This window comes from Chiloscyllium punctatum, chromosome 50, assembly GCF_047496795.1.
Source record: "Chiloscyllium punctatum isolate Juve2018m chromosome 50, sChiPun1.3, whole genome shotgun sequence".
Classification (NCBI taxonomy): Eukaryota; Metazoa; Chordata; class Chondrichthyes; order Orectolobiformes; family Hemiscylliidae; genus Chiloscyllium; species Chiloscyllium punctatum.
Window position 1 is genome coordinate 6,869,085 of NC_092788.1, and position 72,089 is coordinate 6,941,173.

The following is a 72,089-nucleotide window of genomic DNA, read 5'->3' on the forward strand; positions in this document are numbered from 1 at the left end:
GAACAAGAGAAATCAGATAGGTCCCACTTAACGATATTCATCAGGGTATAATGTGATGAAGTTGGAACAGAGAGGGAATACTGTTCTGAACTGAGAGCTTACAAGCACCTGTGGTATAAGAGGATAGAAAACCCAGAAAGAGTATATTGCTATAGAGCTGGAGTCGGGTAATAAGAAGTTAAGAGATAGAGGGTCCCAGAGTTGTGAATAGTTCATGTAAAATGTTCACTTTCAGAGTGAAAAAAATAAAATGATGTTTTTATGTAAACAGTAGAATTTGGCAGATCTGTCCCACATATTTTAACAGTTTACGAGGCGAATTGAGTATTTCTTTTTGTTTCATTTAAATTACCAGATGAGCTTCACGCAGTGCCCTCACCATCCCCGTGTGTGTATCTGTGTGTCTCTGTGTGGGGCAGGTCTGCCAGTCTCTGTGGTGCTTAAAGTAATGCAATGCCACCCTCTGCTGGCCTCCCCACGCCACTGCACAGGCATTTGCAGAGGGTGAAAACCAACAGGGATTCATTCAGAGATGGGGAGGGAGAGGGCAGCTGCTCACAGCACTATCCAAACTGATGTCTTATCCATGGACGGATCTAAATGTCCTTTAAACGTTGTAACTGTCCCTGCATTCACCACTTCCTCTGGAAGTTCATTCCACACCCAAGCCAGCTTCTGTCTAACATAATTACCTCTCATGAATTTCGAAAATCTTTTTTCCTCGCACCTTAAAAATCCCTCAGTTTTGAATCCTCAACCCTAAAGAAAAGACATCAGCCCTTCAGCTTCTCTTTAACCCTCATTATTTTATAAACCTGTGCAAAGTTACCCTTTAATCTCATATTCTTCAGTGAAAAAAGTCCCAGTCGATCCAGTCTCTCCTTATAGCTCACTCCCTCCTTTCCCAGCAACATCCAGGTTAATCTCTTCTCAATCCTCTCCAACTTAATAATATCAACGTCAGTCATATCAAAGTGAATAGTCAAGGTATTTTCTAAGGGTACGGGGAGTCCAAAACTAGAGGACATAGGCTTAAGGTGAGAGGGGAAATATTAAAGTGACCTAAGGGGCAGCTTTTTCACGCAGAGGGTGGTGTGCCTATGGAATGAGCGGGCAGGATGACCAGACTAGACACAGTATTCCAGAAGAGGTCTCACCAATATCCTGTACAACCACAACATGACATCCCAATTCCGATACTCAAAGATCTGTCCTATGAAGATGTGTGTTAAACACCTTCTTAACCACACTATGTATATGAGATGCAAATTTTAAAGAATTAAACCTGACGGCCTAGGTTTCTGTACTACAGCACTGCCAAAGACCCTACTTTTAATTGTATAGGTTCTGCTGTCGTTTGATTTATCAAATCCAATATCTCGCATTAATCCAAACGAAACTCCATCAGCCACCCCTCAGCCCAGTGTGTGATATTACTGTCACCTCACCCTCCCCCTTCAATTTTAAAATGCCCTCCCCCTCTCCAGGAGGCCTGCACACTCCGGCCTTGATTTTCACAAAGACCCTGAGCTTGATTTGCCTTGTGTGGTTAGGGGGAGGAGGGACAGATTGCAGACACAGTCAGTGGGGAGGAGAGGCTGGACAGTAATCAGCGGCCTGGTGTCATTTCATGGTTTTCGGAAAAGGGAAATCACACGTGAGAGTTGGGAAGAGTGATCGGTGTTTTGGGGCCAGAAATTAAGCTCTTCCTTCGTCTCTGGTGTTCAGTAATAAATATCTATTTGAGACGCTTCATTGGGCAGAGTGTGTCTGCAGGATTTCTTTCCTTTATATTGCAGACTACAGATAATAGCACTTAAAGATGGTCATAGTTAATTTCAATGGCATAGCATATACACTCAATATCCGACAGTTGAGACAAATATCTTGCATTTATTTAACAATACAAAGTGTTTTTTGTAATTCAGTAATGGTAACCTGATTATAATAAATCCACACCGAGCTGAAAGTAGGCACTAAAATATGACCCAAAATCTGGGTATGGTAGTGTAGTGGGTAGTGCCCCTGTCTCTGAGCCAGAGCTCTGGATTTGATTCCAATTCCTGAACTTGTGTGGTAGTGTTCCTTGCTCTGGGCTAGAAGGCCTGGATTCAAGTTCTGCCTGTTGCAGAGGTATGTCGCAGCATGTCAGGACTGGCTGATGAACAAACACACAGGAGAATACTGTTCCAGCTTTATGGGTATTGTCGAGCGATGCTAGTGTCCCTGCCTCCGGGCACAAAGGTCTAGGCGTAAAGCCCACAGAAGTGTCTCAGGATATATCTGAACAAACTGATTAAAATGGATTTAGAATTGTGACTTGATGGAGAAGGAAGAGGTGTCAGTATTGAATTTCAGAATTTAGGCCCAGAATGACTGAAAGTACAGCCATCCGTGTTGATTGGGGTCAGATTTTGCAGCAGTAAAGGTTTATAAAATCAAAATGGCCATAGATAGGGTGAGTAGTCAGGGGTTTTTCCCCAGGTTAAAACTAGAGGGCTTTGGTGGAAAGTGAGAAGGGAAAGGTTTTGAGGAGTCCTAAAGGGCACCATTTCACACAGAGGGTGGTGTGCATATGGAATGAGCTGCCAGAGGAAGTGGTGGAGGATGGTACAACTACAGCATCTGGGTACTGAGAGACCTGGCGAGCTTTTCCAGCAATTTCTGTATTTCTTTTAAAAAATGCATTCAGTTTAACACAGGTATTCTGAATAAATTAAACATTTTTATTTTTTAATGACGCAGGGACATATAAACATATCTTCAAATTGACCAAGGCCATTTTCTGCTCAGGGTATGGCTCTGTGTATGACAGCAGCAATGATGCACCTACATGGAACAGGGAATGTGATGGAGACATCGTTTGGACAATGTACAAGGAGACCTCACATGATCCAGTTTGGGAGAGGATGACATTACTGTGTGATTCAACTCAGAGAGGGAGAAAATGTAATCTGCCTGAGAAGGAATGGCCTATTGCACTCTCTCTCCTTCATTGTTCCTCATCACAGCAATGTGTGCGAGTTACAAAAAAACCTCTAAAGTCATCGTTACCATTCTTATTTTTATGGAATCCCTGCAGTGTGGAAACATGTCCGTCGACCCAGTAAGTCCACAACAACCTTTCGAACCCATTCCCCTATATTTACCTCTGACTATTGCACATAACCTAGAAATCCCTGAACACTACAGACAATTTAGCATGACCAATCCACCGAACCTACACAGTTTGTGGTAGGAAACAGGATCACCCATTAGAAGCTCACACAGACAAGGGGAGAATGTGCAAACTCCACACAGACAGTCACCCAAGGATGGAATTGACCCAAAAGTCCCTGGCGCTGTGAGGCAGCAGTGCTCACCACTGTACTACCCTTTGGATGATCCCCAACCAGAATTCACTGGAATCTCCTCACTGCCTAAAGCAAAGGGAATTCAGCCAAATCCAAACTCTCCCAAGATGAAATCCCATTGCTAGCAGCTGTGTGAGTACAATATCTTCAGAAGCAGAATAACGTTTTGGACAATCTCACAATTTTTCCTTTGTCACGAGTTTCAATAATATTTGGACCAAGTTATTTCAAGTTAAAATTGCAGAGATTTTGTGTGTGTGTGTGTGTGTGTGTGTGTGTGTGTGTGTGTGTGTGTGTGCGTGCGTGCGTGCGTGCGTGCGTGTGTCAGCATTTTTAGAAAGGGAAATATTGATTATATAAATGCAATGCACAAATAGTTTGCTATTCATCTTTCCATCATAGTTTGAGTAACATTGCTCTGGATCACAAACGTGTTGTTTTAGCAGATGAAAGAAACTAGCCCGACTTGTTCCTAAAACTGACCCTGACCCAGTCTGAGACCGATATCATCGGCCATATCACCAACCTGGTCACATTTAACATTTGTTGTGAGCAGTGGAGTAGTGGGACAGGAAAAGGAAACAGTTACCCAAAAAGCTGGGGAACTATAGACCGGTGAGCCTGATGTCAGTGGTGGGTAAGTTGTTGGAGGGGATTCTGAGGGACACGATTTACATATATTTGGGAAGGCAAGGGCTGATCGGAGTAGACAACGAAGCTTTCTGCATGGGAAATCATGTCTCATTAATTTGGTTGAGTTTTTTGAAGAGGTGACAAAGACGATTGATGAAGGCAATTTGGTAGACATTGTCTATATGGACTTCAGCAAGGTGTTCATTTAAAGAACAAAGACCAAAGAAAATTTACAGCCCAGGAACAGGCCCTTCGCCCTCCAAGCCTGAGCCGATCCAAATCTACTGTTTAAACCTGTCGCCCAATTCCTAACCATCTGTATCCCTCTGCTCCCCACCTACTCATGCATCTGTCCAGACACATCTTAAATGAATCGACCGTGCCTGCCTCTGCCACCTCTGCTGGCAACGCGTTCCAAATGCCCACCACCCTCTGTGTGAAGTACTTACCGCGTGTATCCCCCTTAAACTTTCCACCTCTCACTTTGAAAGCACGACCTCTCGTTATTAAATCCTTCAACCTGGGAAAAAGCTTGTCTCTATCCACCCTGGCTATACCCTTCCTGATCCCACCACCCCCCCCGCCCCCAGTCTCCTTTTTTTTGGTGAAAATAAACCTAACCTACACATCCTATCTTCACAGCTAGTATTTCATTCTGATTGGTGGACAGATTAGTAAATTTCAGTCACATGGGATACAGAAGAAGCTAGTCACAACTAGCTTGAAGGAAGAGGGGCATTTTTCAGACTGGAGGCTTGTGAGCAGCAGTATGCTGTAAGAATCAGTACTGAGTTCACTGCATTTCATCATTTATGTAAGGTTTTAGATGTGAATATTGGGGCCATAGTTGGTAAGGTTACAGATGACGTCAGAAATGTGGTCTAGTAGATTATCTCAGAGTACAACAAGACAACAATTAGATGGGACAAAGGGTCAAGGAGTAACAGATGAAGTTTAATTTAGCATAATTGAAGCTTTGCATTTTGGGAAGGCAAATCAGGGCAGACATTATCTTCTTCATGGTCAAGTCCTGGGGCGTGTTGTGAAACAAAGGGACACAGGGCTGCAGGTACATTGTTCCTTGAAAGTGGAGTCGCAGGTAGACAGAGTGGTGCAGAACACATTTGGCACATTTGCCTTAATCAGTCAGAGCATTCAATATAGGAGTTGTGGTGGTATGTTGCATCTATACAGGATGTTGGTGGGGCCACTTTAAGAATACTGCGTACAACTCGGTTTTCTGCAGAAATGACTTACACAGCTGTCCCAGGACTGGAGGTTTGAGCTTTAGGGAGAGGCTGATTAGGTTGAGGTGTTTCCTCCTGGAGTGTCAGAGGCTGAGGGGTGACATTATAGAGGTCTATAAAACCATCAGGGGCATGGATATACTGAACAGCCACGTTCTGGTCTCCAGGATAGGGGAGTCCAGAACAAGAGGGCAGAGGTTGAAGGGGAGAGGACGAATGATTTAGAAGGCACCTGTGTTTCACACAGAGCGTGGTGTGTGTACAGAAAGTGCTGTCAGAGGAGGTGCTGAAGGCGGTTACAATCGAACATTTAAAAAGTATCTGAGAGGAGGGATATTGGCTAAATGCTGGCAAATGGGACTAGATCAGATTTGATATCTGATCGTAGTGAACAGATTGGACTAACGGGTCTGTTTCTGTTCTGCATGACTCTCTGATTCTATAAGAGGGCTGACGAAAAATTCTGAAAGGACCTTTCAAGTGGGAATTCTCTTCACTGGAAGTTTATTGTGCCTCTATGTTCACATTGATTGAAAGCTGCATTACTAAATATTTGACAGAGAAGTGAGTCACGGATATTGCGATACAGACAGGAAAGTGGGGCTGAGACCCCAACCTGATCAGCCACAATCTTCGTTCCTGGTGGAGAAGAGTCAAAATATCTAATGACCGGCTCCTGCTCGTCAGTCCCATGTTTCTGTGCTCCATGCAGCCCCTCATACCTGCTAGACATGAACAGTTGGAGGCCACTTACTCCTATAACCTGATGCACAGAAACAGAGGAGACCATTCAGCCTCTCAAGGCTGTCCCACACGCTTTGATGTGATTTGGGAAATGTAATTGGAAAATCCAGGCACGGGTATGAAAGAGTCCCCTCATCTCTCTTTATAGAGCTTCCCCTCTCTGCAACTTGTGCTTCAGTTGTTGGTCACGTTGTAGACTCAGATTCACTGTGAATGCAGCCCATATACCTCACCCAGAGATGGCTCACCAAAATCATCTGCTCTTCCTGACTGCAATATTCAAAAACATAACATTCATGAAAATAACACCCACTAAATTTCCAATAACAGAATGTGAGAACATCAGAAACAGGGGCAGGTCGTTCACTCCCCAAACCTGCCTTGTCCTTCACTAAGATCGTGACTGATCTGCTCCTGGTCTGAAATCATCTTTCATACCCAATTCTTCGTAGCCCTCACCACTCTGACAGGTCAATATCCATCGACCTCCTCTTCAAATACTTTCAGTAATCTCGCTCCCAGAACACTCCTGAGAAGTGAAATCCTGACATTCAAAAGCATTTGTTTGAAGAAAACACTTGCTGCTCCTATATCATGGCCTATTGATATGAACAAAAGAAGTTGAGACAAGGGTTCAGGTAAAAATGACTGGCCCTGATATTACGGCAGTGGTTGGCTTTTGTTGACATCAAGGAGCTTAACAAAACTGCACTTAATGGGAATCAGAGTAACCTCTCCAGTGTTTGGAGTCAAACATGGCACAAAGGAAGAAGGGCATCATCTCAGTCCTGGGCCAGCTCTGTGGGAGATCCTCAGGGTAGCTTCCTCTTCACAAACATCTTCAGCTACTTCATCAATGTCTCCCCATCTTCACCCTCCCCACCATAAGATCAGAAGTGGGGATGGTCACCGAACATTCCACAATGTTCAGAACATTTTGTCTCCCGTCAGCTCCTGAACTAGTCTGTGTCCGTGTGCAGCAAGACCCAGACTCCATTGAGACTTGTGCTGTTAAAGTGTCGGTAATATTCATCTACCAGCACTGCCTGACACTGCACATTGCCACAGTAAAACAAGAGTTCATTCGGCACCTCACGCTGGTTTCACAGGAATATGAGGAAGTCGTTCAGCCCATTGACACTATTGGAGAAGAACAGGGACAGCCCATTCAGTGCCTCCAGCCTATTACTCAGGAAGAGAAGGAGTCTAGTGTGATGGGCCACACCAGAGCGCCTGGAAAATATTTGAAGGCGGTAGCCTAGACTCTATTTTTATTTTAATGGAAATGTAAAGTGTCTGTTCTAGATGCAATGTGACTGGTCAAAGTACTTGGTGTGAAGCAAAACACCATTTATTGAAACACGAAAGATAAAATGAAATCAAAGAAAGAGGAATCTAGAATAACTTAATTCTATTGGATAAGTTAACAGAATAATAGACCTAGGAACTATTACAAATGAACTGTTCCAATATAGGAAAATCCCATAAACACAGCCCTTGGCAGAAAGGAATATTCAGACACAGAATGTCACAAACATTTCTCTAATCCAGGAATTTAAAACAGCACCAAGAGAAAACTCAGGGAAAGTAGCAGGAGACATTCACTGAAGCTTCCAACTCTGTGGAGACCCCAATAGTTTCTGATGTTACTGAGAAACCAAAACCCAGAGATCCTCATCTGTGAGAGCTGGCCACACCCATTCAGGCTGCATTAAAATAAACACAAGGCCTCTCTCTTTGTTTACTCGAGTGGTCTTAACTAGCCCGCTTGTTAATGGTTGTTCAATCTCCCTCTTAAAAGAAACCCGGACAAAATAACCTCTTAAAACTGCAGCATCATCACAATTATCAGTACATCGAGCTTTCAAAAAGAACCAGGGGTAAGCCAATCCGTCCCATGACCCTGTCCAGTCGGACGAGGAAGAAGTCATTCAGTTCCTTGGGTCACTTACACAGCAATGGGATGAGGCCATTCAGCCCCTTGAGTCACTTTCACAGGAACAGTAAGAGGCCATTCCCCCCTCAACGTACATACACAGGGACAAAATGAGACAATTGATGCTGATTCCTGACCGAAACATCGATTCTCCAGCTCCTCGGATGCTGCCTGACCTGCTGTGTTTTTCCAGCAATCGACGCTGTACTCTGATCTCCAGCATCGGCAGTCCTCACTGTCTCCTGAATGATGCTCCAACATGATGAACAAGTGGAGCAGAGGCTGCACAGACAGACTGCTCCATGTTGTTCCTCCTGGCTCCGTTGTTTATGATACACACGTGGGACTTTAAGGTGGTTTTCTAACGGTGAGGAGGGAAGCCATATGTCTTGTGTGAAGTCTCAAGAAGGCATATTTCATCTCTGAGATGCCAGCCTGGTGTTCTCTGTGCAGGGCGGAAGCTGTTGAGAAAAGCTACCTGTTTCAGATGGAAGGTATTGTGGCTGCTGTTGGGGATTGTGAGCAACATGACGTTCAGTACGGGTTCACTCGCCAACTGCACAGTTAATTTAGGCATATAAACTATTAGGAAGGTCACGTTAGACTGATGAATGGACTCTCTAAGTTCAAATAGTGCTGATCTTGTTCATGTTGATCTTGTCTAGTTGCACGTCCTGTTCAGTGTAACCTGTGTGCCTTACTCTGTCCAAGTCTATTTCACCCTATGATCTGTCTGGCCATGCTTACTATGATCTGCCTCCACTGCTCATCAATAAAGTGTTTCCCTGTACTGAAGTACACGTGACAATAAATCAAACCAATCAATCCTGGGTAAAGAATGGAATTTCTCTCCCTGTCAATGTCTCTTTTGGAAATAAGTGATCGCTGCCACTCCTCGTGTTTCAGCATCACAATTTCTTCGTCTCTCACAGCTCTCCAGATTAAACACTCAGCTTCTTCACTCTATCCTCATGTTACCATCACCCGTGTCTGTGGTAAGGAGATCATTCCTCACAAAGGAGATCAAATCTGTAGAGAGTGCCCCTAATGCTCTCTCAGCAAGGCTCTCCAACAGCAGGAAGATGACTTTACTTATGTACTCGAATCATCTTACAATGAAGGACAGCATACCATTGACTGCACCCATTACGTACACAGGGTTTGATTCGGAGCAGTCAGCATAGACTTGTGAGTGGGAGATCATGCTTCCCAAATTTGTTAGAGTTCTTTGATGAAGTGACCAGGAAGGTTGACGAGGACAGAGTGGTAGATATAGTCTCCATGGATTTCAGTAAGGCCTTTGATAAGGTTCCATATGGCAGGCTGCTCTAGAAGGTTACATCACGTGGAATGCTGGGGGAACTGGCCAATTGGATACACAGTTGGCTTGATGGTAGGAAGCAGAGGGTTTAGTGGAAGGCTACTTGTCAGACTGGAGGCTATTATCAATGATTATCTATGATTATCTATGACTGCAGACACATATACTTGTGATAAAACTTTTCAATGATCTGTGAATCGGCCAAGCAAGACACTGTATTGTATCAAACTGCTCTGAGGTCTTAAAAGGATAAACCTGGACAGAACACCCGGCCCCGGCCTTAGTATCGGAAAAAGGGAAGGGAAACACAGTCCTGTTGACCCTGCAGACACCTCCTTCCTAACATCTGAGAGCTTGTGACAGCATTTAAACAGCTTTCCCACAGACTGCAAAGAAACATCAGGAATGGAGTAGGCCATACAACACATTGAGCCTTCCTCATTGTTGTTCATGTTCAAACATCTCCACAATGCACTTATCCCACACATATATATATATCCGTAATGTGATTAACCGTGGGAAGCTATAAAATAGGAAGTGCAGTAGTCCCTTTGGTCCATCGAGTTTGCTCCCAATTAAATACAATGATACCTCGACCTTTATTTCCACACCGTACTCCTGCTCTCCCACCATCCCTTTCCTGTCTCTAAACCTGTATTTATATTCAGTGTCTTGGTTTCCATGTGCGAGCACATTCCCCGGGTTCTCCAGTCTCTGAGGGCAGACGTTTATTGGCATCTCAGTGCAGAATGGCCTGTCTGTATCTAATACTGTGGCCCCTTGTTTTAGACATCACAGCCTGGGGAATTATCATCTCTGCTTCCATTCTGTCTCACCCTGTCAGGGTTTTATATATCTCACTGAGATCTTCACACATTTTCCTAAACCCCATGGAATACAGGCCCAGTCGCCCCCAAACTCTGCTCCCACAGCAAGCCTGTCATCCTAGAGATCGGTCTGGTCATCTTTCGCTGCTCTCCCTCAATGTCAGGTTTGCCCTTTATTAGGTACCGAGATCAAACCTGCACGCAATATTGCACAATGTTCAAGATGGGGTCTCACTAAGGCCCTGTACAGCAGCAGTAAGACACCCTTACTCCTGGACTCAAATCCCCTGAAATGAAGGTCAACACCCCATTTACCTTCCTAACTGCTTTCTGCTCCTGCAATATTGCTTTCAGTGACTGGTCTGCAGGGAGATCCAGATCCTTTGCAATGTTACAGCTCCCCACTTGGTCGGTCTATGTACACTGGGCAGCGTGTAAATGCCATTCCCAGTATTTCCTTGTGGGTTCAGACCTCACTGCGCTGCAGGGACCTCGGAGGGCCGCGCAGAAGGAAACAACAAAAAGGAGCAAGCGTCCCTTTGTAGACCAACATGTTTCAAACAATCCCTTTTCAAACGATAGGCTGCCAGTCTATTGTTCCCAGCAAAGGGCACACTGTCACCTCTCCCCACATTGCTCTCCATCTGCCACGTATTTATCCATTCACTCCTCTTGTCTTAGTCACCTTGAACCTTTTTTACAACCTCCGCACACACTCGCAATCCAACATCCTTTAGTTCTGTCAGCAGGTTGGGATATATTGTACTTGATTCCTGCAACCAAATGTTGAATGGGTATTGTGAACAGATGGGGCCTGAGCACTGATCTCTGTGATATCCCAGCAACCTTCCTCTGTTATTTTATTTAAATAATATTTATTTCCTGAATCTGGGTGTGACTGGCTGGGCCAGCATTTATTGCTTGTCCCTAGTTGCCCCTGAGAAGGTGGGAGTGAGCTGCCTTGTTGAACCGCTGCAGTCCACTGTGGATTCAGTGATGGTAACACAATTGAATGACAAGGGGCAGGTTAGATTGTATTTTAGTGGTGATGTTCACAGTCTGGCATTTGTGTGGCGTGAATATTGCTTGCCACTTGTCAGCCTGGATGCTGTCCAGGTCTTGTTGTATTTGAACATGGACTGCTTCAGTATCCGAAGAATCACAAATGTTGCTGAACATGGTGCAATCATTGGCGAACATCCCCACTTCTGACCTTAAAATGGAGGCAAGGTCATTGCTCAAGTAGCCCTGAAGATATTTGGGCCTAGGCCACTGCCCGAGGGACTCCTACAGACTTGCCCTGGAGCTCAGCTGACTGGCCTTTATCAACCATGACCATCTTCCTACGTGTCAGGTATGATTCTAACCAGCGGGGAGTTTGCCCCTGATACCCATTGATTCCAGTGTTGCTCAGGCCCATTGATACCACACTTGGGCGAAGGCAGCCTTGTTTTAAAGGGCTATCACTCTCACCCCACCTCTGGAATTCAGCTCTTTTGTCCATGTTTGAACCACGGTAATGAGGTCAGGAGCTGAGTGGCCCTGGTGGAGCCCAAACAGAGCGTCATTGACCAGGGTATTGCTGAGCAGGTGCTGCTTGAAAGCACTGAGACCTTCCACCACTTTACTGATGATTGAGAGTAGATTGATGGGGTGGTAATTGGCTGGATTGGATTTGTTCTGCTTTTTATATACAGGAGATACTTGTATTATTCTCGACGTAATCGGGGAAATGTCATTGTAACGGTATTGGAACAGGTTGGTGAGGGCAGTGACAAGGTCTTGAGAACAACTTTTCAGTACTATTGCCAGAATGTTGTCAGAGTATGTACCCTCTGGAGTATCAAGTGTCTCCAACTGAATCTGGATATCGCGTGGACTGAACCAAATTGGCTGATGGCTGGTAACTGAATTGCTGAGGACGACTGGAGGAGGCTGAGGTGCATCATCCACTCAGCACTTCTGACTGAAGATTATTGCGAATGCATAAACGTTATCTTTTGCACTGAAGTGCTGGTCTCTTCAACCATTCAGGATGGAGATACTTGTGGAATCTCTTCCTCCAATGACTTGTTTAATTGTCCATAACTATTCTCAACTAGAAGTGGAAGGACTGCAGAGACCTGAACCGTTGCTTGTGGAATCACTTAGCCTGTCTGTCCCTTACTGCTTGTGCTGTTTGGTGCACAAGCAGTCCTGGTTGGTGGCTTCATCAGGCTGACACCTCATTTTCAGGTATGCCCGGTGCTGCTCCTGCCCTCCTGCACACTCCATTGAATCAAGGTTGATCCTCTGTCTTGATGGTAATTGTTGTGAGGGGGATATGCCAGGCCATGAGGTTGTGGTTGAGTACAATTCTGCTGCTATCGATGCCCCACAACACGTTATGGAAACCCAGATTTGAGCTGCTAGATTTGTTTGAAGTTGTCCCATTTAGCACAGTGATAGTGCCACACAGAATTATGGAGGTTATTCTCAATGTGAAGGTGTGACTTTATCTCCACAATGACTATGCAGTGGTTACTCTTACCCGACACTGTCATGGACAGATACTTCTGCAACTGGCAGATTAGTAAGGCTGTGGTCAAATATGGCTTTTCCCTCTTGTGGGTTCCTTCACCACCTGCCATCGACCCAGTATATCATTTATATCCTTTAGGACCCGGCCAGCTCAATCAGTACTGCTGCAGCTGAGTTACTCTTGATGGTGGACATTGAAATCCCTCACCCAAAGTACGTTTTGTGCCCTTGCCACCCTCAGAGCTTCCTCCAAGTGTTGATCAGCATAGAGGAGTACTGACTCATCAGATGGGAGAGGCTGGTACATGGTAATCAGCAGGTGATTGCCTTTCCGATGTACAAACTAACGCCATGAGACTTCATGGGATACAGGTCACTGTTGAGGACTCCCAGAGCAATTCCCTTCCAACTGTATCGCACTGTGCCGCCATTTCTGTTGTGTATGTCCTGCTGGTGAGAGAGGAGATATCCGGGGAAGGTGATGGGGTTTCAGGGATATAGTCATACTCACAGAACCATACCTTATATACAATGTCAGACTGTTGCTTCACAAGTCTGTTTATTTCTATTCACTGTTTCCTGCCAGCTGTCCCATTCTAGAAGCATGTCCATATATTCGCTCCAATCCACTAAGATTTGATTTTGCAAACTAGGCTGGGAGGTTTTTCAACATTTTTTTCTGAAAATTCACGTGTTTTAAATCCATTGCTTCTCTTTCATTTGTCTCCCAAACAGTTTCTGAAACATAATTCCCATTTCATAAATCTATGTTAGTGTTGTCTATGACCATTACTTTCAGTCCCAATAATTTCTCCCAAACCATTTACTTACTATGTTCTATGTTCCATGTACTATTTCGTTTCCCACACTGGACTTTGCTGGTATTGTCAGAAAGTTCTGTGAAGACAGAACTTAAGTTGTGGATTCATAGTTTCCCATTTCCCTGTTCCCCATTCTCCATTCTCTGGTTTCAAACTAGAAGGAACCCACACTGTTTTTTCATACTTCTCACATTGACATAATTTGACAAGCTATAACAGTTCACTCTTATAACCTTTTTGAACATTATCTTCAGAAACCTATCAATTCTTGTGTTAAGCTGCTCAGCTCCACATCATACACGCACAGGAGCATAGTCTCTGTACCAACAGAAATACAGCATGATCTATATTAGTCCCACTTTCCAACACTAGGCATACAACCTGGAATGTTATGGCACTTCCAAGTGCTCGTCCAAGTACACTTTACGATTGAGAGGTTAGCCGTGATAACCCCCCTCTCAGGAAGTACATTCTAGAACCCAACACACTCTGGGTGAAAAAAAGTCATCTTTAAATCCTCTCTGAACCTCAAACCCTTCACTTTAAGGTGTGCTCCCTTGTTCTTGACCCTCTGTCTAAAAGGAACAGTTGCTGTCTATCCACCCTGTCCATGACCCTTGTTAACTTATCCTTCTGAATCACATCCCCCTCAGCCTCACTGCTCCAAAGTAAACAACCTGAGCTTATCCAGCCTCTCTCCATAGCTGATATGCCCCATTCCAGGGAATATCCTGGTGAATCTCCTCTGCCACCCCCTCCAGTACAATCACATCCTTCCTGTAATGAGGCTCCCAGAATGACATACAGTACTCCATCATGGACTAAACCAAGCCCTGTATAACACTTATAATCTACTCCCTGATTAATAAACGCTCCACCCAAGGTTCAATTCTTAACTAGTCCATTACCCTGTTCAGTCACATTCAGGGATGTGTGGAGACACACCCTCTGAGCTCCCTAGTGTGCTGCCAATCATTGTGTACACCCCATGTCTGGTTCCTCCTTCCAAAGTACATCACCTCATATTTATCAGGATCACATTCCATCTGCCATCGATCTGCCCATCTGATCATTCCACTTGTATTTACCTGTAAAATCAGAACTTCCTCCTCACTGCCAACCATTCGGCCAATCTTTGTGTCAAACACAAACTTACTTATCTCAACTCCCAGCCCTCCACCCACTCCCCCTCCAGATTCACACCTATACCATTTACGAATGCTTCAACAATAAGGGACACAGCACTGATCCCTGTGGTACACCAGAGGACACTGGTCTCCAGTCACACAAACAGCCTTCTCCCACCACCCTCTGACTCCTGACACTAAGACAATTTTCGTTGTAAATTTTCAAGTTACCCCCGATACTCTGATATTTTACTTTATGTTTTTCAATTTCCCATGTGGAACTTTGTCAAAGGCCTTGCTGCAAAACTAAATAAGCAACCTCCTCAAACTAATTCAATCAAATTCATTAGGTGTGACTTCACTCTGAGAAAGTCATGATGATTATCCCTGATCAAACCTTGCGACTCTGATTGGAGTTCAATTTTCTCCTTCTCTATTTTCTCCAGTAGTTTCCTGAACAGTGATCTAGTACTCGCTCATCTATAGTTACCTTGGAAAATCTCTACCACCCTGACTGTGAATTTGGAATCATATCAGCTGCTCTCCAGTCCTCTAGCACCTCCCCATGGTCAGAATCTAATTAAAATTTCCAATCAGCGTCTTTCCTCCCTTGACTCCAACATTATCCAGACCTGCGGATTGGTCGAATTTTATACCAGACAAAGCCTCAAACTCCTGCTCATACTTAACATCAATCTGTTCAAGAGCTTTCCAGTCCATCTTCTCGAATTCTGTACCTGCATCCTCCTTCTCCCAAGTAAAACAGCTGTGATGTTTTCATGTAACAATCTATCAATGTTCTCCGGGTGGACACACTGATTGCCCCCCTTTGATCTCTAATGGACACTAACTGTTGCTGATTATTCTGTTCTACTTGACCGTGTAGAATATCATGGGATTCTCCCTAATCTCGACTACTTGCACTTCTCCATGTCTCTCTGTTATTCAGTCCCCTCAATGTTCCTAAGTTTCTAAGTTTCACTACAATCAACTCTCATATTTTGAAACTCGAGATCACAGGCTGTTTCCCCATCAGGCAATCTTGCCATTTTATGGATTAGTCTGGAAAATACCTTTTGCAGTTCCTCTGTAGTCAGTATATTCGATCTTAGATTGGGACTCCAAACGGTACACGATACTTTAAGTTTAGTCTCAGCAACACTCTATGCAGCTGGTGCATGACATCTTCTATGTTGCAATTACATTCACATAAATGTAAACCTAATTTTTAGTTTCCTATTTGCATGCGTTCTTCCCAATTCCTTTCACTTTAACATTTCTTATGATGAGAGTGGTAGAGTTCTTAAAGAAAGATCTTCCTGAATATCTAACGATACGTTATCCATTGTTGTCTACGTCCACAAGAATCATCTCCAAATCATTCCAAAAAATGTTTGTCACTTATGGTTTTCGTTTCATCGATGCATTATCATCCTCCCCAATTTTCTCATTAACTTCAATATATCCAGTAACACGTTCTTTGTGATTCAGCCCAAGAGACACCCGACCGCGGATTACAAGTTAACTGATCTGTAGTTCACCACTCTCAATCTTTATCCTTTCCTAAACTGTTGAATAATATTTATAACTTTTGCCATATCCAGATTGACTAAATATCTTTCCAGAATGTATTGGAAAATAACATGAAAATCTGAGATGCAATCAATACGTCTATTGCTGCTTCCTCTGTAATTCTTGTATGAAGTACATCTGATCTGTCAGATTTACAAATACTCAATTCAGCTTTCTTTTCAAAGATGACCTCAACACTGATAAGAATGATCTTAGACTTTACTTGCACAAGTCCCATGGTCACTTGGTATTTCTGGGAGAATTTCTGGATATTCTGCCTTGAAAATAGACTCAAATAAACTGTTTCTTTCCCCTGTGATTTCTCTGTTCTCTTCAATAAATTACCCTGTCCGCACACCTACTGTTCCACATTTTAACTTGTTTTTTCTTTTGTTTCATACACTGATGCATGTTTTTTTTTGGAAGTCTTTATGTTTTTCTTTAGCAGTCTTTATGTTTTTCTTTAGCAGTCTTTATGGTTTTCTTTAGCGGTCTTAATGATTTTCTTTAGCAGTCTTTATGTTTTTCTTTTGTTTGCATGCTGTTTCGCTTTTTGACTTCCTTCTCAGTTTCTTGGTCATCCTTTGCTGGGTCCTACCTTTCTCCGAATCCACTGGCTTACTACAACACTTGGCATTTTTCTAAGCAGCTTCCTTTGTCCTAATAAGTAGTTAAAGGTGAGGCTGAAAGGGTTAGGTCGGAGAGGAGGGTGGACCAGATTGATGGGAAGGAAGATGAACACATAGGAACGTTCAAAAGCTGAGTTGGAATATTGGAATGGGATAAGGTGGAGTTAGGGGAAATGGGGAAACTGGTGAAATCTACATTAATCCCTTGTGGTTGGAAGGTCCTCAAGGCAGAAGAGGAACCTTTCTTCATCCATGCTTCAGGTGGTTAGGGTTTGGTGATGGAGGAGGCCCAGGACTCTCATGTCCTTGGCATAGTGGAAAGGAGAGTTCAAGTGTTTAGCCACAAGGTGGTGGAGTTGGTCAATGTGGCTGTTCCAACGATGTTCCCTGAAATGATCCACGTATGTCTCGTCAATGTAGAGAAGACCACACTGAGTTTAAAGGATGCAGTAGATGAGGCGTTCTGTCTCCCTTCATCACCTATCACTTTCAACACCACCTTCATCTACCGATCGCATTCCGAGCTACCTGCCTCCTGCCATATCCCCTTCTCATTTATCTCTCAGCTCCCTTGACCCAGAAGCCTCATTCCTGATAAAGGGTTGTGCCAGAAACGTCAATGCTCCTGCTCCTAGTACACTGCCTGACTGTGCTTTTCCAGCGCCACTGATCTCCAGCAGCTGCAGTGCCCACTTTCTCCTCACACCTTCAGGGCTTGTATGATTCAGATTTATAACAGTTACTTCAAATAAAACAAACACTACCGTGTACTCAAACAGCAGAAAAGAAAACCAATACATTGTGGCCACTGATCCCAAAATGTCCTCTACAGCAAAGTTTTCAATTAGCTTTTCTGATCATCCAACACCAATTTCTAAATAACCTGATCTCTAGCTCAGTGCTCGACAAAATGTTAATGTCACCATCTAACACATGCTCATGAAATCCATTTTTCCCAGCATTAGCATTCAGTTGGGTTAACACAGTTTAGATATAATGTAAACAGGACATTATTACTGCAGTACCCGCAAATGTGTATATCTCATTTCCCGTTTTATAACATGTCCAGCATTTGTATTGCAGCTTTCACTTTGATATATAACTCCCATCAATGTTTCCTTCTCCTTGCTGTTTTTACGCTCCACATTACAAGATTCTGTAGAATCTGAGCGACGTGGGCTTTGGGGAGATTAATGGTAGAGATCATCTCGCCACATCATTTATGATCTTCTTAAGCATCATTGTGACATTTTCTCCAGATTTCCCGTAATGCTAGTGGAGTAGAAAAGGACAATGATCGTTCAACAATGCTCTGTATTTCCCCAGAGAGCTGAGACAGCTCTAACCTGGGTGGGAACCTTACAGCAGGCTGGTAAAGCATTACTGCTGCTGTACAGGGTCTTAGTGAGATCACATCTGGAGTAGTGTGTACAGATTTAGTCTCTCCAATGAAGAAAGGATGATGTTATATTGGAAGCAGCTCAGAGGTGGTTCCCTCAGCTGATTCCTGCAATGAAGGTGCTAGCTTATAACGAAAGGATGATCAGGTTGATCCAATCGCCATTGGAGTTTACAAAAATAAAGGATGAACTTATTTCAACATAGATGACAGGAAGGAGTCAACAACTGAGGAGAATTACACAGATAGTGGGGGAATCCATTCCGTTCTCCAGCCTGTTTCACAGGAACAACAGGAGGATATTCAGGCCTTCGAGCCTGTTACACCAGAATAGGGCGACACTGTTCAGCCCCTCGAGCCCGATGTATATTTACAGGAGGAGGCCAATCAGCCCCTCGAATCTATAACACTGGACCCAGAGTAGGCCATGCTGCACCAGTATCCTATTACACAGCAATAGGATCAGTCCATTCAGCCTCCTCAAGTCCGTAACATAGGAACTGGAAGTGGTCACACAGTGACTGGAGATTGTTACACTGGGATAACAGGAGGGCATTCAGACCCACCGAGTCTGTTGCAAGGGAAACGTGTTAGGATAAAAATTATCTGAGACTTTTTTCATGAGAAAGGAGGAGATAATTCAGACACGTGTCTGTTGTATGGGAACAAGAGAAGACCAATCGCTCCCTTTGTCCCATCTCTGGGATACATGAGGAGACCGTTCAGTATCTCCACCGATTATGGAGAAATATGAGAAGACCCATCAGACCCTCAAAATGTTACACAGCAATGGGAAGATTCCATAATCCCCCACCCCTCTAACGCATCAACAGGAGGTGGTCATTCTGGCCTTGGAGATGACAACATGGGAACCCCAGAAAGACTTCATCCCATCGATTTTGTACACCAGCAGGATGATGAGTCCAGTCAGCCACACATACCGCTTATGCAGCAATTGGAGCACATCTCTTAAAACCCTTTGCCCATCAAACAGGAATTCATAGAAAACGTAAAGGTTTTAGAAAGGGAAGAACTTATAATAACTGAATACATTAGGGAGTAAATTGTAACAATAAATTATTGTAATTTAAGGCAAATTATTAGAATCCATTGTTGAGGACATTTGCAAACGTAAACCACAATCCATCGGACTCAACATGGCTTTACAAAAGATAAACCATGATTGAAGTGTTTTCTTGAGTTATTTAAAGATGTGACAAACAAGGTGGATAGTGGGAATCCTGGAGATGGAATATATCTGGTCTTCGTGAAGGATTCAGATACGTCCCTTCTCCAAAGAGTGAGTGGTAAGATCAGACAGCATCAGTTTAGGAGTAATTTATTGGTTTGGATGGAGGATTGGTTAACCAACAAAATGCAGTCAGATGAATTAAATGTATCATTTTATATTGGAAAATGCAATTTGTTGGGAGCCATAGATTTCAGTTCTCATGCCTCAACCATTTGGGATCGATATTATTACTCGGTTGACGGGATAGAAAATACTATAGCTACATTTTCAGACGACACTAACATTGGTGGGAAATTTCTTCGGAATGATGATGCAAGGGATTTAAAAACTATATGTATCGATTGGGTGAATGGGCCAACATTTGGCAATGAAAATTAAAGTGGATAAATATGGGGTTATTCAAGTTGGCCAGCATAATAAAAAAGCAAATTATTATCTAAATGGAGAGAAACTTCAAAGTGCTTAAGTGCAGAGGGATCTGGGTGCCTGCTTGCATATTACAGACAACTTGCCTGCGGGTACTGCAGGTAATGAGGAATGCAAGCATAATTTCAGTGTTTATTTATAAAAAGATAGAGAAGAAAGGTAGGGAGTGTTGCTGTAGCTATGCAAGGCGTTCGTGAGGCTGCAACTGGAGTACAGTTTGGGTGTCCTGCAGAATGAGGTATTTCCATTGGAGGCAATTCAGAAGAGCTTCTTTAGAAAGATTCCTTATTTGAAGTGTGTGTCTTATGAAGAGAAATTGAGCAGTTTAGGCCTATACTCTCAAGTTTATAAGAATGAAAGGAGAGCTCATTGAGGTCTGTAAAATGCTAAACGTAATTGAAAGTGTAGCTGTGGAGTGGATATGTTTTCATGTGGTGCAATCTACAATAAGAGACTAGAGTTTGAGGATCGAGAGATAGCAGGAAAGTGGAACAGAGGCCGCGATGACATCAGCCATGATTGTATTCCATGGTGGAGCAGGTTCGAAGGGTTGGATTCCTGACTGATGCTCCTTGTTCATATTCAGCTTTACGACTGTGTTACACAGTAATGGGGGAGGATTATGTATCAAACAGGAAGGAGGCTCTCTGGATAAATCAGTCTTAATCAGTTTGACAGAACGTCACCAGTGGAGTCACACAGTGACCAGTGCTGGGTCCTCAACTATTTACAATCTATATCAATGATCAGGAGGACAGAACAGATATAGAGATACTGAGTTTGGTCATGTTGCTGTGATAAGCAAGAGATTAAATGTCAAGAGAGGTTGGAGGGTCTACACATAGATACAGAGTGGTAAAGGCAATGGATAACAATTTGGCAGCTGCAATATAACATGATATAATCTGTCATTTCATTTACAGTAATAATGGAAGGCAGTATGTTACTGAAATGGAGAGGGATTACGGGGATTAATGATCCTGTGTACTGGGGGGTTCACTCAGACCCGTTCAGACATGGGAGGTTTTGCTCCATCCCTGATCGTCTGCTCCTTGATGCTCCAAGTGACCCCATTGCTCTCCGTACACATGGAATGTTTCGAAGTGTTTGGTTGGTGATGGGGGATGCTGTTATCAAACGAGTATCAAGGGGATGGCCTTTATCCAAGATACATTCATTCCTTTCTACATGGAGATCTGAAGACGATGGGAATGGCTGCCTGCTTGTGAATGAAGAGGCTGTGGCTGCAGTGAGGACAGGGATATTCACCAGCATGATGTACTGTGATGGGCACGCTTCAAGATTAATACAGAGAGTGCTCCTTCAGTTCCTCTACCTCTCCCCATTGACACGGCTACTCCGCAGATGCCATGTACACCATCGGGAATCCCATTATACTGGATACACCCGGCAGCTCCCTGCTGTGGGTGAAACAATGTATTTACTTCATCCACCATATATATCCTCCGTCACTGAATGGTTACATTGATGGCAACATACTGGGAGATGATGGATATGTCACCCAGTCCTGTTTGAAAAGTTCCAGAACATAGAAGCTGAATGAAACAGTGACCCTAACAGCCACTGGCAGCACTGTCCTCCCCCTGGTGTGAAGCTGCAGGACGTGTTAAAGAAGGTGACACTGCTCTGTGACCAGCTCCTTGTTCAGTCAGGGCCCCTCACACTCTGCTCCTGGTTTAAGTGGAGCTTGGGAAGCTGTTCCTGGAAAACCCGGGGTGGATCCCGCAGATCCCTTTCCACACTCACACTCACTGTGTGGTTTCAAAGCTTTTCCCCTCTGCAGCCTCTGCTCCATTTGTTGTTCATGTTGCAGACCCAGATGTTGTAACTACAGTCCCCACGCTCCATCCAAAGTTGGGTCACCAAATCCTCAGGTCTCCCTGAATGTCTGAGGCAGCTCACAGCACAACCTCCAGCAAAACATCCCCAGCTGCTGCACTAACTTTTCAATAACAGGAGTCAGTTAGAAACCCCTCACCTATAAGTGTTGTGGACCAGACCAGATTCCCGCAATATATTTTAAGAAGGCTGCTTAGACCCAAACCTTTCGTTATTTTGAATATTGATGTGAAGTGTGCTTTCCAGATATGTTATGACTGGTCAAACCACTCGACGTTAAGCAAAATATAATCTGTTAAAATGCTATAGTTAAAATACAAACAAAGAAAAGAACATTTTGGGATAGCTTATATGTTGGAACACTTACACAAACAATAGATAAAATACCTTCGTGGTTTACACCGCTTGACACAAAGATGTATTCAAATACAGATCCATACAGCAGTTTTCTGATCCAGGAGAAATCAACATCTACAGAGATCTCAGAGAGAAAGGCAGCGAGGGATCATGTATTGACACTTCCAACCATTCTGGGACCCGAACAGCTTCTGAATGCTGCAGCTAAAAACAAAATGAGTAAACCTGATCTGGGAGAGCTGGCCACTGCCCTTCCATTGTTACCATCGTTTTAATAAAACCTAAAGGCTTTCTCAGTTATTTACTTAAACTGTTTTCAGACAGCAGTTCTTCACCTCTGCCTTTAAAACCTCTCGTCAAAAAAAAACCCCAAGAGGATACTATCACTGTAACCTATTTACAGTGATAGTATCCTCCCGGCTCCATCGGTAATAACATAATCCATCAATATACAAAGGTGGATTCATTTTAGACCTCCTAATCTTCCTCTATTAGTAGACTGGAATGAATATATATTACATTGACTCTGAGCATACAAATGTTCACAGGTAGTTTCGATTTCAGTCATTTTACTCCTACCACAGAATGCCTTTTATCTTTCTTCGTCCAAGTCCCCACAACGTGTCAAAACTTACTTTTTCTTGCCCTGTCAACTTTATAATTTCATATTGAATGGCAGCAATAATAAACTCAATAAAGTTTTCTCCCTAAACTTCTCCACAAACTTTAAGGGGTCACGATCAGTGATAAAGATTTGTCTCAAGTATGTTATTCGCAACTTAAATGCTGAAATGTAGTAACGCCAACACCAAGCTCAAGGCCTCCTTCCCCAGTGTGGAATAAATCTGTTGATGTCTTCACTGGACACTCCAACCACACGGCCCATAATGGAGCACTTCTCATCTCTCCAGTAGTCCCTCTGAATGACATAGCTCCTCATGTCTCAGCATAAAAGAATTACATGCTTCTGTATCTCTTAATGCTGTAACCTCTTTACCTGCTACTCCTGGCCTATGCCAGTAAACCTTACTCTCACAGGGATATGTTTTAAGAAGACCTCACACATTCTTCTCAATCCCTCACAGAAACCAAACTTTGATTTCTGAACTCAAACATCAGCATCAGCCATTTCAGCTTCTAATCTTGCCATTGTTACTCTGCTCTTCCACACGATTTCTCCCGACTGCAGGAAGTGAATTGTTGAACTTCTCCAAAATTAGAGTCTCTCTCAGAGTGTCATAGGTTTGCTCTGTTTTTAATATCCTTCCCCACCTTTCAAAATTACTTTGTTTGATTCTTTCAAACACAACGTGCGTTTAACCTCGGACACTATTTTAGATTCCTGAAACACTGTCTGTCGGTTTTTGGCACAAGCTCATATGCACTTCAGATGGCTTTCTTCACCTCCTCCGATAGGGATGCAAATACCTATCAGCTTTGTTTGGATAAATTAAATCCACATGTTCTCTGGCCACTGCACTTGTTTAGCCACTTTCTGAAATGAAATTAAAAAGGCTCCCCCATCATTCTCATCAAATTTAGATAATGCCTGGATGTATTTAAACAGATCCTGATCAGGCCTTTGGCTACCATAGGGTTGCTCATCCTCACTATTCTCTGATGAAAATCCATACAAAATGAAGAGGAATTTAGAATAACTTAACTATTGGAAAACTTAACCGAATAATGGATACAGTACGTTCTACAAATGAACTGTTCAATCTATTAACATCACCGAAACATACCCCTTGGCAAAAAGGAACATTCAGACATGCATTCTTGCATACAGTTCTCCAATCCAGGAGGAAAGACCATCAAGTGAGGCTTTAGAGAGAGCAGCAGTTAGGGATAATTTACTAAAACTTCCAACCCCTTTGGGACCCCAAGCACCCGGTGATTGTTACAGCTACAAGAAAAAACAAACTAGAAAGCCTGGTCTGTGTGAGCTGGCTTTAAGAAGACCTCACACATTCTTCTCAATCCCTCACAGAAACCAAACTTTGATTTCTGAACTCAAGCATCAGCATCAGCCATTTCAGCTTCTAATCTTGCCATTGTTACTCTGCTCTTCCACACGATTTCTGTGGAATCTGGTCTGTGTGAGCTGTGTGAGCATTACTACTATTTATTAAAAACACTAAAAGTCCCGCAAGTTATTTACTTGAGCTGTTTTCAGTCGGCAGTTTGGCCTTTAAGACCTCTTACTAAAAAAAAATGAGAAACTAACGTTTATTTAAAAAGTAGCAGCATTGCCACACAATTTATATGCCTGGTCCTTCGCTCAGTGGGCTTCCTCGTGTTACTGATCGCAAGGTCACCTGAGAGAGACAATCATAGGTACAGACCAAGTTACAAGGATGTGTCTTATCACTTCTGAAACACGCCTGTCCATGAACCATCACATGGGACATACCGGGAAGGGAACAACAGCTTGAAAAAACACCATTTCAGTATTTCTGAGCTACACAATGCCAGCACTCGATACACTAGGGAGACAAAACCCAAGGCCAGGGAAAGATACAGAGGGACAGAGAGATTCACATTAAAGACAGAAACACACAGTTAATTAACTGAAAAGATGTTGTGGAAATATGTGGAAAAAGGCAGGGCAGTGGGACTAACTGCAGATGTGAGATCTTCATGAGTAAAATTACAAGAATGAGAACATTGAATAAAGGCACTGTCAGATCAGCGGAAATGGTTTGTTATATCAAATCCTGAATCTGCTTCACCGACCACCACAAACAAACATAAACTGGGACAAAATGACAGCCCAGCATAGAGAGTATTGCAAACTTTACTATCATATGCTAACTATACTCGCATCAGATTACTGTCTACAATAGGAAGGTTTGGTGTGTGTGTGTGTGTTTGTGTGTGTGGTTGAATGAGAAACTCATTGTTTGAGAAGGACTGCACATGTAGGAAACTATTTTAAATAGGAGCAACTGGCAGGCCTTTTATTAGTCAATAGAGAGAACGAGGGAAGTTTCATGGACAGATGATATAAAGTGTTTGAGAATGTTAAAATAAAGGCATTGCCAGACACAACAGCAATATACATCTGCGTGCACATGAATGACAGATCGATCGGAGTTTGGTGTGAGGTTGAATCAGATTTGTTTTGGCAGGTCTGAAGCCGGGAGCATCAGCAGCAGATTATTGGCTTCATTAAGCCTGTACTTCATAGCTCAAGGTTCAAACAGCAGATGGAATAAACCAGTGAGATATATTCTGGGGTGGTGAGTATTTCAAGTTAGAAATGGTCAGGGCATGGTGTCAAGAATCAGCTCATGGTCAAAGGGATCTCCCACAGTTGTGACTTGTCTGCTTCAGCTGCAGATATTGGCCAGGGATGGGATGGAAACAGTGGAAGGAAGTGGAGTTTGTAACCAGAGCAGTCGACGGTGACCTCTATGCTCTTAACAGCAAAGGTAATGATACAATGCATTGTGGTTCTCCCCTGAAACTGAATAGATCAACATAGAGACCGGTGAGTAACACTGTCAGAGCAGAGAGGGAGGCAGTAATTGAACACGTTCATTGATGTAGTTAGTAGTGGTCTGTAGAGTGAATATCTGGATGGAGAGATTCAACAGGAACAATAATAGTGACAAGATGTGTAGAGTATATGAAATAACCATAATACAGTCAAAACTGGTTTATAGAAAACAAAATCTGGAGAGTGACACTTACCAGGAACACCAACGATAGCCAGGAAGGGATAATAAAAATATTGAATAATGAGAAGAGCGTAATAAATCCGCGATGATAATGACCACCAATCAAATGTAGAAAGATACCAAACATAATCGGATAAGCTCCTGTATATTGTTGGAATATTCCTGTCTAATATTCTCACATTCTGATCCATTGTTGGTATATTCCAGTCTAATATTCTCGGATTCTGATCCATTGTTGGCACATTCCAGTCTAATGTTCTCAGATTCTGATCTCTCCTCCCCTTCTCTCTGGATCTGCTGATCCCTGTCAGTGCTGTCGGTGATGCTCCCGCTCATGTTATGGGATAACATATTGAACGGTGCCCATTTATCGTTAAAAGATGGAAACACTCCACTGGGATAATTAGAATCCATGGAGATTGGCTTTAATCGCACTTACTGAACAAATAGGCTCAGTTAACCAGATCAAAACATCACTTTTCATTTCCTGGTTTTGGATGGAATGGATGAGGGTTGCTGAGGAATGGATCATAAATCTTTAAATCTTTTAAATCTTTTTATTAACTTGTATATGAGAGTATTAACAGGACACTGCAGGGGTCGATATATGTTCCACTCTGTTTATGAAAGGAGGCAGTTATAAAAGAACAGATCGGCTGCTAAAAAAAAAATCGGGTGGGCAAGTTTCTCGATACTTGAGTAGTTCAAGATGGAAATGGTCAGGGAATGGTGTCAAGAATCAGCTCATAGTCAAAGGGATCTCTCACAGTTGTGACTTGTCTGCTTCAGCTGCAAATATTAGCCAGGGGTGGGATTGAAAGTTATCAAAGTACGGTACTTATTGACCAGTGGGCGGCTACTCGTGGTTTTAATGCCCTGTTTTCAAATCCTTTCATAACCTTGAGACAGAGCATTGAGACTGCCGCTCAGGAACAGGCCGAAGAAATTCTGTCCCTATGGGACTCTTACAGAGGGATAGGAGAAGGTCATTCTGCCCATATTAGCCTGTTGCTACTTAAAAAGGTGGAAAGCTGGAATATTGGCACATTTTGCCAACAGAATCATTCAAAACGAAGAGATGTGTCACTGCAGCTGTATGAGGTGTCACTGAGAGGGCACCTGGAGTACATAGTGTTGTTTGTGTTTCTGTAACTGAGAAAGGATGGACCTCCATCAGATACAGTTTACCAGCTGCTTATAATTCACGGGTTGCTGTGTTATTTAATGTCTCAGATCTGTTACACAGGTACAGGAGGAGGTCATGGAGCCTCTTGAGTCTATTTCAGAGGGATAAGAGGAGGTTATTCAGCCTCTCCAGTCTATTACAGAGGGACAAGAGGAGACCATTCAGCATCTCCAGTCTATTTCAGAGGGACAGGAGGAGCCTATTCAGCCTCTCGAGCCTGTTACAGAGGGGCAGGAAGTGTTTATTTAACATTTCAAGTCTGTTACACATAAATATTAGTTTTAAATTAATTTCGGAATAGGAATGACCTGATGTAAACATTTAAGTTCTAACTTTGAACAAGGCCAATTTTGAAAATGTTAGGTGAGCCCTGTGAAAGGCTGATTGGAATACCCTATTCACAGGTAAAGGGATGGTTGGAAAATGCAAGGCCATCAAAACTTGGTTTCAGAGAGTCCAGAGCCAACGTGTTCCCATTAGTGAGATGGGCAAGGCTGGTGGGAGCAGGGAGTGCTGGATGGTTAGATATATTGATGGTCTGGTCAAGGTAAGGAAGGAGGCATATGTCAGGTAAACAGAGATGAGATTAAGTGAATCCCGAGAGGAGTATAAGGGCAGTAAGTGTATAGTCAATGGGGAAATCAGGTCAGAAAAATGTGGACATGAGATGGCTTTAGAAATAGGGTTACCGAGGCATTGAAGCAATTCTACACATCCTTTAATTACAAAATATTAACTAGGGAGAGAATAGGGCACCTTAAAGATCAGTAAGGCTACGTATGTGTGGAACCATAGGAGATGGAAGCGATACTAAACAAGTATCTTTCCTAGTATTTAATGTAGAAGAGGTTACAATAGCGAGCGAGTGAAGAAATACATAGTGATATCTTGAAAAGTATCTATATTAGAAGGAGATGTTGAACATTTTAAAACACATAAAGGTGAATAAAGCCCTTGGACCTGGTCAGTTGTATCCCAGAATATTGTGGGAAGCTAGGAAAGAAATTGCTCAGCCTTTTGCTGATATATCTGTAACATTGATTTCCACAGGTGAGGTGGCAAAAGACTGGAGGGTTGCTAACAGAGTGTCATTATTTCAGAAATTAAGGAAAACCCAGGTAACTATAGATCGGTGAGCCTGACGTCAATGGTGACTAAATTGTTGGAGGGGATTTTGAGGGAAACGATGTATATGCATTTGGAAAGACAAGGACTGAAGAGAGATTTGTACATTGGAGATCACGTCTCACTGACTCGTTGGAAGTTTTTGAGGAAGTGAAGAAGATGATTGATGAAGGCAGGACAGTGGATGCTGTCTTCATGGAGTTCAGTAAGAAAACGAAAATGTTCTACATGGTAGACTGGTTAGCAAGGTTTGGCTGCCTGGGATCCATGGAGAGCTCGCCATTTAAGATCCAAAATTTTCTTGAATATTGGAGACGGGCCGTGACAGTGGACGTTAGTTCATTAAACTTGGAGACCTGTGACCAGTGGCGCTGCTCACAAAGGTCAATAGTGGGTCCACTGCCTTTTGTTACTTATACAAATCATTTGCACTTGAGTATATGAAGTATTGTCAGTAAGTTTGTAGATAATTCCAAATTTGGTGGTGTAGTCGACAGTGAAGAATGATCTCTCAGAATATAATGGGAACTTAATTAGCTGAGCTGAGGAGTGGCAGATGGAGTTTATTTTAGATAAATATGAGGTGTTGCATTTTGGCAAGAAAAATCAGGGCCAGGCATTTAGGTCGGATACTGTCGAAAGTTGCCAATCACGGAGAACTCCATAAAAATTATAGAATCCCCACAGTTAGGAAACAGGCTATACGATCCATCGAGGCCACACTGTCTCTCTAAACAGTATCCCACTGGACAAACCCCTCCCCTATCATTCTGAGCCTGCATTTCCCATGGTTAATGCACCTTGCCCTCACATCCAAGGGTATTATGCACAATTTAGGATGGCCAATCTACCCTTACCTGTATAACGTTATACTGTCGGAGGGAAACATAGCATCCGGAGGAAACTCACACAGACACGGGGAGAATGTACAAACTCCACACAGCGAGTCATTCAAGGATGGAATTAAACCCAGGTCGCTGCCCTGTGAGGCAGCTTGTGGTGCGGGTTCTCCGTTCCTTGAAATTGTTGTCACAGGGAGACAGTGTAGTGAAGAAGGCACTCGGTGATCTTCCCTTTATTGGTGCGTGCTTTGAGTCTATGCGTTTGCATGACGTGTTGCATCTGTACAGGACATTGGTTTGGCCACTTTGGTAATATTGCCTTTAATTCTGGTCAACCTGCTTTCGGAAAGATGTTGCCAAACTTGATAGGGTGCAGAAGAGATTTAAAAGAATGTTGCAGGTGTTGGAGGGTTGGAGTAACAGGGAGAGTTTGAACAGGCTGGGGCTATTTTCAAGTGTTGAGGCTGAGGGGGACCTTAAAGGGGTTTATAAAATCATGAGCGGCATAGATAAGTCAATGTATTTTCCCAGGATAGACAATTCCAGATATAGAATATAAAGGCTTAAGGTGAGAGGAGAAAGATTTAAAAAGGGACGTGAGGGACAACATTTTCACACAGAGTCTGCTGCGTGTATGGATTGAACAGACAAAAGAGGTGGTGGAGGCAGGTACTGTTACACCTTCTAAAAGGCATTTGGATGGATACATGCATGGGAAGTGTTTAGAGGGAGATGGGCCAAGTGCTGGAAAGGGAGACGAGATGAATGTAGGATATTTGGTTGGTATAGATGACCAGACCGAACGATCTTTTTCCATGCTATACATCTCTGAGTGTCTATTGACTCTTGAGTGTTTAACATGGGAACAGGAGGAGGCTATTCAGCTTCTGAATTCTGTCAGTCAGCTGGTTTGCTCAATTACTGACAGTCAAATACAAAAATATAACATTCAGATTTCGATGGTGTTTTACAGAAACAGGGGAAAGGCCTTTAGTCAAGAAAAGCTGTAAAGAATGTGAAGAGGCCATTCAGTCCCTCACCTCCATTCCACAGGAGCAGCAGGTGAGCACAGAGCGATTGGAGCCTGTTACTCAGGAGCAGGAGGGGGACATCTACTTTCACAAAACTTCGATTAGGAGGCACTCACTCAACTGCTCGAGACTGGGACACAGGAACAGGAGGGAGTCACTCAACTGTTCGAGACTGGGACACAGGAACAGGAGGGAGTCACTCAACTGCTCGCGACTGGGACACAAGATCACGAGGGAGTCACTCAACCGCTCGAGACTGGGACACAGGAACAGGAGGTGGTCATTCAACTGCTCGAAACTGGGACACAGGGAAATCTGGAGGCTAGTGAGGCCCGAGGATCCTGTTACGCAGGAACAGGAGAAGGGGACTCACTCCCCACCAGTGTGGGACACTGGGAGAGAAGGGGAGTTTGCTTGGAAAAAACACAAATACATGATAAGTTGCATTCGTGGTCCACACAATCCTGCCCCAATATTGGCTTAGACCACGGCTGATCTGATTGTGATTCCCTCATTCCATTTTATGGAGACTGTCCTCTCTGCAGCCTCTGCTCCATTTGTTGGTCATGTTGCATACACAGATACTGTAACAACAGTCACCATGACTCATCCAGAGGGTCGGGTCAAACCGGATGAGTCTGGATTTGAAGGGTCGAATAACAAGAATGAAAACATTAAATAAAGGTATACCCAGATGTTTAGTTCTTTCACATTCGCAATAACCAGCCCGTCCATTATACTTTCAGGATGGAGCACTGTGTAGCTATGGCTCGCGTACTGCAGAATACAACCCAGCAATGTCCAGAATGGAACTCTATGCAGCCCACACCAATGCTGGATCTATAATCCTGGGCTAAATGTCCAGGGTGGGGAGCTGTGCTGACCGCACTGGTTCATTCATATATAAACCCAGGATGTTGCATTGTTCGGTAACACTGTGTTAGATCACTGTCCAGCGTGGGGAAACTTGCTGCCAATGTTGGTAGTGACAGGATGTGCAGCTCCCATCCATTTACAGCTCAATATCTCCACTGTGCCTTCACAAGGGGTGCCATGGATATGAAAATCACTGCGATGTAGAGAAGTAAATGGAAACAGTTTAAATACCAATAGTTCTGATTAAGGCAAGCATCACACCAGTATTTAAAGTTGAAATACCTGAGATAATATCCAGTGAGGTTTCGTGAATGGTGCAAAGTAGTTAGAGGGGGATGGTAATGCTATAGTGGTTGCACTATAATCAACAATGTGAATTAGAGGAACAAATATGCAGGGGGACTGGGGAGACTTGCAGGAACAATAGGGTTGTTATAATAAGTGATTTTAATTTTCCTAACATAGGCTGGGACTTCCAGATGGTTAAGAACTTAGATGGAACGTAATTTGTTAAGTGTGTTCAGCGAAATTTCCACAATCAATATATAGAGTAGCGTACTCGGGAAGGGACAAACTCGACCTACTGTTGGGAAATAGGGCAGGAAAGGTGAATGAGATAAAGTGGGGGAGAATTTTGGGAAAAGTGATCAGAGTTGTATCAATGTTAAAATAGTTATGGTAGGGACAAAATTGGTCCACAGGTTCAAGTTCTAAATTGGGGCAAGGCATATGTAGTTGGAGTTAGACAGGAGATTGCAGGGGATGATTGGAGTTGTTTGTTTCCAGGTAAAAGGATCTTGGGCAAGTGGGAGGGCTTTAAAAGTGAGATAGCTCAAGTTCAACGTTTCCATTTTCCTGTGAGGGTGAAGGTTATGTGAGACGGGAAGAAAGAACTCTGGATGGCAAGAGATATTGAGGCTTTGACCAGAAAAAAGGAGGCGTGGCTCATGTTCAGGCAGCTCATATCAACGGAATCCCTGGAGGTATATACAGGGGATAGAGGAGTTTACTGAAGAAGGAAATCAGCAAGGCCATAAGGGGGTATGAGGTCGTCTTGGCTGAGAAGATTAGAGTGAATCCAAATTCAGTATAGGAAAGATAAAGAGCAACTAGAGAGAGAATAGGATGCTTTAAAATCCAAAACCGGCATGCATGTGTAAAACGTCAAGAGATGGGTGAAGTCCTCAATTTCACCTCTGTGTTTATCATGAAGAAAGACATGAAGATCTGTGACATTGAGGAGCTTAGTTGTCATATTTTGGTACTGTCCATATCACAGTAGAGTTGCTGTTGGACATATTAGACTGCACAAAGTCAGACAAATCTCTTGGTCCTGACCAGATATATCTAAGAGCACTGTAAGAGACGAGAGAAAAAGCTTAGGGACCAAGATCCCGCAAGACTGGGCGGTAGCAAATGTTGTGCCCTTATTCAAGAAGGGCTTCAAAGAAAAGCCTAGGAAATATAGACTAGTAAACTTCACACCTGTTTTCGGTAGACCACTTGAGAAGGTTCTGAGAGATAAGATGTGCATGCATTTGGAAAGACAGAGTTTGACTTGGAGCAGTCAGCATGGCTTTGTGCGTGGCAGATCATGCCTTACAAATTTTGTTCGAGATTTTTGAGCAAGTGACCAGGAAGGTTGATGAGAGCAGGGTTGTAGACATATTCTATATGGATTTCAGTAAGGCCTTTGATAAGGTTCCACATAGTCGGCCGCTCTAGAAGGTTAGATCGCATGGAATCCAAGGTGAACTGACAAATTAGACTGACCTGCCAGTGGAAGTGGTTGAAGTGGGCACACTAACAATATTGAAAAGGTATTTGGACAAATACACAGATAGGAAAGGATTAGATGGGTACAGAGCAAAGGCAGGGAAATGGCAGATTGATAGATAAGGGGCAATTACACCATGGTTTGTTGAAGGAGGACGGTGGGCATATTGGATGGGCGAGTACCAAGGGGGAACATTCCCATCCTCGAGGGTGCCACACCACCAGACCCACCCAGCATGGTCTGTGCTCACTACCGAGTTCAGTGCAGTATTTGAGGTCAGAAGAAATGTCCAGCAATACAGGACAAGCATCGATAACCTTCCCCGCTCTGTCAGAATAAGGGTCACCGTATTCTGTCTGCTCCCTCACAATCACTGTGTATCTGTTATTGCAACTACTCCCAAACAAGGCTCATGTTCCCCCACTCTCACGACTGCATGCAACACCTTCTCTCTCTCTCTCTTTCTCTCTCTCCTTTGCAATACCTCCCACACAGTCATAGAATATTCTGGAGAATGCCGATTATAGAATGTTCCAGATAATGTTCCAAATATTTCCCAGTTTCAGGAAAATGTTAGTGTCCCAGTGTGCAACACATAAGAGCCACTTGACTCACCTTAATGATATTAAACCAAAAACAACTTCTAAACACGTCTTGTTATAAATACAATTTCGAGCAGAGAACATTTTTACCCTCAGACGTTATCTTGACTGTTATCTGAACTGTACCACTTTCCTTGTTATGAATGTTTCTCTTACCCTTTGTCTGTGACTGTTTCTGTCTGTAACAGTTACACAGTCTCCCACTCAGTTGGCAGGATGGCAGGTTTGTGATGTAGAGGCAGGGCAACAGCGCAGGTTCAGTTCCTCACATTGACAGAGATTACCATGAAGGGGACACTCTCTCAGCCTCACCCCATCACCCGAGATGTGGTGATCCTCAGGATAAACCACCATAAGTGGTCTCTCTAATGAGAATTTTTTGGGACTGTATTCTATCAATGTTAGCATTTTAATTTTAAAAAATATTTAAAAAGAATTTTTTAATATTATAATAAGCCAATAACAACACAACTCAAATATATGAAAAAAATACATCCAATTGCATGTATATACAATACAAGTTAAAACATTACACAGGCAGAAGAAAAAACAAAACTAAACAATAAGTAATAAATAAATAATACAGCTCAGCATAACAAAAGGACAGCTCTCGCTCAAGAGCATTAACTGATACACATTTTTATGTTTACAGTTCTTCCTCTCTGGGGGTGGGGGAGTTCAGACATCCAACACAACAGAATATTTTTCCTAGCACAGAAAGTGCGGATTGTATGGATATATATTTTTTCCCATATTCATCTGTGGAAAGTACCTTGGGCAGGCCCAGGAAAACAGAAACCAAGTCCATCTCCAATTCAGTCCCCATTACCCACTCTATCACATCTGACACAGTGCTCCAATATAGATGAAGTCTGCAGCAGAACCACAAACAATGAGTAAGAGTGCATGTAGTCAGTCTGCATTTAGTACATGATAAAGATCATCCCACTTTGAATTTTGAGAGACAAATAGTTGTCAGATAGACCCTACGAAGAATTTTCAACTGCATGGTATGGGTCCTGTTACAGATCAAAATCCTTCGAGCATTTTCACAAATATCCTCCCATGTCTCCGAGGTGTTCTGAACCCCCAACTCTCTCTCGCAGACATCACAAAGCTTCACAGTCTCGTCTGAGGGGACACACTCCAATTAATGATAAAGGGTACTGACAGGGAGTGTATTCTAAGCAAGAAGCGCTCTCTTCCCTTTATCGGATCTGTAAGAGTGTGGTAAAAGTGTGTTTTTTTTTAAAAGCAAATCTCTGATCTGGGAAAAAATACAGAAGAAGTCTCTACTAGGTAGTCCATACGTACGAGTTATTTGATAAAATGATATCATTGTTTCTCCATCAAATAACACGTGGTGGCTCAGTGGTGAGCATTGCTGCCTCATGGCACCAGGGTCTCGGCTTTGGTTCTGGCCGTGGGTGACTGGCCGTGTGGAGTTAACATATTCACGCCATGTCTGTGTGGGTTTCCTCCCACAGTACAAAGATGTGCAGATTAGATGAATTGGTCATTGATAAATCACCCACAGTGTTCAGGGATGTGTAGGTTTGGCCATGAGTCAGGGTAAATATGGGATGGAAGGGGAATGGGTCTGGATGGGTTACTCTTCGCAAGGTCGAAGTGGACTTGCTGGGCCAAAGGGCTTGTAACCACACTGTAGGGATTCTACTAATTCTAAATCACTCAAGCAAGGTACACCTCTTGATGCCCACAGTTTAAACCTGGAATCCATTATCCCTGGATGACAACCCGGTAGACCAATTACAGGGGTAAGAAACATGGTTTTGGCTGTATTGCCCTTGATCTGACGCATTGTCATTCACGCTTTAACAATATTGATAATTATTGGGTTATGACAATATTTCATAAATGTTGTCAATTTATCTAAGAAAAACAGACAAATAAAGGTTCACTTTATCTCATCGGATTCAATATCTCACAGTATTGACGCCGAGCCCTCAGCAGCCCAGGCACTAACATAAGATAAAAAAGAGCTTAATTGATAGCTTTTATCTGGGCGATCTACTCCCCACAAACTGTGGGGTAGTTGCATTTAGTTAGCTTGATAAAGAGTCGCTTATGCTGCCAAATAAAAGAGCTAAACCAGTCATTATGTCTCCTAAATACCTATGGGGGAAATATCAAAGGAAGCATTCACACGAGGTATAGTAAATGAGGAAGGACATTCTTTAATAAGAGCTATCCGACCTAGCCAAGAAATTGGAAGTGCCTCCCATCTTTGAAGGTCTTGTTTAATTTTGTTAAACAAATGGACATAGTTCACGTCAAATAAAAGATCAAAGGCGGATATAATGAATATACTGAAATAGAGAAACTCGCCCCCCACCCCCATGTACATTTAAAAAGAAACCAGGATTTGCTCTCATTCAGTTATTTCCCAAAGACCTCCCAGAGGCATGGCCTCCAACGTTGTAAAATTAATCTTAAAGCCCGAAAAGGCGACAAGCGAATTATTGCATTGCATCACGTGAGCTGCCGAAATTGCGGGATTTGACAAAAACATAAGACCATCTGCATACAACATAATTTTATGTGACTTTTATCCCACTTCTGGGCAAGGTATGTTGGGGTAATATTTCCAATTGTGTACGATGCCATCGAATCTACGATTGTTGCAGGAATGGGAAAGACATCAACCCTCGTGTGCCAATTCTGCGGGTTAAAGAAGAAAATAAAATCCCTACTTGTGAGGTAGATCTGCCTCCAGACATCCACCAGCTCTAGTTCTGCACACAAATCCATTAATTGCTTACATTATAACGAGTGTATTGAGGGACCTTTGGACATTCTGTCCATCGTGGGGCCATAAGACAGTTGAAATCTCCTTCTACAATCATGTGCCATGATGCAAGATAACGAAATTTGGGAAATGCATCGACCAGGATTTTAAGAGGGTGCACCGGGTGGCAATAAATATTTAAAATACTGTATTAATCCCCGTAGTTCAAGACTTTGCGATTATGATCCTTCCATGGGTGTTAATACAATCTAGTAATTTAAATGGAAGATTCTTCCTATCCATTATGACTATTCTCCCACTCTTAGTATTAAAAGACGAGAAATAAACCCGAACAAACCCGCCCTGCTGTAACGTCAAATCTTCCTTGGCATCAAGGTGCAACTCCTGCAATAGGAGAACTCTCTCTTTTTTAAGATGAGAAAGTATATTTTTCCTCTTGAATGGCCGATGGCTTCCCTTAATGTTCCAGGTTCACCATTTAAGCACATCATTATCCATAACACACTGCAGCAACATTTGGACTCTAGAGAATTTCATATCAAATTACACATCGCTGAGCATTAATGACAAAAGACTCATTGAGCCTTAAATCTGTACAAACTAAAACTACTGCAACTAACAAGCTCTCAAAACTTTCCAAAGCTAAAAACATAATAAAAGAACGAAACAAAATCCAAAGTGCCAATGACACTTGATAGGGTTTTTACACCCCCACCCCCTTACCCAATGGGGACGCTGACAGTCTAGGTCTCTGTTCTACAACACTGACAAAGGCCCACCTTTTAATTGTATAGGTCCTGCTCTTGTTTGATTTACCAAATCCAATACCTCGCATTAATCCAAACTAAACTTCATCTGCCACTCCTCAGCCCAGTGTGTGATATTACTGTCACCTCACCCTCCCCCTTCAATTTTAAAATGCCCATCCCTCTCCAGGAGGCCTGCACAATCCGGCCTTGATTTTCACAAAGACCCTGAGCTTGGTTTGCCTTGTGTGGTTAGGGGGAGGAGGGACAGATTGCAGACACAGTCAGTGGGGAGGAGAGGCTGGACAGTAATCAGCGGCCTGGTATCATTTCATGGTTTTAGGAAAAAGGGCAGTCACACGTGAGAGTTGGGTAATACTGATTGTTTTCTTTTCTGCCAGAAGTTATGGTCTTTTTCCATCTCTGGTGGTCAGTAATGAAAATCTATTCGAGACCCTTCCTTGTGCAGAGTGTGTCTGCATGATTTCTTTCCCTAATATTGCAGACTACAGATAATAGGGATTAAAGCTGTTCAGAGTTAACTTCGATGGCACAGCACGCACATTCAACAAAGTAAAAACAATGACTGTAGATGCGAGAAACCAGATTCTGGATTCGTGGTGCTGGAAGAGCACAGCAGTTCAGGCAGCATCCGAGAAGCAGTAAAGTCGACGTTTTATCAGGAAGGGCTTTTACCTGAAACATCGATTTTACTGCTCCTCGGATGCTACCTGATCTGCTGTGCCCTTCCAGCACCACTAATCCCGTATACTCAACATCCTACAGTTGAGACAAATATTTTGCCTTTGTTTAACAATACAAAGTGTTTGGTGTAATTCAGTAATGGTAACCTGGTTATAATAAATCCCTACCGAACTGAAAGCTTACATTTAAAATATGACCCAAAATCTGGATATGGTAGTGTCGTGGGTAATGTCCCTGAGCCAGAGGTTTGGATCTGATTCCTGAACGTGCGTGGTGGTGTTCCAAGCTCTGGACTCGAAGTTCTGAATTCAAGTCCTGCCTGTTGTAGAGGTATGTCCCAGCATGTCAGGACAGTCTGATGAACAAACACACAGGAGAATAATGTTACAGCTTTATGGGTATTGCTGAGTGATGCGAGTGTCTCTACCTCCGGGCACAAAGGTCTGGGTGCAAATCCCACAGAAGTGTTTCATAACACACCTGTACAAACTGATTAAAACGGATTGAGAATTGTGGCTTGATGGAGAAGGAAGAGGTGTCAGTGTTGCATTTCAGAATTTAGGCCCAGGATGATTTAAAGCACAGCCATTCGTGTTGATTGGAGTCACACTTTGCAGCAGTCAAGGTTTATAAAATTCAAATGGTTATGGATAGGGTGAGTAGTCAGGTTTTTCCCCAGATTGGGCTTCCAAAACTAGAGGGTATTGGTTGAAATTGAGAGGGGAAAGCTTTTGACGAGCCCACGAGCACCATTTTACGCAGAGGGTGGAGTGTGTATGGAATGAGCTACCAGAGGAAGTGGTGGAGGCTGGTACAAATACAGCATGTCACAGGCATCTGGATACTGACAGACCTGCCCAGCTTTTCCAGCAATTTCTGTATTTGTTGAAAAATGCATTCATTTTAACACAATATTCTGAATACATTAAACATTTTATTTTTTAATGATGCAGCGACATATAAACATATCTTGACATAGACCAAGGCCATTTTCTGCTCAGGGGATGGCACTGTGTATGACAGCAACAATGATGCACCTACATGGAGCAGGGAATGTGATGGAGACATAGTTTGGACAATGTACAAGGAGACATCACATGGTTGGGAGAGGATGACATTACTGTGTGATTTAGCTCAGAGAGAGAGAAAATGTAGTCTGCCTGAGAAGGAACGGCCGATTACACTCTCTCTCCTTCATTGTTCCTCATGACAGCAATGAGTGAGAGCTAAAACAAAAAATCTACAGTCATCGTTACCATTCTTATTTTTATAGAATCCCTACAGTGTGCAAACAGGCCCTTCGGCACAAAACGTCCATACCAACCTTCCCAAGGCTCGCTCCCATACATTTACCCCGACCGATGCACCTAACCTAGAAACCCCTGAACACTTCGGACAAATTATCATGACCCATCCATCTTACCAGCACAGCTTTGGACTGTGGAAGGAAACTGGAGCAACCATTCGAAGGGGAGAATGTGCAACCTCCACACAAATAGTCACGCGAGTCTGGAATTGAACGCAAAGCCCTGCTGCGGTGAGGCAGCAGTGCTAACCACTGAGCCACTGTGATACCCTTGGGCGAGCCCTGGCCAGAATTCATTGGAATCTCTTCACTGCCTAATGCAAAGGGAATTCAGCCAAATCCAAATGTTCCAGGATGCAGTCCCATTGCTAGCAGCTTGTGTGATTAGAATGTCTTCAGAAGCAGAATTAAATTTTGAACAATCTCTCAATTTTTCCTTTTGTCATGAGTTACAATAATATACAGACAAAGCGCGTTCAACTTGAAATTGCAGAGATTTTGTTTTTCTGCGTGTTCAACTTGAAATTGCAGAGATTTTGTTTATCTGCGTGTGTGTGTGTGTGTGTGTGTGTGTCTGTGTGTGTGTGTCAGTGTTTTTAGAAAGGGAAATATCGATTCTTTATTTGCAATATCCAAAGAGTGTGCCATGCATTTTTCCACCATAGTTTGAGTAACATTGCTCTGGATCATAAACGTGTTGTTTTAGCAGATTAAAGAAACTAGCCTGACTTGTTGCTAAAACTGACCCTGACCAGTCTGAGACTGATATCATTGGCCATATCACCAACCTGGTTATATTTGACATGTGTTGTGAGCAGTGGAGCAGTGGGAATAGAAAACGAAGCAGTGACCTCAAAAGTCGGGGAACTATAGACCGGTGAGCCTGATGTCAGTGGTGGGTAAGTTGTTGGAGGGGATTCTGAGGGACAGGATTTAAATACATGTTTATGCCGAAACATCGATTCTCCTGCTCCTTGGTTGCTGCCTGACCTGCTGTGTTTTTCCAGCAACATATTTTTCAGCTCATACATTTGGGATGGCAAGGGCTGATCAGTGTTGTCAACGTGGCTTTCTGCATGGGAAATCATGTCTCATTAATTTGATTGAGTTTTATGAAGAGGTGACAAAGAAGATTGATGAAGGCAGTTTGGTAGACATTGTCTACATGGACCTCAGTAAGGTGTTCACAACATTCTGATTGGTAGGCAGATGAGTAAGGTTCGGTCACACGAGATACAGAGGAAGCTAGTCACAATTAGCTTGTAGGAAGACGGATATTTTTCAGACTGGAGGCTTGTGAGCAGCAGTGTACTGTATGAATCGGTACTGATTCACTGCATTTCATCATTTATGTAAAGGATTTAGATGTGAATATTGGGGCCATAGTTAGTAAGGTTACAGATTACATCAGAAAGGTGGTGTAGTAGATTATCTCAGAGTACAACGAGTCCACAATTAGATGGGACAAAGGGGCAAGGAGTGACAGATAGAGTTAATTTAGATAAATACAAAGTTTTGCATTTTGCGAAGGCAAATCAGGGCAGAATTTATACACTTAATTGTAAGGTCCTGGGGCGTGTTGTGGATCAAGGGGACATAGGGCTGCAGGTACATCGTTCCTTGAAAGTGGAGTTGCAGGTAGACAGAGTGGTGCAGAACACATTTGGCACATTTGCCTGAATCAGTCAGTGCGTTAAGAAGAGTAGTTGTGGTGGCATGTTGCCTCTGAACAGGAAGTTGGTGAGGCCACTTTAAGAAAACTGCGTACAACTCACTTGGGGAACTGGAGGTTTGAGCTTCAGGGAAAGGTTGATTAGGTTGAGGTGTTTCCCCCTGGAGTGTCAGAGGCTAAGGATGACATTATAGAAGTTTATAGAATCATCAGAGGCATGGATATTCTGAACAGCCATGTTCTGCTCCTCAGAATAGGGGAGTCCAGAACAAGACAGCATAGGTTGAAGGGGAGAGGGCGAATAATTTAGAATGGACCTGAAGGTAAATGTTTCACACAGAGAGTGGTGTGTGTACAGAAAGTGCTGTCAGAGGAGGTGGTGAAGGTGGCTACAATCGAACATTTAAAATGTATCTGAAAGAGGAGTGATATTGGAAATGCTGGCAAATGGGACGAGGTCAGATTTGATATCTGATCGATGTGAACAGATTGGACTAACGGGTCTGTTTCCGTTCTGCATGACTGTCAGATTCTATAAGAGGGATGGTGAAATATTCTGAAAGGACCTTTCAAGTGTGAATTCTCTTCACTGGAAGTTTATAGTGCCTCTATGTTCACATGGATTGAAAGCTGTTTAGTTAAATATTTGACAGGGAAGTGAGTCACTGGTAATAGTACACAAAGAGGAAAATGGGTCTGAGTCCATAATCTTTAATGTCTGGTCGAGAAGGCTCAAAGTATGTAATGTCCCACTCCTGCTCCTCACTCCCATGTTTCTGTGTTCCATCCAGCCGCACAGACCTGCTAGACAGGAGGGGTTGGAGGCCACGTACTTCTATAACCTGTTGCACAGAAACAGAGGAGACCAGTCCGCCTCTCAAGACTGTCACACACGCTTTGAAGTGATTTGGGAAATGCGATTGGAATATCCAGGCTGGGTATGAAAGAGGCACCTCATCTCTCTTCACAGAGCTTCCCCACTCTGCAACTTGTGCTTCATTTGTTGGTCATATTTAGACCCAGATTCATTGAGAATATAGCCCACATACCTCACCCAGAGATGGCTCACAAAATCCTCTTGTCTCCCTGACTGCAACATTCCATAATAGACATTCATGAAAATAAGACCCACTAACTTTCCAATAACAGAATGTGAGAACATCAGACACAGGAAGAGGTCATTCACTCCCCAAGCCTGCCTTGCCCTTCACTAAGATCATGACTGATATGCTCTCTGTCTCAAATACTCTTTCATACCCAATTCCTCATAGCCATCAACTCTCTGACAGATCAATATCCATCTACCTCCTTTTCAAATACTTTCAGTCATTTTGCTCCCCACCACTCTTGAGAAGAGAAATTCTGACATTCAATACCATGTGTTTGAAGAAAACACTTGCTGCTCCTATATCATGGCTTACTGATGCGAACAAAAGAGGTTGAGACAAGGGTTCAGTACAAATGACTGGCCCTGATATCAAGGCAGTGGTTGACGACTGCTGACATCAAGGAGCTTAACAAAACTGAACTTAATGGGAATCGGAGTAAACTCTCCAGTGTTTGGGGTCAAACATGGCACAAAGGAAGATGGCGATCATCTCAGTCCTGGGTCAGCCCTGTGCGAAATCCTCAGGGTAGCTTCCCCTTCACAAACAGCTTCAGCTGCTTCATCAATGTCTCCCCTCCCCACCCTCCCCACCATAAGATCAGAAGTGGGGATGGTCACTGAAGATTCCACAATGTTCAGTACATTTGTGCCCCCGTCAGCTCCTGAACTAATCTGTGTCCATGTGCAGCAAGACCCAGACTCCATTGAGACTTGTTCTGTTAAAGTGTCGGTAACATTCATCTACCAGCACTGCCTGACACTGCACATTGCCACAGTAAAATAAGAGTTCATTCAGCATCTCACGCTAGTTTCACAGGAATATGAGGAAGCCATTCTAGTGTGATGGACCACACCAGAGCCCCTCGAAAATATTTGAAGGCGGTAACCTAGACTCTATTTTATTTTTATTTTAAAGGCAATATAAAATGACTGTTCCAGATGCAAAGTGACAGGTCAAACTACTCGGTGTGAAGCTAAACACTATTTATTGAAACACGAAAGATAAAATGAAAGCAAAGAAAGAGGAATTTAGAAAAACATAATTCTATTAGACAAGTTAACAGAATAAAAAATCTAGGAACTATTACTAATGAACTGTACCAATATAGGAAAATTCCAATAACACAGCCCCTGGCAGAAAGGAAAATTCAGGAACTGATTGTCACAAACATTTCTCTAATCCAGGAATTAAAAACAGCACCAAGAGAAAATTCAGAGCGAGTAGCAGCCAGGAGAGAGTTACTGAAGATTCCAACTCTGTGGAGACCCCAATAGTTTCTGATACGACTTAGAAACCAAAATCCAGAGAGCGTAATTTGTGAGAGCTGGCCACACCCATTCAGGCTGCATTAAAATTAACCCAAGGCCTCCCTTGCTGTTTACTCAGTGTCCTTAACTAGCCAGCTTGGTAACGATCATTCAATCTCTCTCTGAAAAGAAACCAGGACAAAATAACCTCTCAAAGCCTGCAGCATCATCACACGTGTGAGTACATAGAGCTGTCAAACAGGAACCAGGGGTAACCCAATCAGGTCCTTGGTCCTGTCCAATCGGAAGAGGAAGAAGCCATTCAGACCCTTGAGTTTCTTACACAGGAACAGGAGGAGGCCATTCGGTCCCTAAAGCCACTTGCACAGAAACAGGATGAGGCCATTCAGCTCCTTCAGTCTCTTACACAGGAACAGGAGGAGGCCATTCAGCCTGTTGAGTCGCTTACACAGGAATAGTACGAGGCAATTCCCCCCTCAACGCAATTACAAAGGGACAGAATGAGGTAATTGATGCTGATTCCTGATGAATGGCTTATGTCCAAAACGTGGATTCTCCTGCTCCTCAGAGCTGCCTCACCATCTGTGCTTTTCCAGCAATCTATTGTCTAATACAATCTCCAGCATCGGCAGTCCTCACTGTCTCCAGATTGATGCTCCAACATGATGAACAAGTGGAGCAGATGCACAGTAGTGCACAGACAGACTTCTCCACGTTGTTCCTCGTGGTTCCGTTGCTCATGATAAACACGTGGGACTTTAACGTGGTTTTCTAGTGTTGAGGAAGGAAGCAATATGTCTTGTGTGAAGTCTCAAGAAGGCACCTTCCATCTTCGTGAAGCCAGTCTGGTCTTCTCTTTGTAGGACGGAAGCTGGTGGGAATGGCTACCTGTTTCAGATGGAAGGTATTGTGGCTGCTGTTGGGGATTGTGAATAACATGGCGTTCAGTACAGGGTTCACACGCCAACAGCACAATAACGTGGGGAGAGTTAATTTAGGCATATAAACTATTTGGAAAGTCACGTTAGACTGATGAATCGACTCTCTATGTTCAAATAATGCTGATCTTGCTCATGTTGATCTTGTCGAGTGCTTGTCTTGTGCAGTGTATCCTCTATGCCTTACTCTGTCCAAGTCTATTTCCACACTATGATCTGTCTGGCCATTCTTACTATGATCTGCCACCTGTGCTCATAAATAAAGTGTACATGTGACAATAAATCACACCAATCAATCCTGGGTAAAGTATGGAATTTCTCACCCTATCAATGTGTCTTTTGGAAATATACCTGCTACACCTCGTATTTCAGCATCCCCATTTCTTCGTATTTCACAGCACTGCAAATTAAACTCTTAGGTTCTTCACTCTACACTCATGATACCGTCATCTGTATCTGTGGGAAGGATATCATTCCTTACAAAGGAGATCAAATCTGTAGAGAGTGTCCCAAATATGCTCTCAGCAAGGCTCTACAACAGCAGGAAGATGGCTTTACTGATGTACTCGAATCATCTTACAATGAAGGACAGCATACCATTGACTCCACCCCTTACTTACACAGGTTTGATTCGGAGCAGTCAGCATAGACTTGTGAGTGGGTGATCGTTCTTCCCAAATTTGTTAGAGTTCTTTGATGAAGTAACCAAGAAGGTTTACGAGGACAGAGCTGTAAATTTAGTCCCTATGGATTTCGGTAAGGCATTTGATAAGGTTCCACATGGCAGGCTACTCGGAAAGGTTCCATCACGTGGAATGCTGGGGGAACTGTCCAATGGGATACGCAGTTGGGTTGATGGTCGGAAGCAGAGGGTTTAGTGGAAGGATAATGGTCAGACTGAAGGCTGTGTCCATTGCTGTTTGTTATCTATGAAATGGTTGAGAATGTACAAGGCATGATTAGTAAGTTTGCAGATGACACTAAAATAAGTGGTAACGTGATCAGTGAGAAAGTTTATCAGAAATTGCAGCAGGACGTTAATCAGGTGGGGAAGTGGGCCGAGAAATGGCAAATGGAATTTAATATAGGTGTGTGAGGTCTTACATTTTGGAAACTCAAGTCAAGGTAGGGGTTTCACGGTGAATGGGAGGGTCCTAAGGGGTGCAGTGGGCAGAGAGACCTTGGTTTTCACGGGCACCGTTCTCTAAGAGTAGAGTCACAGGTTGACAGGGCAGCGAAGAAGGGTTTTGGCACATTGGCCTTCATCAGGCAGGACATTGAGGATAGAAGTTGGGAAGTTATGTTGTAGTTACACAGGACTTCGGTAAGGCCGCACTTGGAGTATTCTATTCAGTTTTTGTAACCTTGTTACAGGGAGGATGTTATGAAATTAGAAAGAGTGCAGAAGAAATTTACAAAGTCGTTGCCAGGAACCAATGGTCTAAGTTATCGGGAGTGGTTGGACAAGCTAGGACCTTTTCTTTAGAGTGTAAGAGACTGAGGGAGTCCTTACAGAGCTGTATAAAATCACGAAGGGTATGGATAGGGTTAATGCTCTCAGTCTTTTTCCAAGGTGTAGAGAATCGAGGATTAGAGGGGATCAGTTTAAGGTTAAAGGGGAAGGAATAAAAGGGAACCTGAAGGGCCACTTCTTTACACAGAGGGCTGGTACATGGATGAGCTGCCAGCAGATGTGTTGGTGGTGGGGCGGGGGTCGGGGGGGGTTACATTAACAAAATTTCAAAAGCATTTGGATAAATATGTGGATCGGAAAGGACTAGAAGGATATGGGACAACTGCAGGGAAATTGGGTTAGTATGAATGGACATTTACAAGGTGAAGATGAACCCCTTTGTTAATTAAAAGCAAACACCCAGAAAAGCTCGCCTCACCTCGTAATCTGTTAAAATATGATTGACACCGATCTCCTATATTCCACTATTTAAACAAAAATTAAAAAGTTTGTTTCTTAACTTTAATAATGAACACCAAACAACAACTATTGACAAATACAAGCCCCTCTTTTCTTAGATACTTACTATCTGACTCCAACTCTGTAAAAATATGCTGTTCCAGCAGCCCACATATTAAACATTACAACCTCAAGACCACACAGTCTCCATCTTTCCCGCTGTGCTCACTCTTCCAGCTGCTGATCTCCCCGGGTCATTTTTTTATTGCAAGTAGGTTTACATGAACATGTGTCTTTGATAGAGAGTGTTTGAGATGGCCAGTTAGCACTGCTGCTCTACAGCAGTTGCTCTGCTGTTGGATGGCAGTAGCTCTCCCTGTAGTGTTCAAAATGCTGGGTATGCATACTCCCCATGATATAGTAATTCCCATAATTTGGTTGCTTACCAGGTGTCCAAACAATAATATTCAAATTCCATTGGCTTCTGGTTTCCTGAGCGTTATTTAAACTCTTTGGTTGCATTCGAATGGCTGTCAAAACAGCAACCAAAACTCAGGTATCCATTTCACAGCTAATGGTGACATGTGGAACAATTTGACCTTTAGCTGGCATCTGTGGCTTTAATTTCTATTCGGCAAAACCCGTTCTGTTTTAAAGTACCCATACATGTTTTTGGCTTCATAACATCTCCCCGCTTCAGAAAATAAAGTGAACCAGCAGAATGAAAAGATGACTACATTTCTTCTCCTCTAATTCTTAATCCCAAATTTATGAAATACAAAAGTATTAATCTCAGTTATATCATTCATATTAATTCTGCACACCATTATAACACTGGAATAAGGTAAATCTTATTTACACTTTTTCCTTTAAATCCGCGATAACAAATCTGCTATCACATTGTAGGAGCCGCAGCATGTACATTTTGTAAGTTTAAAGTCGTTGTGATAAGATTCCAATGAAATAGTCTCATATTCTGGTCTTTAACTATTCCAAAAAATGCGAGAGATTTGTCATTGTCCACAACCATCTCCGACAATTTGTTTGTCATATACACATTAAAATATTGTCAGGCCAGTGTGAAACTTAATCATTCTTGTTCAATAATGGAGATTTTGTATTTTTTCTTCTGGTAGATATTGAGTTTTTTCGACAAGTAACCAAATAGCCATTCAGTTCCATCATCATCTTTCTGTATCAATATATCTCCGACCCCGATATCCCGAGCATCAAACACAATTTTCAAAGGGTTTCAGAATATTTGGTGTAGCTAAAACAGGTGTGGTGTTTAATCCTGCTTTAAAATTCTCAAATGCCTCCTGGCATTGTTCTGTCCACCACAATTCTGTGTTCATCTTTAATAAATCCATCAGTGGTGCCAATACGCTGCTGAAGTTTGGAACAAAGTTCCGATAGAATCCACTCAGTTCCAAAAATCGAAGCACCTCTTACTTCGTGGAAATTCCTCAAAGCCCTTCGTCTTTGTGTTCCATGGGATCAACCTCCCATGTCCAATTTAATGTCCCGAGAACGTCACCTCTGCCTTCGCGAATTCTGTTTTCTTTAAGTTTATTCCAAGTTTGCTTCTTGTTCAACATGCTCTGCCAGCTGTAACGTGAGCTTTTAATCACTTGCTAAAGATCACCACATCATACAGATAAACTACACAATTTGTTCATCTGGTCACAGCTCTGTTCCTGAGTCTTAAATGTGTCTGGAGCATTATTCATCCATATAAAATACTCGATAAAGTTTTTTTGTCATCTCCAGTATCTTTACTAGATAGCTTAACTGACTCCACATTTTTTTCTAATTTGAAAGAGGCCACTAAACCTGGCTTTGAATGGATTACCTACCAGTCGTGGCGATACTGATACGTCATCCCCACGGGAAATCCGCAAAGTTTCAGAGTTTTTATCTGCCACCTGCTTCACTCTATGTTGTGCTCTTTAGTTACTATTTCGCAAACTCACCTACTCCATCGACTCTCTCCTTCACCTCACACAGAGAATCCAAGTGTGAGATTTCCGACTTTTGTCCTGTCAATTTATATTTAATTAATCTCAAAGGTCCTCTCACTTCATGTACGAATATTAACTCAAAGGAAGTAAAGTGAGTAGATTTATTTGGGGCATCTGTAATGGCAAACAATATAATGGGACACCTTTATTCCAATCATTCGGGTAATCATAACAGAACACTGTTAACATGGTCTTCAGCGTCTGATGCTAACTTTCCAAAGCTCCCTGGGATTCAAGTTCCGATGCACTTGATTTAAACTGCTGCATGCTGAAGCTATCCATGACTTCCTTAAACAGCTGAGCGGTAAAATGAGTTCCTTGGTCTGACTCAATCTTACTGCCTAGCCGACAGCGAGTAAAGAAAGCTACCAACACCTCCACCTCCCGTTTTATCTTAACATTCCGGAATGGAATTGCCTCTGGAAATCTGGTGGACACATTCATTATGGTCAGCAAATATAGTTTTCCACTTCTATTTTAGGAAGGGGAGTTACACAATGAATCATAGCCCACGTGAAATGTTCGTCGAATGCTGGAATTGGCAAGAAAGGTGCTGGTTTTATTACTGCTTGTTACTTACCTACCATTTGGTATGTACGTCATGTACAAAAATAAAACACGTCCTTGTGCATTCTAGGCCAGTGGAAATACTTCTGTACCTTAGCCTGAGTCTTCTGTACACCTAGGTGACCGCCTGCAATTAGTTTATGTGCTAGCCATAACATTGTATGCGACAGGTAACACAATCTGGTGCACTTTGGCACATTTCCCTTCGGCAGTAACCTATCGGGGTCTCCATTTTAATTTTAGGATTCTATCTTTAAGTTAATAATGTTCAACAATATATTCTGACTCCTTTTCTGTGTGTGTGCATGTGTATGTGTGTGTGAATGTGTGTGTATATATCTGTTGTAAGTCCATTAGCCTTTCTGGACTAAACCCCCCTGCCTGATCCTCTGCCTGTTCAGGTTTTTCCTGCACCGTGACATCAAACAGGGGGTCAGTTCACCGAGCATCAATTCATTTGTCTTTTTCTTTCGTTTTTCCTTCCTGCTGTAACTTATGACAGAGGGCTCTTGTTACTACACACTCTGGAAAGATTCCTCGGTATTTTTCTTTTAACACCCCATTTCCCTAGACTTCTGTTGCCTTCTCCACCACAAGGAGTGCGTCTCCCACCTCGCCTCCTGCTAAATCGTTCACAAGAACAAACTGTATCCCTGGAACTGACACTCTGTTACTCACTGTCACTGTTACTTCCCTAATCTTGATTTGGCATTCCATCCTGATGTTACACAAGGGAATGCTTAATTTCTGACCCCATTCGACAAATTATCCCACACTTGATTAATATGCCAGAAAGAGTGAAAATACTTTCATCTCTTAGTATTAGCGGCCGAGAGAAATTGAGAGCTGCAGATGCTGGAGATGAGAGTTGTAAAGTGTGGGGCTGGAAAAGCACAACACGTCGGCAGCATCCGAGGGGCAGGAGAGTTAACGTTTCAGGCATAAATCCTTCATCAGGAAAGTGGGGGGTAAGGGAGGGGGAAGGAGGTTGAGAAATAAATAGGAGGGTGGGGTGGAGCTGGGTGGAAGGGAGCTTGGAAGGCGATAGGTAGATGCAGGTGGGGTGTGATAGTGATAGGTTGGACAGGAGGGTGATAGGACTCCTATCGGTGGTAGGACAGCTGGAACCCTCAAACTGTAGAGCATCAAAGTTGACTTCACCAAATTCCAAATCTCCCCTCCACCAACCTCTCCCAGATCCAACCGTTCAACCTAGCACTGCCCTCTTGAACCGCCCTAACTGGCCATCTTCCTTCCCACCTAACGACTCCACCCTACCCTCCGACATATCACTATTACTCCCACCTACATTTTCTTATTGCCTTCCCAGTGACCCTTCCACCAGCTCAGCTACTACCCTCGTATTTATCTTTCAGCCCCCTTGTCCCCCCACCACATTCCTGACGATGGGTTTCTGCCTGATATTCAATTGTCCTGCTGTCTGGATGCTGCCTGATCTGTTGTGCTTTTCTGGCGCCTCACTTCTCAACTATTAGAGACTGAGCAGATTCCGTATCTCACATAATTATAACTTCTTGTCCTTCTCCCCCTGTTCTTTCAGAGTAAACTTTATCTACAGAGACGAATTCTTTCAGAGATCAGGCACTGCCTCCTTACTCAGCCCTTGCCTCGGCTGTGCACTCTCCTGCAGCTCCTCGGCTCCAGTTGGGGTCTCCTTTACCAGTTTCACTAATTCCACTGGGCTTAGCCTCTTCTACCACATCTTTCCCCAAAGTGCCTTCATTCAACGCCCAGCACAGTGTGTCCCAGCTTACTGCAGTGAAATCACCTTTTCCCAGTGCCCTTCTTAAACCATCGGCACTGTCATTTTATGTTTTCCACTCACTTATAGTGAGAACACCTGAGGCCTTTCACCACCTTTCAACCCCCTTGGGCTTCTTTCTTCACCTGTGGTAAAGTATTGTGCGCTACTGTTCGCTTTGTAATGTGTGATCTTCCCTTCTCCCAATTTCTATCCCTCACAGGATGGAACTCCTGTCATTAGCTAAATATCATCTCATGCCCCAGTGTATATTTACCTGCCCTTTCTGCCGTGCTTCTCACTTCTTGAACTTTCGGTACATGCACATGAATTCTTACTATCTCTGGAAGTGAGTCTTTTAACTTCTCCAGCAAATTAATCTCCCTTCAAGCCTCACAGGTCTTATTCATGTTTAAGGCCACCACCCATTTATCAAAATTACTGTGGTTACTTCTTTCAAACTCAATATAAGACTGACCTGTTTCCATCTCTATTTTTCTGAACATCTGTCTATATACTTCTGGTACCAATTCATAACCAATCAATATAGCCAATTTGACATCTTTATAATCTCTTGACCCCTCATCTGATAGCGTTTCCATACCTCACCAGCTGTGCCCACCAGCTTAGTCTGAACTAGCATTACCCACAAGTTCACTGGACACGTCATCTGACTAGCCATTTTTTCAAATGAAATAAAGAAGGTTTTGACATTTTAGTCACCGAAATATGGCAAGTTATTAACATAGTTGTATACATCCCTATGTTCTCCCTTCATCTCCATCCTGTTAACATAACTTTCTTGTCTAATCCCCAACTTCTGCATTTCAAATCCTCTCTCTATTTCTTTTTCCTCTCTTTCTCTTTCTTCTCTCTCAATTTCCTTCCCTTTAGTTATCTTCTATCTCCAGTTGCCACATTTGCAATTTAAGTTTTTTCTAACTCCACTGCAGTTGCCTGTTTCTCTGATACATCAAAGTGCTTGACCAACTCCATAACAATTTCAGCTTCCCTTTTCTCCCTGGTTAAACTCAATTCCAACCTATTTGCTATTTCTAAAAAATGTCCTCCTTCTGTCCTTCTAAACTTCCTTGGAAAATTTGGGAACCTCTTTAGTAATGTTAAAAGCCATTTCCCTCACTTTTGATTTAATCAACCACAAGTAACAGAATTAAACGAATTTTCCCACTGGTTTTATTTGAAGATCAAAGTCGCTAATTGCAATGAGTTGGAATTTGCTGGGACCTGTTGTATCTGAAATCTGTTCAAGTCGGTCCAAGTGCCACACGGCAAGACCCCAATCTGTTATGACATCAATGTCGAATCCCTCTGTTAATTGAAACCACACACCCAGAAAAGCTCACTTCACATCATAATCTGTCAAAACGTGAGCGATAGAGAACTCCTAAATTCCACTAATGAACAAAAAGTAACAATTTATATGTGTGCAAGTTAGCTCATTGAGCTTGAAGGTTTGTTTTCAGAAGTTTCGTCACCATGACTAGGTGACATCATCAGTGAGAGTATCTGCTGAAGTGCTGGTGGTATGTCCCGCCTCTCTATTGTTAGGTCTTGGTTTCTTAAAGTGGGTGATGTCATTTTCGGTTATTTTAACAAGACAATGTAGACAGGATCGAAATTGATCCGTTTATTGATGGACTTCTGGTTAGAACGCCATTCCTCTAAGAAGGTCCTTGCATGTCTTAGCATGTGTGTGTTTTGTCCCAGTCAAAGTGATGCCTTTCTTTGTCTGTATGTATGGAACATAGTGATAGTGCGTCATGTCTTTTGGTGGCCAGTTGGTGTTCATGTATCCTCGTAACACGACAACAGGACAGTTTCAATGGTCGAAAAATGATTTTATATACACTGTTTAATCAATGTGTGTGTGCAGATAAGTCGCATTTTTCACATGTGCGCAACACATTGTAAATGAACAACAGAGACACAGTTAACGAAAAATGATGCACATGATGTATAAAATTGATAAAACATTAAAACATGATTTGATCCTCTCAACGTTCCCTCCTTTTCTAGAATTCCCGACTGTACTCTCTCATTCTTACCAGGATGAGTGCTCCAAATTCTTGATTCTCGTATCCCAACTTATTTCAGTTAATCCCCTTCAATATATTGGCCTGTTGGGTTCTTTCCAAAGCTAGTGTCTGTCATATAATCGAAGATAAATATTCTGGCATCAGACTCAGCATTTGAACATATTACTCTGTTGTACACGCACTGTACCAAGGACCACAGCACACAGGCATTGCCAAACCATTGGGGAATGTTCATCTACTTCTTTCGATCATGTAGTTTTCTCATTTTCCACTTCTTCAGATCTATATCCTCTCTCTCGTTCTCCCTTTGCATCTAGTTAAGAAATCCATCAATTATTCTTCTTGTCCCATCTCCCAAAACTCCTCCTTTCAGTTTATATCTAACGCTCTCTTCAAGATGTAATGTGGTTATAATTAAGCAATGTAACTACCAAGACATGCGGGAGGAGCTGGCTAGAGTTAATTGGAAGGGGAGCTGAGCAGGAAAGACCATGGAGCAGCAATGGGAGGAGGTTCTGGGGATAATTCGGAAGATAATACCAGAAATGCAACCCCAAGAAGATGAAACATACTCATGGGAGAACAAGGCAGCCATGAGCGATAAGGCATCAAACCAAAATAGAAAACATACAATGTGGTTAAGATGATTGGGAATCCAGAGAATTTAATGGATCTGCAACTACATAAGGTTGGCATTACTGACACTGCAGAGCTCTTAATCGTGGTCAGGGAGAGAAACAGAGGAAACACATTCACTTTCAACACAGATGATGGTATGTCTCATGGAAAAAGATTCAGGTGAATTAAACATTTGAATTAAGATCAGTTAAATGCTTTTGAGGAATGTATCAGATTGGAAGCAAGACCCGGAGAGACAGACCCTCAGTAGAACGAGAGGTTGAAAATGCAAGTATTTCCACATCAGAAACCAGGTTAGGTCACTGAGTGCTGGGCTGATGGGTGAATGGGTCTCAGTGAGAATTGGGGAACAGACAGCAGAATTGCATTGCAGGTATTGCAGCTCGAAACTGCGTATTCATGTAGTGCTGTAGACCACAGAAGCAGGAGAGGCAGACCTGCATTCAATCACAACCTGAAACTTTTTGCCAGGGTAACACTTCAGTCTGTCATTACCATCAACGCCATCTATGGCTCAGTGACGAGTGTGAGTGAACATGTCAGAGGCAGAATCACATGAACTTTAACCTGATGCTAACTCATTAAAGCTACCGGACTTGACCAACAGATCTGAACGAAGTACTGCAGTCCTGTCACGTTCAGTTATAAAATGGTGATGGACGATTAAACAAATGATTGGAGGCGAAGGCTCCACAGACATTCCCATCCTAAATAATGGAACAGACCTGCACATCAGTGTAAAAGAGAAGGATGTTTCATCTGCAGCATCCTCTGCCAGAAGAATTGAGTCGATGATACACCTCACCCTCATCACGATGCCCACAGAACCACAGATGTCAGTCTTCAACCAATTTCAATTGCTGCACGGGACATGAAGAAATAGCTGAACACAGTAGATATGACACAGGCAATGGGCCCTGACACCATTCCTGCAATAGGACTGAAGACTTGTGCTGGACAACAAGCTGTGTCCCTGGGGAAACTGTTTCATTCCAGCTCCAACTCCGACATCTCCCGGGCATTGTGGAAAATTACTCAGCTACGTCCCGCTCCCTAAAACGGGAATAATTATAATCTGACCAATTACCACCTCCTCAATCCCATCACGACAGTCAAATTGGTTGGAATTCTTTTTGACAGAGCTGGCAAACAGCAGAGAAATAACCTGCTCAGTGTGGTTTCCAATAGGTCTCCATGTGGAGATAGTGCTGTTGTGGAAATGTCACTGGATTACTAATGCTCCAGCAGCTAGTGGAAGTTAAAGACAATCAATAAAATATCGAGATCTAAAATCTGGGGTCAGTAACAGTGACATTGAAGCCAATATCGATTGTAAACAGAATTTCCTTCTCCAATGTACTTTTAGTAAGTGAATCTCCCATGATGTCCTTGGCTGGGCTAAAGGTGACTCTAAAGACCCTGACATGTGATAAACATTTCAATGGTCTCTGAAACAGCCCAGCAAAGCACTCATTTGTATCAAACTACTACAAGGTCTGAAAGAATGAAACTGGACAGAACACCCGGCCTCAGCATCAGTGTCGGAAAAGAGAATGGGAACACAGTCCTGTCGACCCTGCAGAAACCTCCTTCCTAACATCTGAGAGCTTGTGAAAACATTTGCAGAGCTTTCCCACAGACTGCACAGAAACAGCGGGAATGGAGAAGGTCATACAACACATTCAGCCTCCCCATTCTAGTTCATCGATAAAATCTCCTCAATGCACTTACCCCACACAATATACACATCCGTTAATGAGAGTAACTTGGGAAGCTATAAAATAGGAAGTGCAGTAGTACGTTTGGTCCATCGAGTTTGCTACCCAATTCAATGTAATGATGGTTTGCCCTTCATTTAAACACCGTACACCTGCTCTCCCACCATCCCTTTACTGTCTCTAAATCCTTATCTATAATCAATGTCTCGGTTTCCAGGTGCGAGCGAATTCCCCAGGTTCACCAGTCTGTGAGTGCAAACATTTATTCTCATCTCAATGCAGAGTGACCTGCTTCCAAACTGACTTACCCTGTCAGAGTTTTGTATATTTCACTGAGATCTCCACTCATTTTCCTAAACCCCGTGGAATACTGGCCCAGTCTCCCCAATCTCTGCTCCCACAACAAGCCCGTCATCCCAGACATCAATCTGGTCATCCTTCACTGCTCTCCATCAATGTCAGGTTTGTCCTTTATTAGGTACGGAGACCAAAACTACACACAATACTGCACAATGTTCGGGATGATAGCTCACCAGGCCCTGTACAGCTGCAGTAAGCCACCCTTATTTCTGGACTCACATCCCCCTGAAATGAAGGTCAACACTTCATTTATCTTCCTCACTGCTTTCTGTTTCTGCAATATTGGTTTCAGCATCTGGTGTACAGAGAGATGCAGATCCTTTTTAATGTTACAGCTCCCCACTTGGTGGGTCTGTGTACACTGGACAGCGTGCCAATCTCCATGCCGAGTATTGACATCTGGTTGCAGAACTCACTGCACTGCATGGGCCTCAGAGGTTTATGCAGAAGGAAACAACAAACAGGATCATACGTCCCTTTGTAGATCAACATGTTTCAACCAATCCCTTTCAAATGGTAGGCTGCCAATTTATCGTTTCCACCAAAGGGCACACCGTCATCTCGATTCACATTGTTCTCCATTTTTCACGTCTTTACCCATTCACTCCACTTGTCTTAGTCTTCTCGGTGCTTTTTTACATCCTCCTCACCGACTCACAATCCCACATCCGTTAGTGCTGTCAGCAGGCTGGGATATATTGTATCTGATTCCAGTAACCAAATGTTTAAAGGGCATTGTGAACAGCTTGGCCCCAAGCACCGATCCCTGCGACACCTCAGCAACCGTCCTCTGTTAATTTCTATTTATTTATTTCGTGAATCTGGGAGTCACTGGCTGGGCCAACATTTATTACCTGTCCCTAGTTGCCCTTGAGAAGGTGGTGGTGAGCTGCCTTGTTGAACGCTGCAGTCCACCTGCTGTGGTTGACCTCCAATGCCATTAGGGAGGGAATCCCAGGATTATGACCCAGTGACTGTGAAGGAGCGGTGATATATTTCCAAGTCAGGTTGGTGACTGGCTTGGAGGGGAACCAGAAGATAACAGTATTTCCATACATCTGCAGCCTTTGTCCTTGCAGACAGATGGGGTCGTGAGTTAGGAAGATGGTCTCTGAGGATCTTTGGTGAATCATTTCATTGCAGCATGTCGAGAGTAAAACACTGCTGCTGCTGCTGAGCGTTGATGGTGGAGCATTGTGGATGAAGGAACAGTCAAACTGGTTGCTTTGTCCTGGATGGTATAAAGCTTCTTGAGTGTTGTTGGGGCTGCACTCATCCAGGCAAATTGGGAGTCTTCCATCACACTTCTGACTTATGCATTGTAGATGATGGACAGACATTTGGAAGTCAGGATGTGCGTTACTCGCCGCAGTATTCCTAGCTTCTGACCTGCTTTTATAGTTACGGTGGTCATGTGGCGAGGCCAGTGAGTTTCTGAGCAATGATTACCGACCAGGAATCTGATACTGGGGGATTCAATGATAGTAAAATCATTGAATGCCAAGGGGCAGGTTAGATTGTACTTAATTGGTGATGGTCACGGTCTGGAATTTGTGTGGCCTGAATATTACTTGCCACTTGGCAGCCTGGATACTCTGCAGATCTTGTCGCGTTTGAACATGGACTGCTTCAGTATCTGAGGAGTCACAAATGTTGCAGAACATTGTACAATCATTGGCGAACATCCCCACTGCTGACCTTAAAATGGAGGGAAGGTCATTGATGAAGCAGCCCTGAAGAAGTTTTCGTTCACTGCTCGAGGGACTCCTGCAGATTTGGAGCTGAGTTGACTGACCTTCATCAACCATGACCATCTTCCTACGTGTCAGGTATGATATTAACAAGCGGGGAGTTTGCCCCTGATACCCTTTGATTCCAGTGTTGCAAAGGCCCCTTGATACCACACTTGGTCGAATGCAGCCTTGATTTAAAGTGCTATCGCTCTCACCCTACCTCTGGAATTCAGGTCTTTTGTCCATGTTTGAACCACGGTAATGAGGTCAGGAGCTGAGTGACCCTGGTGGAGCCCAAACTGGGCGTCATTGACCAGGGTATTGCTGAGCAGGTGCTGCTTAAAAGAACTGAGACTTTCCACCACTTTACTGATGATCGAGAGTAGACTGATGCGGTGGTATTTGGCCGGATTGGATTTGTTCTCCTTTTTATATACAGGAGATACTTGGGGTAATTTTCCACATAATGAGGAGAAGCCATTGTTGTAACTGTATTGAAACAGTTTGGCTAGGGGTGTGGCAAGTTATGGAGCACAGGTTTTCAGTACTATTGCCAGAATGTGGTCAGGTTATGGACCCTATGGAGTATCCAGTATCTCCAATCGTTTCTGGATATCGTGTGGACTGAACCAAATTGGTTGTTGACTGGTAACTGAATTGCTGAGGACCACTGGAGGAGGCTGAAATGGATCATCCACTCAGCATTTCTGACCGAAGATTGTTGCGAATGCATCAGCCTTATCTTCTACACTGAAGTGCTGGGCTCTTCCATCATGGAGGAAGGGGTTATTTGTGGAATCTCTTCCTCCAGTGAATTGTTTAATTGTCCCCAACGTTTCTCGGCTAGATGTCGAAGGACTGTAGACCTTATATCTGAACCGTCGCTTATGGGATCACTTAGCTCTGTCTATCACTTACCGTTTATGCTGTTTGGCGTACAAGTCGTCCTTTTTGGTGGTTTCACCAGGCTGATGCCTCATTGTCAGGTATGCCTGGTGCTGCTCCTGCCTTCCTGCACACTCCATTGAACCAATGTTGATCCTCTGGATTGATGGCAATTGTTGCGAGGGAGATATACCAGGCCATGAGGTTATGCGGGAGTACAATTCCACTGCTATTGATGACACACAACACCTTATGGACATCCAGATTTGAGCTGGTAGATCTGTTCAAAGTCTGCCCTATTAAGCACCGTGATAGTACCACCCACATGGTGGAGGTGATTCTCAATATGCAGGTGTGACTTTGTCTCCACAATGACTATGCGGTGGTCACTCTTACCGATACTGTCATGGGCAGATACTTCTGCAACTGGCAGATTAGTAAGGCTGTGGTCAAGTATGTATTTTCCTCTTGTTGGTTCCTTCACCACCTGCCGCCAGTTATATCATTTAGGACCCGGCCAGCTCGATTAGTAATGCTGTAGCTGATATACCGTTGGTGGTGAACATTGAAATCCCCCACCCAGAGTACATTTTGCGTACGTGCTCCCCTCAGCGCTTCCTCCAAGTGTTGGTCAGCATGGAGGCGTACTGATTCATCACTTGAGAGAGGCTGGTACATGGTGATCAGCAGGAGGTTTCCTTTCCCATGTGTAAACTAATGCCATCAGACTTGTTGGGATACAGAGTCACTGTTGAGGACTCCAAGAGCAATTCCCTTCCAACTGTATTCAGACTGTACGCCACTTCTGCTGTGTCCGTCCTGCTGATGAGACAGGAGATATCTGGGGAAGGTAATGGGGAGTCTGGGACATAGTCATACTCACAGATTCATACCTTTCAGAAAATGTCAGGCTGTTACTTGACGGGTCTGTTTATTTCTATTCACTGTTTCCTGCCAGCAGTCCCATTCTAGAAACATGTCCATATATTAGCCCCAATCCACTCAGATTTCATTTTGCAAATTGGGCTTGGAGCTTGACCAACATTTTTCTAAAAATCACAATGTTTTACATCCATTGCTTCTCTTTCATTTGTCTCCCAGTTTGTTTCTCAAACATAATTCCCATTTCATAAATCTATGTCAGTGTTGTCTATGACCATTACTTTCAGCCACAATAATTTCTGCTAAACCATTTACTTACTATGTTCTATGTTCCATGTACTCTTTCATTTTCCCACACCAGACTTGGTTTTCCTTGTATTGTTAGAAAGTTTTGTGAAGACAGAACGGAAGTAGTGGCTTCATGGTTCTGCCATTTCCCTGTTCCCCATTCCCCATTCTCTGGTTTCAAACAGTAAGGAAACTGCACTTGTTTTCTCATATTTCTCACATTGACATAATTTAACAAGCGAATACAGTTCACTCTTATAACCCTTGTGAATATAACTCTTCAGAAATCCATCAATTCCTGCCTTAAACTGCTCAATAATTGACCTTCCACACTATACACTCACAGGGGCATAGACTCTGTGCCAACAGAAGTACAGCACGATCTATACTATTCCCACTTTCCTACACCAGGCCCGTAGCCTGGAATGTTATGACACTTCCAATTGCTCGTCCAAGTACTTGCTAACGATTGTGAGGTGATCATTCCCCTCTCAGGAAGTAATCCTAGAACCCCACACCTCGAGGTGAAAAAATGTTCAAATCATCTCTGAACCTCAAACTCTTCACTTTAAAAGTGTGCTCCTTTGTTCTTGACCCCCTGACCAAAAGGAACAGCTGCTCTCTATCCACCCTGTCTGTGTCGCTTATAATCCTATCCTTCTGAATCACTGACTCCTCAGCTTTCTCTGCTCCAAAGTAAACAACCTGAGCTTATCCAGCCTCTCTCCATAGCTGATATGCACCATCCCAGGGAACATCCTGGTAAATCTCCTCTGCACCCTCTCCAGTACAATCACATCCTTCCTGGAATGTGGTTCCCGGAGCTACATACAGTACTCCATTTTGGCCGAAACAAAGCCCTGTTTAGCTCTTATAATCTACGCCCTGATTAGGAAACGCTACACCCAAGGTCCAATTCTTAACTAGTCCATTAACCTGTCCAGGAGAAAGTGACGAATGCAGATGCTGGAGATAACATCTTAAAAAATGTGTTGCTGGAAAAGCGCAGCAGGTCAGGCAGCATCAAAGGAACAGCAGATTCAATGTTTCGGGCATAAGCCTTCTTCAGGAATCTGCCCGAAACATCTATTGTCCTGCTCCTTTGATGCTGCCTGACCTGCTGCGCTTTTCCAGCAACACATTTTTAAACATTAACCTGTCCAGTCACATTCAGAGATGTGTGGAGAAGCGCAATCTCAGCTTCACAGTGTGCTGCCATTTATTGAGTCCTCCCCTGCCTGGTTCTATCTCCCAAAGTGCATTACCTCATATTTATCAGGGTTACATTCTATCTGCCATTGATCTGCCCATCTGACCATTCCATCTGCATCTTCCTGTAACTTAAGGCCTTCCTCCTCACTGCGAACCACCCAGCCAATCTTTATGTCAACATGCACTGACTTATCACATCTTCCCCACTCTCCACCGAGCCCCCTCCACATTCACATCTATATTTTGTTATGAATAACACAAACAATAAGGGACACAACACTGATCCCTGTGGTATACCAGGGGGACACTGGTCTCCAGTCACACAAACAGCCTTCTCCCACCACCCTCTGTCTCCTGCCACTCAGACAATTTTCGTTGTAACTTGTCAAGTTACCTTTCATATTGCGAGATTTTACTTTATTTTTCAGTTTCCCAGGTGGAAATTTGTCAAAGACCTTCCTGCAAAACTATATAATCTACCTCCTCAAACTAATTCAATCAAATCCATTGGATGTGACTTCTTTCTGATAAAGTCATGATGATTATAATCTGATCAAAACCTTGCAACTCTGATTGGAGTTCGATTTTCTCCTTCCCTATTTTATCCAGTAGTTTCCTTAACAGTGATCTAATACTCGCTCGTCTATATTTCCCTGGTCTATTTCTCCCACCCTTACTGTGAAGTGGAATCGTATTAGCAGTTCTCCAGTTCTCCGGCACATCCCCTATGGTCAGATTCTAATTAAAATATTCAGTCAGGGTCTTTCCTCCTTTGACCCCAACAGCCGCCTGTGATACAACTCATTCAGACATGGAGATTGGTCCACATTTGTACAGAACAAAACCTCAAATCCCTGCTCATATTTTACATCAATCTGTTCAAGAGCTTCCTAGTCCATCTTCTTGAATTCTCTATCTGCCGCCTCCTTCTCCCAAGTAAAATAGATGTGAAGGTCTCATGTAACAATCCATCAATGTTCTCCAGCTTGACCCACAGATTACCCCTTTGGTTTCTTATGGACACTAACTGTTTGCTGATTATTCTGTTCTGCTTGTCCGTGTAGAATATCGTTGGATTCTCCCTTATCTCGCCTACTTGTACTTCTTCATGTCCCTCTGTTATTCAGTCCTTTCGATGTTTCTAAGATTCACTACAATCAACTCTCATGTTTTGAAACTCGAGATTACAGGCTGAGGTTCCCCATCAGACAACCTTGCCATTTTACGGATTAATCTGGATAATACCTTTTAAATTTCCTCTGTAGTCAATGTATTCTTTCTTAGATTGGGACTACAAATGATACACAATATTCTACGTTTAGTCTCACCAACGGTCGATGCAACTGGTGCACTATATCCTCTATCTTCCAATTATATTCACATGAATGTAAACCTAATTTTTACTTTCCCATTTGCATATGTTCTTCCCAATGCCTCTCGCTTTATTTTTTCTTATGAACTTCCTGTGAGTTCTTTAAAAAAAACCTCATGAATATCCAACTATACTTTATCCAATGGTTCATCATTGCCTATGTCCACAAGAATCATCTTCAAACCATTCCAAAATTATGTTTGTCACTTCTGGTTTTCAATCCATTGGTACATTCTCACACTCCCCAGTTATGTTATAATCTTCTAAATATCTAGTAGCATGTTCTTTGTAATCGAGTCCAACAGATACCCCACTGCGGATGACAAGATAACTGGTCTGTAGTTCACCATTCTCCAAATCCATCCTTTCTTAAACTGTTGGATAATATTTATAATCTTTGCCTTATCCAGATTGGTTATATGCCTTTCGGGAATGTGTCGGAAAATAAAGGGAAAATCCGCAATGCAATCAACATGTCTATTGCTGCTTCCTCTGAAATTCTTGTATGATGTGCATCTAGTCTGTCAGACTTATACATACTCAATCCAGCTTTCTTTTCAAAGATAACCCCAACACTGATAAGAATGATCTTAGACTTTACTTACACAAGTCCCATGGTCACTTGGTATTTCTGGGAGAAAATCTGGACATTCTTCCATGAAGATAGACACAAAGAAACTGTTTCTTTTCCCTGCCATTTCTCTGTCCTTTGCAATAAATTATCCTGAAAACACACCAACTGTTCCACATTTGGCCTTATTTTTTTTCGTACATTGATAGACGCTTTTTAGCAGTCTTTATGTTTTTCTTTCGTTTGCACGCTTTTTCTCTTTGTAATTTTCATCTCAGTTTCTTGGTCATCCTTTGCTGGGTCCTACATTTCTCTGAATCCACTGGTTTACTGCAACACTTGACATTTTCTTAAGCTGCCTCCTTTCATCTAATAGGTAGATGAAGGTGGGGTTGAAAGTGATAGTCGGAGAGGAAGGTGGGTGGACCAGATTGATAGGGAGGAAGGTGGAAACATAGGAACGTTCAAAAGGGCGGTGCTGATTTGGAAGCTTGGAGTAGGATAAGATGTGATTAGGGGAAATGGGGAAATGGGGAAATCCACTATGATCCCCTGTGGTTGGAGGGTCCCAAGGCAGAAGATGAGGCTTTCTTCCTTCAGGCTTCTGGTGGCTTGGGTTTGGCAATGGAGCAGGCCCAGGACCCTCATGTCCTTGGCAGAGTGGGAAGGGGAGGTAAAGCGCTCAGCCACAACGTGATGGATTTGTTCAATGTGGTTGTTCCAGAGGTGTTCACTGAAATGTTCCACAAGTTGAACTCCTGCTTCGCCAATGTAGAGAAAACCACGTTGGGTTTAATGGATGCAGTAGATGAGGCATTCTGTCTCCATTTGTCACCTATCACTTCCAACCCCACCTTCATCTACCTATCGCAATCCCAGCTACCTCCCTCCACCCGCACCCCCTTCACATTTATCTCTCAGCCCCCTTTGCCCAGAAGATTGATTCCTGATGAAGGGCTTATGCTGCAAACATCGATTTATCTGCTCATAGTATGCTGCCTGACTGTGCTTTTCCAGCACCACACACTTCGACTCTGATCTCCAGCATCTGTAGTCCACACTTTCTCCTCATACCTTAATGGCTTGCATGACTCAGATTTATAACGGTTTCTGCAAATAAAACAAAAATTGCCTTGTACTCAAACAGCATGAAAGAAAACCAATACATTGTGGTCACTTTTCCCAAAAGGCCCTTTACAGCAAAACGTTCATTTGGCTCTTCTGATCACTCAACACCAATTCCTAAATAACCTGATCTCCAGCTCGTTGCTCGACATAATGTTCATGTAAACTATCTCACACGTGGTCATGAGATCCATTTTTCCCAACATTAGCATTCAATTGGGTTAACACAATTTAGATATAATGTAAGCAGTATATTATTACTGCAGTACCCACAAATGTGTATATCACGTTTCCAGTTTAATAACATGTCCAGCATTTGTATTCCAGCATTCACTTTGATATATATCTCCCATCAATGTTTGCTCCTCCTTGCTGTTTTTGCGCTCCACCTTACTAGATTCTGTGGAATCTGAGCGATGTGGGGTCTGGGGAGATTAATGGTAGAGATCATCTCGCCACATCATTTATGATCTTCTCAAATTTAATTTCTCCAGATCTCCCGTTATGCTGATGGAGTAGAGAAGGGCAATGATCTTCCAACACTGCTCTGTATTCCCCCAGAGAGCTGAGACAGCTCTAACCTGGGTGGGAACTTTACAGCAGGCTGGTAAAGTGTTGCTGCTGCGGTACAGACAGATCATATCTGGAGTAGTGTGTACAAATTTAGTCTCTTCGATGAAGAAAGGGTATTGCTTTATTGGAAGCAGCTCAGAGATGGTTCCCTCAACTGATTCCTGCAATTAAGCTGCTAGCTTATAACGAAAGGATGATCAGGTTGACCCAGTAGCCATTGGAGTTTACAAAAAATAAATATGATTTTATTTGAACATAGCTGACAGAAGGAGTTAACAAGTGAAGGAACAACAGAACAACAGGAACAACAGAAGTATATTCAGGCCTTCGAACCTGTTACACCGAAATAGAACGAGGCTCTTCAGCCCCGATACATTTACAGAAAGAGAACAATCAGACACTCAAGCCTATAACAGTAGGCCATGCTGCACCAGTATCCTGTTAAACAGCAACAGGATGAGTCCATTCAGCCTCCTCAAATCTGTAAATTAGGAACTGGAAGAAGTCACACATTGACTGGAGATTGTTACACAGAAATAACAGGAGGCCATTCAGACCAACTGAGCCTATTGCAAGGGAATTGGATAAGGATAAAAACTATCTGAGACTTCTTTTATGAGAAAGAAAGAGGTAATTTCGACACGTGTCTGTTGTATGGGAACAAGAGAAGACCAATCAATCCCTCGATCCCATCTCTGGGATACATGAGGAGACCGTTCAGTATACCCACCTGTTATGGAGAAATATGAGAAGATCCATCAGCCCCTCAAAATGTTACGCAGCAACAGGAAGATTCCATAATCTCCCAATCCTCTAAAGCATCAACAGGAGGATGTCATTCTGGCCTTGGAGATGGCAACATGGGAACACCAGAAAGACGTCAGCCCATCGATATTGTACGCCAGCAGGATGATGAGTCCATTCAGCCACACGTAGCTCTTACTCAGCATTTGGAGCAGATCTCTTAAAGCCTTGTGCCCATGAAACAGGAATCAAAAGAAAACGTAAAGGTTTCCAAAAGGGAAGAGCTTGTAATAATGGTATACATTAGGGAGTAAAGTATAACAATAAACTATTGTAATTTCAGGCAAATTGTTAGAGTCCATTGTTCAGGACATTTGCAAACTCAAACCACAATTTGTCAGAGTCAACATGGTTTTACAAAGGCTAAATCGTGTTTGAATTGTTTGCTTGAGTTATTTGAAGATGTCACTAACAAGGTGGATAGTGGTAATCCTGGAGATGGAACATATCTGGTCTTCCTGAAGACATCAGATATGTCGCTTCTCCAAAGAGTAAGTGGTAAGATCAGACAACATGGGTTTAGGAGTAATTTATTAGCTTGGATGGAGGATTGGTGAACCAACAAAATGGAGTCAGATGGGATAAATGCGTCATTTTCTTTTGGAAAATGCAGTTTGTGCCATTGATTTCAGTACTCATGCCTCAACCATTTGCAATCGATGGTCCTCGGTTGACGGGAGAGAAAATACCATGCCAATTTTTCAGATGACACTAACATCGATGGGAAATTACTTCGGAATAATGATGCAAGAGATGTTAAAACACATGGATAGGTTGGGAGAATGGGCCATCATTTAGCAAGGAAAATTAAAGTGAATAAATATGTGGCTATTCAAGTTGGCCAGTATAATAGAAAGACAAATTATTATCTAAATGGAGAGAAAGATCAAAGTGTTTAGGTGCAGAGGGATCTGGGTGTCTGCTTGCATATCACAGAAAACCTGCCTGCGGGTACTGCAAGTAATGAGAATTGCAAGCATAATTCCAGTGTTTATTTATAAAAGAATAGAGTAGAAAGGTAGGGAGTGTTGGTGTAGCTATGCAAGGCATTAGTGAGGCTGCAACTGGACTACAGTTTGGGTGTCCTGCAGAATGAGGTATTTCCATTGGAGGCAATTCAGAAGATCTTCATTAGATTGATTCCTTATTTGAAGTATTTGTCTTATGAAGAGAAATTGAGCAGTTTAGGCCTATACTCTCGAGTTTATAAGAATGAAAGGAGATCTCATTGAGGTCTGTAAAATGCTAAAAGTAATTGCAAGTGTAGATGTGGAGTGGATTTTTTTCACGTGGCGCAATCTACAACAAGAGACTAGGGTTTTAGGATGGAGAGATGGCAGGAAAGTGGAAGCGAGGCTGCGTTGACATCAGCCTCATCGAGCGGTTGGATTCCTCACAGATGCTCCTTGTTCTTATTCAACTCTTCGACTGTGTTGCACAGGAATGGGGGAGGACTGGGTATCATACAGGAAGCAGTCACTCAGGATATATCAATTAGAGAGAACGTAACCAGTAGGGTCACACAGTGACCAGCGCTGGGTTCTCAACTATCTACAGTCTCTATTAATGATCAGGAGGATGGAACAGATATACCGATGCTGAGTTTGGTGAGTCCATAAGACCATAAGACGTAGGGGTGGAATTAAGGCCATACGGCCCATCGAGTCCACTCCGCCATTTAATCATGGCTGGTGGGCATTTCAACTCTACTTACCCGCATTCTTCCCGTAGCCCTTAATTCCTTGTGACATCAAGAATTTGTCACTCTCTGCCTTGAAGACATTTAGCGTCCCGGCCTCTACTGCACTCCACAGCAATGAATTCCACAGGCCCACCACTCTCTGGCTGAAGAAATGTCTCCGCATTTCTGTTCTGAATTTACCCACTTCTAATTCTAAGGCTGTGCTCACGGGTCCTAGTCTCCTCGCCGAACGGAAACAACTTCCTAGCGTCCACCCTTTCCAAGCCATGTATTATCTTGTACGTTTCTATTAGTTCTCCCCTTAACCTACTAAACTCTAATGAATACAATCCAAGGATCCTCAGCCATTACTCGTATGTTAGACCTACCATTCCAGGGATCATCCGTGTGAATCTGCGCTGGGCACGCTCCAGGGCCAGTATGTCTTTCTTGAGGTGTGGGGCCCAAAACTGGACACAGTACTCCAAATGGTGCCTAACCAGAGCTTTATAAAGTCTCAGTAGCACATCTCTGCTTTTATATTCCAACCCTTTTGAGATAAACGACAACATTGCATTCGCTTTCTTAATCACAGACTCAACCTGCATGTTTACCTTTAGAGAATCCTCGACTAGCACTCCCAGACCCCTTTGTACTTTGGCTTTATGAATTTTCTCACCATTGAGAAAATAGTCCATGCTTCTATTCATTTTTTCCAAAGTGCAAGACGTCGCATTTGCTCACATTGAATTCCATCAGCCATTTCCTGGACCACTCTCCCAAACTGTCTAGATGCTTCTACAGCCTCCCCACCTCAGTACTACCTGCCTGTCAACCGAACTTCGTATCATCGGCCCAGATTATTAATATATAATGCGAACAGCTGCGGCCCCAACACTGAGCCCTGCGGGACAACGCGTGTCACTGGCTGCCATTCTGATAAAGAAGCTTTTATCCCAACCCACTGCCTTCTGTCAGACAGCCAATCCTCAATCCATGCCAGTAGCTCACCTCTAACACCATGGGGTCTCACCTTATCAAAGGCCTTTTGGAAGTCTAGATAGACCACATCAACTGGTTTCCCTGGTCTAACCTACTTGTCAACTCTTAAAATAATTGTTATGTCGCTGTGATAAGCAAGAGAAAAAATTATCAAGAGAGTGTGGAGAGTCTGCAAATGAATCAGAGAGGTAAAGACAATAGATAATAGTTTGGCAGGTGGAATTTAACATGATATAACCTGTCATTCCATTTACAGGAATAATGGAAGGCAGTATGTTACTGAAATGGAGGGGGATTACATGCCTTAATGATACAGTGTACTGGGGGGTTCACTCAAATCCGTTCAGACATGGGAGGTTTTGCTCCATCCTTGATCATCAGCTCCCAGATACTCCAAGTGACCCCATTGCTTGAATACTTTGATGTGGTTGATTGGTGGTGGGGATGTTGTTTTGACACATGCATCAAGGCGACGGCCTTTCTCCAAGATATATTCATTTCTTTCTACGTGGAGACCCGATGACGATGGGAATGGCTGACTGCTTCTGAATGAAGAGACCATGACTGCTGCCAGGACAGAGGGTATTCAACAATATGATGTACTGTGATGGGTACACTGTAACATTAATAGAGAGAGAGAACTCATTCAGTTCCTCTACCTCTCTCCATTGACATGGGTACTCTGCAGATGCCATGTACACCATCAGGAATCCCATTATACTGGATACACCTGGCAGAGTCCTGCTGAGGGAGAAACAATCTATTTACCTCATCCACCATATATACCCTCCATCATCGAATGGTGACATCAATGTTGAGACACTGGGAAATGATGGATATGTCACCTAGTTCTGCCTAGAAAGTTATGGATCATAGAAGCTAAATGAAACAGTGACCCTAACAGCCTCTGGCTGCACCATCCTCCCCCTGGTGTGAAGCTGCAGGTCGTGTTGAAGGAGGTGATACTGTTCTGTGACCAGCTCCTTGTTCAGTGAGGGTCCCCTCACTATCTGCTCCTGGGTCAAGTGGAGCTTGGGACGCTGTTCCTGGAAAACCCAGGGTGGATACAGCAGATCCCTTTCCCCCCACACACTCACTACATGGTTTCAGAGTTTCCCCTCTCTGCAGCCTCTGCTACATTTGTTTTTCATGTTGCAGGCCCAGATGCTGTAACTACAGTCCCCATGCTCCATCCAGAGTTGGGTCACCAAATCCTCAGGTCTCCCTGAATGTCAGAGGCAGCTCACAGCATAACCTCCAGCAAACCATCCCCAGCATCACCACAAGATTTGTCTCATGCATGTTATTCACAATTGAAATGCTGAAATGTTGTAACACCAACACAAAGCTCAAGGCCTCCTTCCCCATTGTAGAATAAATCTGTTGGTGTTTCCACTGGACACTCCAACCACACGTTACATAATGGAGCACTTCTCATCTCTCCAATAGTCCTTCTGAGTGACATAGCTCCTCGTGTCTCAGCATAAAAGAGTTACATGCTTCTGTACCTCTTAATGCTCTAATCTCTTTACCTGCTACTCCTGGCCTATGCCAGTAAACCTTACTCTCACGGGTATATGCTTTAAGAAGATTTCGCACATTTTTCTCAATCTCTCACAGAAACCAAATTTTGATTTCTGAACTCAATCATCATCATCAGCTATTTCAGCTTCTAATCTTCCCATTGTTACTCTCTGCTCTTCCACATGAGTTGTCACGACTGCAGGAAGTGAATTGTTGAACTTCTCCAAAATAAGAATCTCTCTCAGAAGGTCATAGGTTTGCTCTGATTTAATACCCTTACGCACCTTTCAAAATTACTTTGTTTGATCCTTTCAAACTCAATTTGCGTTTAACCAGGGACCCTTTTTTAGATTCCTGAAATGCTGTCTGTCGGCTTCTGGCCCAAGCAAATATGCACTTCAGATGGCTTTCTTCACCGCCTCATACTGGGCAGATACCGTCTCCAATAGGGATGCAAATACCTATCAGCTTTGTTTGGATATACTAAATCCACGTGATCACTTGCCACTGCATTAGCCACTTTCTCAAATGAAATTCAAAAGGCTTCCCCATCCTTCTCATCAAATTTAGATAATGCCTGGATGTATTTAAACAGAACCCCATTAGGGAATTTGTTACAATAGGGTTGCTCAACCTCACTAACCTCCTCATCCTGCCGAACGTCTACCTTCATCTCCACCTTCTTTGTCAACTTTCCTCTCTAACTGCCAACTGTTTAAGTTGAAACTCTCTGCTTTTCTTCTCTCCCTTTTTCTCTCTTTCTTCTTCATTTCCTTTTCTTTTATTTCTACTTTTCATCATAATTCAAACTGTTTCAATTCCTTCTCATGTTAAAAGTGCCTCATTTGAAATTGAATTCTCGCCATTCCCAAAGAGTCTGATGGCGTTTCCACAACACGCAATTGCTGAGATATAGCTGTAATTATCTCTCATTTTCTCACAGACAAACGCAACCCCAACTCCAGATCGTCTGTCAATTCCTGCAGCTTTGCCTCCATTACCTTTTGTAAAACCCCCAACTTCACTTCTTCCACACCTAGAGAACTCTTAGTGACTGAAAGAATCTTTATATGCAAAACACTGTTTAAACCAACCGAATTCAACATCTGGAACAAAAGACGCTAACAGCTACCATACACGACCTTTGAACCCAATAGCCTCCCGTTGCATACTCTCCAGTGTCTGCATGAGCTTATCCTGGATTATCTGGTTTCCTCCCACAACCCAAAGATATGCATGTCAAGTGAATTGGCCATGCTAAATTGTTTGTAGTTTTCAGGGATGTGTGGGTTAGGAGCCTTTGTCGGGGTAAATGTGTAATAATAGGGTAAACGAATGGGCCTGGTTAGGTTACTTCTCGGAGGGTTGGTGTGGACTTGTTGGGTTGAATGGCTTGTTTGCACACTGTAGGGATTGTAATTCTAAACCCAATTTATTGTTACCAGACAAGAGTTCCCAGTTTGCTATAGACCAACCAGACTGCCTCGAGCTATTTTAAGAGGGTAGCTTGGATGCCAAACCTTCCTTATTTTAAAGGTAGACGTGAAGTGGGTGTTCCAGATGTGATGCTACTTGTCACACCACTCACCATTAGCAAAACACAACATACTCAAACACTCTTATGAAAATCCATACAAAATGAAGAAGAATTTAGATTAATTTAACTATTGGAAACCATGACTGAACAATGGATACAGTACCTTCTACTAACGAACTGTTCCAATACACCAACATCCCATAAACACACCCCTTGGCAAAATGGAACACTCAGACATACATTCTTGCATACAGTTCTCCAATTCAGGAGGAAACAGCATCAAGTCAGGTTTCAGAGAGACTAGCAACTTGGGATAAGTGAGAGGCCGTTGTTACTACTATTTATGATAAACCGTAAAAGCGTCGTCAGTTATTTACTTGAGCCGTTTTCAGTAGGCAGTTTGGCCTTTAAGAGCTCTTATATGAAAAAAAGAGAAATTAATCTTTTTTTTAAAGTGACAGCATTGTCACACACTTTAGATGGCTGGTCCTTTACTTAAGGGGCTTCCTTGATCGCAAGATCACCTGAGAGTGACAAATACAGGGACAGAGCAAGTTACAAGGATGTATCTCATAACTTCTGAAACACGCCTGTCCATAGACCATCACATGGGACATACCAGGAAGTGAACAACAGCCTGACACACACCATTTCACTGTTTTTGAGCTTCACAATGGCAGCACTCGATACACTAGGGAGCCAAAAACAAAAAGGGCAGGGAAAGATACAGAGGGACAGAGAGATTCAAATAAAGACAGAAAGAGACAGTTAATTAACTGAAAAGATTTTGTGGAAATATGGGGAAAAAGACAGGGCAGTAGGACTAACTGGAGAAGTGAGATCTTCGAGAGTAAAATTACAAGAACGAGAACATTGAAGAAAGGCATTGTCAGATCAACTGAAATGGTTTGTTACATCAAATTCTGAATCTGCTTAACAGAAAAAACCATAAACAACATAAACTGGGACAAGATGACAGCCCAGCATGGAGAGCTGTGCAGAGCATGCTAGTGTGTTGCTCAGTAAACTGCACTATCTGCCCAGCATGGAGAGTATTGCAAACTTTACTATCATATGCTAACTATACTCGCATCAGATTACTATAATATTTACAATGAGAAGATTTGCTGTGTGTGTGTTCATCAGAGACTGAGAGAGAGTCCGTGTGTGTGCGCGATTGGCGTGGTTGAATGCGAAACTCATTATTTGAGAAGGAACACACATGGAGGAAACTATTTTAAATACAAACAACTCTCTGTTAATCGACAGAGAGAATGAGGGAAGTTTCATGGACAAATGAGGTAAAGTGTTTGAGAATGTTAAAATAAAGACATTGCCAGACACAATAGCAATATACATCGGCGTACACATGAATGAGTTTGGTGTGTGGTCGAATCAGATTTGTTTCGGCAGGGTTGAAACTGTGGGTGTCAGCAGCAGATTTTTGGCTTCATTAAGACTGTATTTCATAGCTCAAGGTTCAAACAGCAGCTGGACTAAACCAGTGAGATATATTCTGGGGTGATGAGCCTTTCAAGTTAGAAATGGTCAGGGTATGGTGTCATGAATCAGCTCATTGTCAAAGTGATCTCCCACAGTTGTGACTGGTCTGCTTCAGTCGCAGATATTTGCCAGGGATGGGATGGAAACAGTGGAAGGAAGTGGAGTTTGTAACCAGAACAGTAGAGAGTGACCTCCCTGCTCTTAATATTTCAATAACAAAGGCAATGATACAGTAAATTGCAGTTCTCCGCTGGACCTGAGTAGGTCAACACAGAGAATAACAATGCCAGCTCAGAGAGGGAGACAATCATTGAACACATTCATTGATGCAGTTCGTAGTGGTCTGTAGATTGAATATATGGAATGAGAGTTTCAACAGAAAAACAATAGTGACAAGAAGTGTAGACTATATAAAAGAACAGTACTACAATCATAACCGGTTTATAGAACAAAAAAATCTGAACAGTGACACTTACCAGGAGCACCAACGATAGCTAGGAAAGGATAATAAAAATATTGAATAATGAAAAGAACGTAATAGATCCACAAGGATAATGGCCACCAATTAAATGCAGAAAGACGCCAAACATAATAGGATAAACTCCTGTCTATTGTTGGAACATACCAGTCGAATGTTCCCAGATTCTGATACATGTTGGGAACATTCCAGTCTAATGTTCTCAGATTCTGATCTCTCATCC